The sequence below is a fragment of the Phoenix dactylifera genome, chromosome 8 (genome assembly GCF_051530095.1).
Source record: "Phoenix dactylifera cultivar Ajwa chromosome 8, Ajwa_hap1_PhDact_Kaust_v1.1, whole genome shotgun sequence".
Taxonomy (NCBI): Eukaryota; Viridiplantae; Streptophyta; class Magnoliopsida; order Arecales; family Arecaceae; genus Phoenix; species Phoenix dactylifera.
Genome location: NC_143197.1, coordinates 6,222,289 through 6,278,273, shown reverse-complemented (window position 1 = coordinate 6,278,273; position 55,985 = coordinate 6,222,289). Strand labels below are relative to the sequence as shown.

At 37.4% G+C, this 55,985-nt stretch overlaps 4 protein-coding genes and 1 long non-coding RNA gene across 11 annotated transcripts; 2 read left to right on the top strand and 3 right to left on the bottom strand.

The window, feature by feature from the left end:
- The first annotated feature begins 12,927 nt into the window (after positions 1–12,927).
- LOC108511117 (uncharacterized) lies at positions 12,928–16,477 on the top strand. Its single transcript, XR_015967851.2, has 2 exons — positions 12,928–15,452; positions 15,784–16,477. It is a non-coding gene; the product is annotated as an uncharacterized LOC108511117 (long non-coding RNA).
- A 5,582-nt stretch (positions 16,478–22,059) lies between these two features.
- Positions 22,060–28,864, top strand: LOC103702210 (transcription factor Pur-alpha 1-like). The gene is made up of 5 exons (XM_008784544.5): positions 22,060–22,667; positions 22,771–22,818; positions 27,599–27,742; positions 27,841–28,083; positions 28,182–28,864. Exons 1-5 carry the CDS (start codon positions 22,413–22,415, stop codon positions 28,332–28,334), a joined length of 843 nt encoding a protein of 280 aa, XP_008782766.3. The 5' UTR covers positions 22,060–22,412; the 3' UTR covers positions 28,335–28,864.
- Positions 28,865–32,263: 3,399 nt separating this feature from the next.
- LOC103702209 (thioredoxin-like 1-2, chloroplastic) lies at positions 32,264–34,706 on the bottom strand. The gene is made up of 4 exons (XM_008784543.5): positions 34,315–34,706; positions 33,616–33,792; positions 33,273–33,437; positions 32,264–32,828 (listed from the first exon to the last, which is right to left on the bottom strand). The coding sequence occupies exons 1-4, from the start codon at positions 34,546–34,548 to the stop codon at positions 32,565–32,567; spliced, it is 840 nt and encodes a 279-aa protein (XP_008782765.2). The 5' UTR covers positions 34,549–34,706; the 3' UTR covers positions 32,264–32,564.
- Positions 34,707–37,353: 2,647 nt separating this feature from the next.
- Positions 37,354–42,829, bottom strand: LOC103699737 (uncharacterized). Of its 4 annotated transcripts, none has more exons than XR_015967848.1 (3): positions 38,756–42,829; positions 37,796–38,009; positions 37,354–37,691 (listed from the first exon to the last, which is right to left on the bottom strand). XR_015967848.1 is itself a non-coding variant. In XM_088702569.1 (2 exons), the coding sequence occupies exon 1, from the start codon at positions 42,558–42,560 to the stop codon at positions 38,757–38,759; it is 3,804 nt and encodes a 1,267-aa protein (XP_088558695.1). In that variant the 5' UTR covers positions 42,561–42,686; the 3' UTR covers positions 37,354–38,009; position 38,756. The 4 variants fall into 4 exon arrangements, 1 of the variants encoding a protein (XP_088558695.1); XR_015967849.1 differs by having other exon boundaries at positions 37,796–37,937; positions 38,756–42,686; XR_015967850.1 differs by lacking the exon at positions 37,354–37,691 and adding an exon at positions 38,595–38,664 and having other exon boundaries at positions 37,872–38,009; positions 38,756–42,686.
- Positions 42,830–44,191: 1,362 nt separating this feature from the next.
- Positions 44,192–55,658, bottom strand: LOC103702208 (RNA-binding (RRM/RBD/RNP motifs) family protein). 4 transcript variants are annotated; one of them, XM_039124421.2, is made up of 13 exons: positions 55,259–55,658; positions 51,714–51,785; positions 51,225–51,440; positions 50,652–50,733; positions 50,323–50,502; positions 50,077–50,238; positions 49,822–49,992; positions 48,510–48,597; positions 48,292–48,350; positions 45,429–45,494; positions 44,896–45,021; positions 44,642–44,775; positions 44,192–44,541 (listed from the first exon to the last, which is right to left on the bottom strand). In XM_039124421.2, exons 1-11 carry the CDS (start codon positions 55,489–55,491, stop codon positions 44,938–44,940), a joined length of 1,413 nt encoding a protein of 470 aa, XP_038980349.2. In that variant the 5' UTR covers positions 55,492–55,658; the 3' UTR covers positions 44,192–44,541; positions 44,642–44,775; positions 44,896–44,937. The 4 variants fall into 4 exon arrangements, with proteins under 4 accessions (XP_038980349.2, XP_038980351.2, XP_038980348.2 ...); XM_039124423.2 differs by having other exon boundaries at positions 44,192–44,538; XM_039124420.2 differs by having other exon boundaries at positions 44,642–44,751.
- Positions 55,659–55,985: the final 327 nt, after the last annotated feature.

Sequence of the window (55,985 nt, the reverse complement as noted above, 5' to 3'; positions counted from 1 at the left end):
TTACGTGTTATGCTGCCTGCCCAAAAGAGGAGGATGTAGGTTATAGCAGAAGCTATGATTCTAAACTAGGAAAAACTAGGGTAGTTAACGTAGATAAATTAAAAATCAATATGAAGATAAAGCAAAACTAAACATCTGTATATAATATACTAGCTAGCAAGCAATGGAATTTAACGGTTTCTGGATCATAGACCAAGAGCAGCAGCAACCAAGTGAGTCCAATTGTGAATCAATTCTCTCAAAAGATTCGTCGCGAAAGTTAGCAGATGAGAAAGCAGCAGCAGTTATCGTTGTTGTTGTTCTTATTAAGATTGATTTGACACACTTCAACTAATCATTGAGATTCTCGGCCTAGGGTTATCTTTGATCTATAAAGATATGGCTACCATGTTGATCTCCAAATTAAATGAACTTGCATGCCAATCATCATTGTTACAGTAGATCAGTAGTTATAATTTGTTGGAGACAAAAGGAACAATGTACAAGTATTTACCAGTTCAGCAAGAGAACTGGTAAAGGATATCAAGTGAACTAGTATTTACCGGTAGATCAAATGTTCTTTCGCTAAGAGCTTATGGTTTGCCCTCAAAACTCAGCAGGTTGGCCAAAGGATATCAAGGATCTATGGGCAGCATGGAGGAAATGGCGTTTTGGAAAAGGTTGGGACCAGTTGGCAATGGCCGTTTGCTGGCACCTCTAGTTGGAAAGGAATTCAGGTGCATGTCTTTCTTCGGAAACAATGTTCCATCAATGCGACCCTGCAAAAAGCCCTGCTCTCTTTTACTCACTGGTTTTCTGATCAGAAAACCAAAGACAACTACCAATCTATGCGGGGTCTTTTTGCCTCCCTTCTGACGAGATAATTCCTAGGCAACTTATTGTTCTTGGTTGTAACCTGTTGCTTTCAAGTGTTCAGCTCTGCTGCTTGTTTTGATACTTTGTAATCTTGTTCTTCCTGCTTTGTAAATTCTGTTCCCTTTAATATAGCTGGGGGAAGCACTTTGCTTCCTCCATTTCCTTCGAAAAAAAAACGTATTTACCAGTTGAGTCTGCCTGCTTCAAAATCCTTGGAGTAGATAGGCTTCTGTAACCCTGAAAAATTCATAATCTCCCAAATGTATGAATAAGAGATCTTCTCCTCCTGTACAGAAGATCACTCAGATGCCCCATTGCTCACTATCACAGGAAAAACATTTGTAACCACGGCACCCAAATCGGTGACTAGAGCTTTGAACCGAGCTGAGTAGCTAGAGCTTTAAGCTCATCTACATTCCAAATACATAGGCTCGAAACTCGATTCGAAATCAATTCAGCCTTAGTATCCAAGCTCGAACTCGACTTGATAAAAAAAAAATGCAACCATCCTTGACCAGAAAACCGTATGCTGAACTTCTGAATGTTTCCGCAGAAATCATATCCAACTCCCAACAATATTTTGTAGTCGAAAAATAGTTATTACCTGCACATTCCCCATGAAGCATTATGCTGGAGAACATTATGCCACCAAAAAAGTAAGATGGACAAAAGGTGATCGAGCTTGCTTCCCAATGAGAAATTTAAAATAAAAGATAAAATAGAAAAATCATAACTAACATCAACAACAAAGCATGAAAGCATGCGAATAGAACATTCCCTGTACGAGACACCTATACAGAAAACTTTTCTTTCAGAAGGTTATAAAGAAAACCTTATTCTGCAAGAATCTTAGAAAAGCAATATGCGGTGGTGTTGCTTCTTAGATGCTAAGCACGTTGTAAGTACATATTTTCTTAGAAAGAATGACAATGACAATAAATGTAACTCATCTACTGTGCTGCTGAAAACTTTGAAGTAAGAAAATTGCACAAGCAGGCCTAAAAGCCTGCCCAAAAAACTTTAGGCTCCAGTAGGCCAGAAAGGCCGTCCGGCCCGTGAACAGATCTACTTAGAATCTCATCTAAGAAGGGCTCATTAGAAGGTTACCAATCTTAGTCCTTCGTCCTGCTTACGTACCCAAGCCCTCTCCATCGCAAACTTTGATGCGAGAAAACACATGCCCCCTTGCACTTTTTTCCATCTATTTGCTAGATAATTAATGAACTTACAAGAATGCTTTTGGATAGCATACTTAATCTTCGTAGGTGCAAGGAAGGAATATCTCCAATATCAAAATACATAAAAATACTATTATAGGATAATCGTATACAATCGAATATCTAGAAGAGAGGAAAAGAAGCTGTGATTCTATATTTTTTGCCATCAGAAAGTATAAGATTGAGAAACAAGTTTGGAGGTAAAGTCATGTTTGAGTGTTAAAAGGCCAAGTTAGGGAAAAACCAAACAATTAATTCATGCAGCATAACAGTCCAGACTTAATAATACTTGCAAACATGAATAAATAAATTTCTGAGCTTCCTAAAATCTACATATTTCTGATTGATTATCACAACCTGCAATGTATGGTCTGTTTGTTGAACTTTGCAATATATGCCCAATTGCAGGGGTCAAGCCATGTGCAAATATGAATGCAAGCCATTGTAGTCTACTGCCATTAGTCCATCCTCCTAATACGATAAGATAAAAGAGAGAAGTGAATTCGTCCTTCCTTAGTTAGCATATCAGAAAGACTGATAGATGGTATCATGTCACAAAAAGTTCGAGCAATTCAACTTCCTACTTTGACATCATTACTTCTTCAGAGCTTAATTTTTAGGAAATAATATTCGCCATATTAACTCATTTTTAAAGTCATTCTTCTTTATAGTCTGCATCCTGGTATACGCAAAAATTAAATTATGAACCTTCGATGGGCAGATGAAACAACTTCCTTTGTAATTATATTGCATTCAGTGGTTAGTTTTTCCCCCTCAATATGGTCCACTTTTAATTGGTCTTATAGTGGTCTACAGTGTATTATGAATTTATGATTCATGGACCTCCTAAAAGAAATATAGAGAGGAACAAACATAATAGGTCTCTTAGCATCCATAAAGATGGATTTGGAAGTAAATAAATAAATAAGAAGTAGGCACAAAACTAAGCGATTCATTTTCTATTTTGAAAATATCAATCTCCGCAGATACCCTAAATCTGGACAACGTTGGTCATTTCGTTATAATTCAATATTCTTTACACTTTCGCATTTTGATATATGGAAAATAAATTATGAATAAAGTTTCAGGCAAGATTCGCTGTCTCGGTACCAGACCCCATATCGGTGCCATACTAGTACGATGTCACTATGATACAGTATTGAGTTTTTTGGTACTCCGAATATCGATATGCCACCCAAATCAGCACAATACGGTATGCTCTATACTGTCCAGTTCGGACCTATATAGCACACCATGGTTTTAGAAAAGACAGAAAATAAATTTTCTATGATAATAGGTTTTAGATGCTACCTCCTCCCTATACATGATTGCCATATAATTGGTCATATATCCACACCTTGCCGTCTACTTTAGGCTCTACATTAGATGGTAGAAAAGAAAAATCTAGAGAAAGAAAAAACATATGAAGCTTTTCCCATTCGAATTTTTTTTTATAATTTGGATAGAAAAGCAACTTCTAGCAAGAAAAATGAAAAAACATATGTTTAAAATAGTCAGAAAATAAAAAAATTGACATCTCAATTGATTGTATTAGGACCAAGATCATTCTCAAAGTGAAAAATATCAAGAAGAAACCTTTAAAATCTTTCTAAACTTCCTAAATATAGGCCTCTTAAAGGCAGTCTTCCTCACTCATGAAGTATTTTCCATACAATCCCAACCATCAATGCTAAAATACATTGCTAATTAAGAAGAAGAGAGAGAGGGAGGGAGGGAGGGAGGGAGAGATCTCGAAAGAAAAAAATCCAACATCCCATGAAGCAGTTTGTCCGGCATGACCAAGCAAACCAAGCTGCCTGGCAGTTTTTCTTTTATAGCTTCTATAAATTCTTGGAGGGCTATTCCCCACCTTCTACTACGCTATACCCACCTCACTCATCCAAGCCAGGGTTCGAGCCCCAAAGCGGACCAACTAATTACTCACTAAACCAAAATTTAGAATAATCGGGGCGAGGCAACAGTCGATGCCCTTCAGAATCGAACCTTATCTCTTGCTTAAAGTGGTAAAGGGTTATACAATCCAAACCAAATGGTAACTACATAGCAAAATATTTCATATCTATCCTGCATAATGTAACAACCCAGGATCTCATCCAAAATGGCTAGCCGGAAGGTATTATTTGGGTTTCTTGATCCTGTATAAGTACCCAAGATCTATCCAGCGAATAATCGATGTGGAACTAAACACACACCCGCACGGGTCACACATCATAACAATTGTTATTGCAATAACACCTAAATCTTAACTTGGATGGAGTATTGCAACCATATGCAGGCAGGAAACCAAGGAAAAACTTAAAAAACATGAGCTCGTGAGGCCAGTTCTATCCCACCTTGTGTTATCTTTACTTTTCGTGCCCACCCATGGCCAGATCTTCTTTTTGCTCTAGAGTTGATAATTTAAATATGATCACTTCATATAGAAATTCATCTGAATTATTTAGGGCAGTGTTCTAGATGAATCACAATACACACTATTTGATGCAAAAACATATTATGAACTATTCACAATATTGTTTTCTATGACCATGCTTGCACTCGCAGCACGGAAATTGAGGTCATGGGGAAGAACCAAATAGCCCGTAGATAAATATGAATGGATGCGATGATCACATGGGTGAAAGAGATCTCTTCGCTTATTTATTCTAGGATTCTGAGAGCAAAATCCAAGATTAAGTAGAATTGTTGGGGATTTAGAAAATATCTAAAATATATATCACGTTTGCCCATAAATTTCGGAAGTTAAACCGATATATATCCTCTTGCCGCATGGCAAGCCGACCGTTGGTGTGCACGTAACATAATTTTTAAAATATTACGCTTTCCAAAGAGAGAATGATTCCACGGCGAAGGTGCAGCTCTTTAATATATCTTTTAATAGCAATACCTCCCTTAGTTGAATCCTGAACATCCCGGAAGGGCAAGTCATTAGTTGCACGGTATCAACCAAACGTGGGAGCTTTGGAAATTGAAGCTAAAAAAATATTATTGAGGCTAGATATTTGAGATAAAAGGCCACATATTATTCGTCCATTGCTTGTAAATTTATAATACACAAGATCTACATTAGAGGATGAAAAAATAAAGGATGATTTACAGATAAGATGTGCTTTTCTAGACTATTGCATAATGTAAAGAAATATTTTTGAATGGTTGCACAATATGCAAGAATCCCTTAGTCAACTTGATGCTCTATCATTTATGGGCTGCATGATTCTCACCGATAAGAAAAGTTTTTAAATTGTTGCACAATGTGCAAGAATCTCTTAGTTAACATGATGCTCTATGATTCTTGGGGTGCATGCTTCTGACCAACAAGGAAAGTTTTTGAATTGTTGCATAATCTTCGAGAATCTCTTATGGTCAAAATCATGCTCCATGATTCTTGGGCTGTATGATTGGTATGTTTTGGAGATAAGCATTGTAGATGGAAGCAGGGTTCTCCATTAAAGTTAAAATGATCGATTGAAGAGACTGTGCAGAAAGAAATTTGTAAAAAAAGAATGATATGCAAATCCTCAGAATCTCATCATATATTCAAAATTATCTTGTCTCATACATTCCTCCATACCTCAAGTTCCACTCGGAAAATGGTGTGATGCACAGGGCCATTGGATTTCATCCCTTGCCCTCTATCTATTATTCAAATAGATATTTCACTGGTAATGCATTTCAGTCATCATCTGCCACAAGGGAATAGGAAAGAAATAGAAGAGAATACTCTTGTGCAAGAGACCGTGTTGTTGTGTTCATGCTTTTGTTCCTTTCCCCTATCGCCCTACAATTAATACCTTTCTCAGATATTCCCTCTATCAATATATCATCATATAATTCTAGTTAGTTTTACCAAGATATTTGAAACATGAATCCTATCGTTGCATAACATGAAGGGGTATTTGAACATTCTTGTAGCTGGGATCACTATACCAATGCATATTGTCCCATATCATACTATAGTATATATCGGACTGAGATTCGACCCAAAGGGTGTATCAAGTCTCTTAGTATAACGACCAGACTTCCATATCGGACGTACCAACATGGTATGATATCAGATCCTATATTGAGATTGCAAACTTTACCTATAACACTCCAACAAGACCAATTTTGAGAAAATTATTGGAGAAATTATAGCACCATCCATTCTTAAAGTTGTGCAAGTTTTGTATATATTGTATCTCTTGTAGCTGACTAAGAAGCATTAGTTAAGGCTTCAATTTTTCGTGAGAGTTAGAGCCGACGGGATTCTCTTACTTAAACAAATAAATAAAAGAGAGCAGACTGGATATATATATGGTGAATTTGGTTTTGTCCCCATGATCTATTGCACTGCACAAATGATCACCTTTTGAATGAATAAAGTATCCTTTACATGATTGCCACCGGAGATTCTTTCCGCAGCTCAATGGAACCCCTAATGTACTATATTCCAAGTGCTTTATGTATATATGTTTGATTATATCATAGATATACATCTAAGCTCCCTTCAAGGCTAGCCAATTTATTGTCACAATACTGGACCGGGTAGGCAATCCCATCTTGTCTATGATACAATGCAGAGACCTTTTATATTAGTGCAAATCATCTATTCGGCATCACCTATCAAACAATTTTCCTTTTAATATTGCTGAACAGCAGCGAGATGATTACTCATCACTCTTCTAGGTTAAGGGTCATCTTTTTAGTTTTAATTTATTTTTACAAAATTTAGAAGAAAAAAAGAAAACAACAGGAGTCTAGCTCGTAAAATTTTGTATCAAGCAAAGGAGCTATCTAGGAGAGTTCCATGTAATGAACATGGAGTTTTAGCTCAACTGGTTGGCATTCTTCATAACTTCACTACGAAGGTGTCCACATTCAAATCCTCATGGTAACACTCCCTTTTTATATAAGGAGACAATCTATAAATTATTTTTCATTAAAGAATTCAAATGCAGTGTTTGAAATGCTGCAAACGGATTGCCCTAGCCCCACCCATGCAGGAACGCCATCCATCCATGTCTGACTTTATTTCTCTCCCAGTTATGAAACAAAGTATGGGGCTCTTGATAAGATAAGCTAGCTATATACTGTTACACTGCAAAATTATTAAAAATTTGGTTGTAGTGGCACCACTTTGCGTGTCGACCATCCCACTCTCATTACCACCTGGGAATCACAGGATAAAGCAAGCAAGCTGTTTCTTTAAGAGATATGGGTCGCACGATGCCAAGTCCTATGATTGCCGAGCAGCAGAACAAAGCAGAGGCAATCAAAACACTTCAACTCCATTGGCCACAAACTACTGCTGCTGCATCTCCACGCGAGTTCCAGCGCGGACGGTCCGTCTCTATACTCTAATGATAATGCCATCCACATGCACCAACCTTATTTTACTCTTACGTTGCCTTCCTGTTTCCTGTTTTACACTCCCCATGCTAAGATTCCGTGCCCAACCACGAGCTCTCATCATCTTGCCCCTCTCATGGAAGCCATTTTAGTTTTCAGTCATGAGTCGTGACTCTAGTCCAGGCCTATCTTTTTATATTTTTGAGGAAGAGATGAGAATCCCCAGATGCATGCCTATGGAGGATAAGGTCCTTTGGCTGTTCCCTTTGCATTACTCTTTTATTCGATTATTACCATACAACGGTTTCTAGGTGTCGCAAGCATAGCAAGTCTGTGTGCTGTTTGTCGCTTACATTCTGTGGATGATTCGATACGAGAAACAAATAAAGCTTTAGAAAAAGATGGCGGGGTTGTGTTAAAGATGTTAAAGCTAGACAAAAAGCGATTAGTAAAAAAAAAAAAGTTGGATTGAATTACAGGACATATTCATTGTACATGTTGTGCACAGTTATCATTGTTACTAAACTAGTCTAGGTATGATTAATATTTCCTTTCCAGCCGCATTGTTAGGTTATATATTATTGACGTACATATTTTTACTATATATATTTTCTTAAACAGTTTCTCAATCAATATTTTGCAATGAAAGATCCCGGTCCTTATAGTTATTTTCTCTATCTTAAGGTCTCCTTTGGTCCTAATGAATATGATTTTTCCTAGGCTAAGTATACTTCGGATTTGATTTCCAGAGCTAGTTTGGCTGATAATAAAACCGTTCCCGCTCCTTTAGAGCGTAACCCTAAACTCTCTTCTCTTGATGATGCACCACTTAGTGATGCTACTCTATATTAGTGATTGGTTAGGATTTTAATTTATATGATTGTCACCCATTCTGGCATTGCACATGCCATTAATCTTATTAATCTGTTTTTACCGGCACCGCGCACCACCCAATATGCAGTTGTACTCCACATTCTTTGTTACATTAAGGATATATTATTTCACTGTCTCCATTTTCTGTACACTCATCTCTTGACTTATGTGCACACTCGGATGCTAATTGGGTGGGTAATCCTACTGATACATACATCATTACAGGGAGATTCTCTTATCTCGTGGCGAAGCAAGAAGCAAACAGTTAAGGTCATATCCAATATTAAGGCTGAGTATCGTGCCATCGCACGCACTACTCAGGAGCTTATTTGGTTACATTGGTTATTGAAGGATGTAGGAGTTAAACATCTAGCACCACCATTCTTTACTATGACAATCAGAATACTATCCAAATTACTTGCAACGATATTTTTGATAGGCATACTATCCAAAATGATTGTCCTTCCGTGCATCAACACATTGCTCATGGTACAGTACGACTTCTTTAGTCACATCAGATGATTAGATCGTTGATATATATTTTTTCCAAAGCATATCTATCTAGATGCTTTTATGATTTGGTTTCTAAACTCAAGTTCGGCTCTACTTTTAGGCTTTAAATTTGAGGAGCAATGTTAAGCATATTTATCATTGTTACTATACTAGTCCAAGTATAATTGATATTTCTCTCAAAGCTATATTGTTTGGCTATAAATATTGATATAAATATTATTATAATTGTATCACAAGATATAAAGATTCTCTTTCTTCCGATATTTTTATAGTACATATGCACAGGATGATGGTACATGTCCTCTTCGTCCTAGAATGCGTCATGCAGCAGCTGGTTGCTTGCTTATGCAAGAACACAAATTTCTCATATTGTGACATTGCAAGGTAGTTTAGTACGTCGGATTCTCTTTGCTTGAGAGATGACGTGGCTGGTTCGATGTACACTATTTGGGACCACGCTACTTGGTGTAAAGACATGGCCAACTTGCGACATGAGTCCAAGTTTATTGATCGTAGCGTGATTTCCCCAGGATTTTGGGCGGCTGAGAGGTTAAAGTGCTGCTGGGATATGGGGTCGTGTTAGCCTTGTCAAGTTGCTTGTACTGAAAAGATAGAAGGAAGAAAGGACGTTATTAGTATTTAGTAACATTTATCTCAAAATCTATACAATCCAAGTTCATTTTTATGCTCTAATCATTGCCAAATGCGCGTTGTTACAAGAATATTCTTGTCCGAATGCGCAATTCCTTGACTATCGATCTTGGATCTTACATTTAGGCCTCATTTGATATAATAGAGTTTTCAGAAATCGAACTTTTAAAGTAGAATTTTTTGAAGTAAAGTTTTTATAAAAAAATATTTATTTTTGATAACTATATTTCTAAAATACCGTGGAATTTTAATATATATTTAGAAAATAAACTGAAAAATACTTTTGGTATGATAAAATGACCATAAAAAATATTACATAGTATTATACAATAGAGCATAATAAAATATAAGATATATTAATACATAAATATATGATATAGTATAATATTACTATAATATAATATAATATACTATTATTCTAATATAGTTAATATAATATTGCATACTATAGCATAATAATATAACATAAGTTGATATTATATAATATAACATATCAATGTATTATGATATAATGTAATATAATATAATATTTATAGTTATATTAATATAATACTTTTAGGAACTAATTTTTGAAAAAATGAAGAAATAAGCCACAAAATTCTCACCTCAAACGAAAATCAAAATGATAAATAAATAAATGAAAGAAAGAAATAATACCTTGATTACGTGACAAGGAAGAAAGTTAAGGCCGATTAGGGTTTCTTGTTTGTTGGGGCTCCTGCAGATTTCTGACGCATACTAAAAGTACTTTTTCGAAAAAGTTCTATTTTAGATCTTCTCCCAAGTAAATGTTTTCAACTTTCTGGCAAAAATTAACAGCTTTCCGTTTTTTTTAATCAAACATCCTTATTCCATCCAAAAGTACTTTTGGAGAATGAGAAGCTTTCTAGCCCACCAAAGGCTCTACCAAACGGGGCCTTAGTACAGTGTGTTGCAATCTAACAGTTAACAACCAAAAACACATACATGACCAAAATTTTAAATAAAGTATTGATAGTGACTATGAACAAGAAACTATATTTTTTGGAGAAAAAACTATTTGCTTATGTTTTAGTCATGTGCTATCTTATTGAAAATTTTAACACCTTGGATGTGTAATAGATTTTTTTTTTCTTTTCTTTGGTAAATAATATGTAGTAGATTTTTATTGGCTATGACTCGACAATGGTTTATTTAAGTGGAAACAAAATGTTAAATATATTTTCTCAGCCTACTAGAATCTTAGAACAAATTTCTGCAACTTTAGTGGTAGAGGACTCGCTGCAATAACTAAGTTACTATCAAAACTCCGATTAGTTTTAAAAATGATATTAATGTTTTTCGGAGAGAAATCACTAGATATACCTTTCTTTATTGGTGCATCAATTATATTTTTCTTTGAAAATAATCATCTCGATAGAGACACAAGGTGCATATACCACGGTGTGAGCACCTATATAGGTATGATTTAATCCTACATCGGTTATGCATTAAATAGATCTTGGATAGTCCTATCTCATACGTGTTTATTCATTCAAATCTAAATACAAAAACCATAACCAGTCAATTGTCACCCAAATGAGCCTTTGTTGCAATGCTCTCTAGTTTACATTGGTCTATATAGTAAGTCTGCTCTAATACTATTTATAGTAATTTAAAATTTTTATCAAAAAAAATAGCCGAAATATGTTATTTAATTTTTTTCGTATTTACATAGCTATCCAAATTTACTGGTGGATGGGCCCTCATACAAGTTGTCCTATGTCTAATCTTTACCACCTAACTTGGATGAAACGGTCCCTTCTCTCATGCCCAAAAGTGAAGTTTCTAGCTACCTATCTCGTGAAATAATCTAGAATCTCACAACATGTTAATATAAAAAAAAGTAGCCTCATCAGCTCGAATTCCAGAGTTGCTTTAGATGCTGTGACGCGCTTTGAAATTCTCCCATGGCTTTTTGCATGGTTATTCTATCATTTCCCCGGAGCACCCCACTTCATTTATTTTATATTAAAGTTTTGCGGGTCGGCAGTACATTCATTTGCTAAATTTGAAAGTTCCAAGAGATGCCTATGATGGACCATAAAAACTTTCCTGGTTTTCATTTCAAAATATATCTCACGCACTTCATTTGAAATCTCTAATTTCAATCAAATCTTTTACTATTTTTATATGAAAAGGGCATAAAATCCATTTCCACTGGTTTCAGAAAAAAAATAACAATGGAAAAAGATCTTTTCTTCGTCATGAGTGGCAACAAAAGAGAGAAAAAAAATCCAATAATTTGCCCTCCATGAGCACACTAGAGGGAATCATTTAGCATAACTTACACACCAACACTTTGCTTTTTTTATGTTTTCCTTCAAATTTTTTCTTTTCTTTTCTTTTCTTTGGATGCCGCTTCCCCTTCATCCTAGCCAAGAATGAAAGGTGCCTTCGTTTGGTGCGAAGTATGCGGCCCTACCCCTCATGCTCCATAGTCCCAGTTCACCTATATTCCGTTGTCTCTTCCACAGCTACTTGCACACGTCCTTTCCTATTTCCCCATCCATATTGGCCTCCCTTTCCGCTTTTCCCTCGGTACAAAATCCATAAAAGAGATTGTCTGCATGGGGATCTGCTTCTATTCCGGCCATGAGGCCATCACCTTGTGCGACCCCACTTAGCGATAAGGTGCAGATGATGCGTCCCTTTTAACTATAGACTGAAAGGTATCAGACTTGCAAGCAGGCACTGATGGAAGCTGTAACTTCTGCAGCCATTGCTATCAGGATTCAAATGTGTGATATTGGCGAGAAAATGACCCCTGTGACCATAAAAGAGATTCCATCTTTTTATCCTTTTGGCGGACCAAGAGACGAAGCAGTTCTACTCCACCCTGATGAATGAAAGAAAAAGGAATCAAACGAGCCTTGGATGTATCAAAACCAAGCCTTGATTGCCGAGTCCCTCTCTTCCCTAGATTTTTACCTCCTAGTAATCTCATTTCTACCGAGATGAGTTCCTCTTCCTCCTCCATGTGCATCTAAGAAGGACCTCTTAACCTTGAGGGTGTTTAAGAGAACAAAATTCCAATAATAGCAGAATTCATCTAATATGCCTTTTTTCTCTCTTTTTTGATGTAAATCTATATGCTATGTTGTCCTCTTCTCATTAATTATCTTATATTTTATTTTATTTGCCATCCTTCTGTGCTGGCCTTCGGTGACGTTGAAGGGACGCTGCAAAGGTGCAGAGAATTATGTCTGCTCCGTGATACCACTTGACCGTTTCTCATTACCAGTGCTAATCAAAAGTCAATATGTTATCAGAAAAAGGGATATTGACTTCTCCATTGGTGTTCAGATCCTACGATCTACGATCAGATTTCCCGTTGAATGGCTAAATATTCTTCAGATCAGTTGCTCATTGGTAAGGAATCCACCTTTTATCGTGTTCTTTGTACCGAATTCCTTGTAGTTTCTTCTGCAATCAACTTCTGTTTAAAGAGGTTTCTCCATTAATTTCTCCATCTTCTCTTTTCCTTTAACTTTAGCATAACTAAGAGGACTAGTAGGATTATCATTGCAATTAAGTTGGTTAAATGCGGATAATCTCCTCTCTAATGTGTCATATTTTCTTATCTGAAATCTTCTTGCAAGGATTAATCTTTTTGTTATGGAAAGATGGAAATACACGATATAGTTGGTGCACACACACCTACATGCACCCACACTCAGAAAGGCATGGTGAGACCTTTATTACTTGCTCTTTATTCTGTTGGGCTAAAACTACATCTTCTACGAGCTGTCCTCATCACCTCGATTGGAGATAATGCACCAAGATGCTCGGCCACTTCAATTTGAATCCCCACCACTTCACACAACTCTATATAAGAACCCTTAACCCCCCCTTCTGTCTCCATCCTTTCCCTTTATTATTCATTGGTTCCTATGACTTTCGTCATCTAGATCTTCTTCTTCTTCTTCTTCTTCTTCTTCTTCTCCTCCTCCTCCTCCTCCTCCTCCGCCTCCTCCTCCTCCTCCTGCTATTGTTATTGCTGCTGCTACCACTGCTACCAGCACCGCTACTATACTAGTTTGTCTTATATGCCTTTTTGGGAGAATCAAGCCGTTGATACTTCAGCCGTTCTCTTCTCATCCGTGGCTTCACATTAGGTTCAGGAAGCAATGGTGCAGCCAAGGATGACTTGCCGACCCTTCAATAGAATTCTCCTGTTCCTCCTTTGAAGGAAGTTTGAAGAAAGAGGCCGGCAAGTTGTCTTTGGCTACACATTTTTTCCTGCTCCTCATGCGAGTCCTGTGATGACACTGCTTGTATGGTACCCAATTCCAGGAGTTGTTCTTAAATTCTTGGCGTGCTATTGATTGAGCATAACAACAGTTTTTATCAGACAAAAAAAAAATGCTTGATATTTCTGTATCATTTTTTGTAGCTCTTACAGTAACAGGTACATTACATTTTCTTAAGATTCTCCATTTTGTTAGCAATATGCTCCATTCAGATCAATATATTCGTGCTAATTAATAGGTCTATGTGAAATACAATTCAAATTCAAGTAATACAATTCAAATTTGAGTATTGCTTCCTGTGGCTGTTAAGTGCCATCCTTTTGATTTAGATTAGAGTTTACTCCGTGCATTTTTAGATTTAATTTCCATGATTTAATTTGGTTACTTCTTTTTTTCGATGAAGAGGGAAGGAGACCTACCCTATACTTTATTAACATTAATTTGGTTACATTGAATGATAATACACATTAGAAAGAAGGAGCTTTCTACCTGCTAAAGGTTTTGATTCTTGTCATCTGTTCTGGGCGTGCTCTCCACTTATGGACTGAAGGGGCCATTTCTTATCACTCTCTCTCTCTCTCTCTCTCTCTCTCTCTCTCTCTCTCTCTCTCTCTCTCTCTCTCTCTGTGTGTGTGTATGTTGATTTGCTAACCTTTCCAGTCTACATTCATTTGACGGCTTTTTGCAGTACCCTTAACTCCAAATTAAAATCATCTCGCAAAGTAGAACATTATAGATATTGGAATTAGGCTCGATTCAAATAGCCAACATCCCTTTGCTCGCAGGTCAAGATACGACCCCTTAATTGGGAAATATCATGGCTTATATCCCATTGTACTGATTAATTATTCGGTTAAAAATAATCCTTGGTACACAAGCAGAAATGACAGTTTCACGGCACAATGATTATTGAAGCTCTTGGCAAGATCGATTTGGACTAATGATGCCTGCTGTTTTTTTTTTTTTTTTTTTTTTTTTTGATGTCTGGTACAATTGCTAGATTATGTAGCAGGAGTTAATGAGATCATTGGTTGATGTGAGTCCTATTTTTAAATATTAGCTTACCAACACTCTTTTACCAGGCAAATAACCCACACATATATATGCTAAATTTACACTGTGATCTTTTGTCATATGATTTTTTTCGTAGGATTCTTCCAGCTCTTGGGTTTTTGATCAATACTTTGTTCCCTTTTCTAACTTCTTGTATTAGTTCCATAATAAGGATTTGGAGACTGACCGATATATCCATTTGTGCATCATTTCCTTTTCTTTATCTGCTAAAAATTCAGCACAAATGTGTTACTCTCGTTAGGATGATCCCCCAATATTTTAGCATTATTTAGTGCTAGGAGGATTATTAAATGACCATGAATCATATATTTATGCAGCGATTTCACATTCTTTTGTAGTACATTGTTTTTGTCAGTTATAGGGATTCATCACATGTGCTCATGGATTCTCTAATTTCAGAGAGATTTGAGAGAGAGTGAGAGAGAGAGGTACATGATATTGTCTACCCTTATTTCTTCTAGCAGACAAGGTACGTTTTAACCTTCCCGACAACTTACCTTTTACTAGCGACATGTAAGTTTTGGTTCTAGTATTTGATATCACGTTTCACTTGTAACTCTCATAATTTTAATATTTGATGAAACATTCTGCTGCTAAGACTTCAGCTTCATCGATGGAAACAAGATCGAGAGTCCGTCCATTGAACGTGGTACTCATCCGATGCTGTTTCCCATATACAGCTTTCTGAAACCAAATAGCTCAGTCTTCGAGCACCAATAGATATTTAATCTAGCCATATTTCAGTTTTAGACATCCATGATACAAGCCACCGCATGCATGCTTGCAGCAACATCATGCAATATCAGAAAATGTTTCCGTTTTTTGGATGACAAACATTAGAAAATGTTGTAATAGAAGTTCAATTTGCAGCAAGTTTGCATGGCACAATCACATTCATTGTATGTCTTTAGCCATACTATTTCTTTCCAGAAGAACACACCTCACTGCAAAACTAATTACATTTTTTTTAAATTTCTTAGAATAATGATGAAAGTGTTGAGATTAAGACCTCTCTCCAGCACAAGCGCTGAGGCAGGTGCCAACCAGCAGACCAAAGTCTGGTTTGCCCAAAGCACATCACTTAGATTTTAACTTTTATTCAAGAGACGCTATCTGTAGAACCAGCATTCTTTATAGTTGCGATTTTTCTGAAATCTCAACATGGTAGGATATAGAGAGCAAATATTCTCTTTAGATATCCTTTTCTTCCATTTTTTTTTTAATGTTTATTGAAACCAGTCGTGTATGTTTCTCGAATGTATGATATGATATCCAAACACTGTTTTGCTTCGCAGGAATTAATGGCCGTGAGTCAATAAAGTCCTCCATTTTTTTCCCTAACTAAAAGAAGTGATTGATTACTCCAGAAAAGGGAAGAGGAGAGATCATATAAGAGCGGAGGGCAAAAGGCCATAGAGTGGATAGCATAGAGTATTCAAGTCAAGCTGTGGAACAGCAGTAAGGCATCACAGCTGAGGAATCAACGCTAGCTGAAAGCAATTGGTTGAACACTGGCCTACAGCTCAACATTCATGACAAAATTTAGCATCATCTTTTCTGAAGCATTTTGTGACTTTGTTACCGAAGTCAGATCTTTCTTTTCATATTTTCTTAATTGCTGTATGGAAAGTACTGGTGCTGCTGAAATGAAAGGACGGTTAATTTGGACACTTCCACACTGATGCTAACTCTGAAAAATTTTCAAAGAAACTTTTGATTGCTTAACTAATGGGAGGTATTAAAGGACAGCATTTGTTGGATACGGTGCGACATGTGGATCCCTCTCAAAAGCAATATGTTGTGGACTGGGATAGCAGCTTCTTGGAAAAACCAGAAGATGAAGATGCGAGGATCCATCTCTTATGCGCATTGTGCTTAAAATTTGGAAATAAGATGAAGGCTTATTTCTCTCTTTTTATTGTGAAATGGAAGACAAGATGAAGTTTTATTTCACCCGAGTAGAAAATGCAATGAGATGGAATACTCATACTGTTTTTTGTAATTTTATTTTGTAATAGAGTATTCGCATATGAATTATGTGAATAGCTTGTATGACTAGCGTAATATAAACTTCACCTACTTTCTGTCGCCTATCTTAGTTATAGGATGTGCTTGGTTGCCACTAACAAGGGAGAGCAACGCGAAGAAGAAAACAAACTAACCAAGAGTTAAAATTCTTGTTTGGTTGTGTTGAGTTGGTTTCTTCCTTTTTCTTCGTTTTTTTGGGGAGAAAAGTTAGATGGAGAAATTTTGGAGAATGATTCGAGAATTGATGAAAATTAGTTTAATTTACTGGCCTTTTTCCCATTTTCTTTCTCTCAAAATTGGCACCAAGAAAGAAAGGAAGCAATGTTGTTTTTCAGTAAAAATTGTCCCTTTTTCTACTGTCTTGTTTTTGTTTGATATCCTTCAATTGCAAAGCATCGAGTAAAAGGATTTTCTTAGGGCATATTTGGTTGGAGGGAGTTGAGCTCTGAAATAGGATGGAAAATGAGTAACTCCTTGTTTGGTTGGGGGAAGTCCTATTCCCATTCCGATTCTGGGAGGAGTAGGAATAATGCCTTAATCCTCCAAAATCTAATCCGAACTCTCACCCAGTATTAAAACCCCATTTCGATTTCGATTCCAGCCACAAACCAAATGTATCAGAGAATATGATTATTCTAATTTTCATTCCAATCCATTCGAATTTTAGTTGCTAACCAAACGCACCCTCATATTACTCATTCTCTCTCTATTTGTAGAGTGCTTCATTTCCAGTCCCATGCAAAGCAAAACCCAGCAATCACACTGGTCCAAGTCACAGACGCTCCTATGCTTCATACTCTCAAAGACCTCCAGTGCTTCTTCTGTGCTACCAGATTTCACATACATATCTACTAATGCATTAATTAATGGAACAGTCTTATATAACCCATGCTTGTATACATCACTATCTAGCCATTGCCCCCGAATCCAATGCACCAAGTGAGCCCAAGCTGAAAGCAACATCAACAAGGCAACCTTATCCGGTTCAATGCTAACTTTCTATCATAACAATAATTGCATATCTCAACCTTGACATATCCCGCAACCATTGCATTCCATGATACAACATCTCAATAACAAATTTCATTGCAAAAGCCGGGCATCATACTCGTTGTCATAAATATATATATATATATATATATATATATATATATATATATATATATATATATATATATATATATATATATATATATATATATATATATTGCATCTATGTGAACGTTAATAAAATTCTCGATATATAATAATTTTTCAGATGTGAATATTTGGAGATGTATCGCTTAATATTTTAACTTGATACCTCCTAAAGGAGAGGAGAATGCGATATATTTCACCAAAAAAAATTATGCTTGAAAAGGTATAAGAAATACTATATTCAGCATATTTATGATAAATATTAAAGAATGCCCTAAAGATATTTGATGGCAAGATTTCGCTTATTTATTCCAATAACATGCCTTTTTTTAATTGTCAATTAAATAGCTACTCTCTTCATCAATTATTGTTTTGAATTTGTTCCACCAAATATCCTAAGCCCTCCATTACAATCAACAACAAGTGTAGTGCACTCCTTTTTTTTTTTGTTTTCATGTGGATGGTTAAAAATTTATTTTAGTGAAGCATATATGATATACTTGAAGTTAATAATTTTAGGAAAGAAAATTACATATAGTTTATATTAGAAAACATGGATTATTGTAGAAATATAGATTAGTTTCCAATGAGATGTTGACATGCCATTTAAGATAATAAGCGATTGAATAAGTTGTATATAATACAACATTTTAATTGTGCTCAATTGCGATATTAAGCCATTTTGTTGGATTATTTATTAAAGATTGACTCTGGTTATCGAATGATTGAATAACGAGAGTCAACTTATTTATAATATTTAGCTCATATTCATAAAAAGTATATAATGAATTACAAGTTAAATAGATCCTATTTAGCAGAAAATGGATACAAAACTAGGTTAAACAAATTTCTTTTCTTTATATGACGGTCAACTAGGCCCACTAAAGCTAGATGATAGAGTAAGGAGGAAAGAGAACTCATACCATATATAATTAAACGAGAGTTACTTTAGGTTATCAGAAGCAACACAAATGATCAACTTTCTATAAGATAGTGTCACATAGTTAGGTTCTTTCTTCCAAGATAATTATGAACAATTTAGCAAGAGTTACTTTAGGTTACGGGAAGCAACATAATGATCAACCTTCTATAAGACAGTGTCACATAGTTAGGTTCTTTCTTGCAAGACAATTATGAACAATTTAAACTAAAAATGCTAGGCGATGGCTAAGTTTGCTTATCTTCTTAAACGTGGGAAGTGATTATCCAACTAGCCTTGTCTCAATAGTATGCAAGCCTCACTAAATCTTAACTAGATGAGAAAAGTGGTGCTGACATTAAAATGGAAGATAGTTGTAAAACTATATCGAAGCACAATGAAATGGATCCAAATTGCAATTTAGATTCCACAAAACCAATCTCATATAAGGGTACAGCTTGGTGGTTAAGTTGCCAAATTATAACTCTAGGCCCATGCCTACCCAATCCAAGCATGCAAAGTTAAATGATGCCCAACATTTTGCTTGGGCCTCGTTCATTCCGTTGTTGATCCAAAATGTGTACTTGGCATGCTATATTGATACTTATCCCAAAATTTCACATGCAGTGGTATAATAACAATCTATCAAAATATCTGCCAAATAATTCACATATATATTCTCAAACATCCTTCTAGAAAGAAAATCTAATTTATCAAACAAGGAAAACATTCAACCAAACTTTCTAGAGTAAGGCCCAATAGTGTCACTGAACTAGGCCGTAGGCCCATAAAAGCATCCCTTGTGTGCGCTAAGTAAGGCCCAATAGAGTGTCACTGAACTAGGCCATTGGCCCCATAAAAACATTCTTTGTGTGCACTTTAGCACCCAACAATTCTCAGATTTTTTTTTTACTACAATAGATGACTCATATAATTCTGGTATGAATACATCCAAAAAAGTTAAAATATAACAAGTCACGGAGCACTCTAGACAGCTTCCTTTCACCGGTCCAAAGAACTCTCTTAGAATGATTAACTACAAAAAAGCCACTCAATCCGTAGCTCCATTGGCCTCCTTATAGACGTGCTTAGCCTAGAGGCAATATCTCTGCTTACCATGCCCCAAATGTCCTAAAGCAGGAGATGGCGACCACCCATATCACCAATGTACTCCTAGATCCAGCTCATCATAGTAGCCAAGTCACCTTCGAGCAAGATTGCGTTGTCAAGCAGTACACACCGAGCATGAAATAAACCAACCCAAGCTGCCCTCAGCTCTGCCCCAAGAATAAAAGTGTCGAAAATTGGGCACCCACTGGCCGCTACCAATCTAGAGTCCGGGTCTTTAATCACAAAACTCGCTCTACCCCTCCTGCCGCCATCCAAAACACATACGTCGAAATTGATTTTGAGAAAATTTGCGAGTGGGAGCTCCCAAGTGTTGTACACCGTCTGAGGCACTACAAGAGTAAAGGTAGACTGTTAAGTGTCATGAGCTGTCAATGGCCTGTCCGATGGACTTGCATGGGTGATCTCTGCAGCTTGCACTCGAGCCCTCTCCATAACGAACCTTAGTGTAGGACTGCTTTCTCCAAACATCCAGGCATTCCTGGCAAGCCAAATATGGTACGCAATATATGTTGCCTTGATGGCCACAAATCGGGCCTACCATCTAAGTGCTTGGGTGAAGGAGTAGGACTGGCACCGAATGCATCCGTCGGGATATCAACAAGCCTCCACACCCTCATGGCTCGATCACACTAAAATCGAATGTGGTCCATAGTTTTCTACACCTCGCACTGAGGGCAGTACGGTTAGATGCTCAGTCCACGCCTACTCAAGACAGACCTCGTCAACAGCCAACCTCAAGCCACCTTCCAAAGAAACAAAGCCACCCTCGGATGAAGACCAAACCTCCAAATCGAGGCACAATCCTGCGTCAGATGCTACTCACTCTAAAGAAGGTCGTAGATGTCCCTTCCCTCACTCTAACTTTGAGGCTGTAGGACGTACACCAAACTTTCGCATCCGGACCAGGACACTCCGAAACCGCCAGTGAGTGTACTCTCTCCGCAAAGTGCTCTACAAATAGGTAGCCAATCCGGCTGGAGTTCCACCCTACCCGGTCAGGGCGGAAGAGATCGCAAACCCGCAAACCGTCCACGGCCTTAACATTGACTATGGTCGGCTAGAGCCTTATCGGAAGAGTATCCACCCAAGGGTCTTCCACAACATCCATGCTGTACCCATCTCCAATCAGCCATCTAGTATTAGCCAAAGTAGTGGGAACATACCTATTGATCTCTCTCCATATGACGGAGCATCTCTGGCTACTTTGAACTGTCTCGCCTTCCGTAATCGATCCGTAACGGGCTGTCATTACCTAACTCCAAAAGCATTAAGGCTCAAGAACCAGTCTTACCGTATGTTTAGCAATTAGTGCCTCTCTCTTCGTAAATGGAGACCGGACACCCAACCCTTCTCCCCGTATTGGCTGGCAACCGGTATCTCACGCCAGCAGGTGCACCCCATGTCCGCCGCCACACGAGCCCCACAAGAAGCTCCGAAGCAGTCGCCCAATCCTCAACAGCACCGTCTTCGGGACAATCGTGTTGGATATGAGATAAACTGGCATGGAATTGAGGACCGATCTCACTAGAGTCAATCTTCTCATCATGGATAACGAGACAACTCTCCAACCCTCAAACCACTTCTGGATGCATAAGGCACTCCGTCGTCTGCAATCTCCTCTTGGTGATAGGGACGCCTAGGTAACTCCACGGCCCTTGCTCCCTCATATTAAGAATTTTTTTGATGGCTTACTTCATCCGTAACTTAGTTTTCGAACTGAAGCAGATGGTTGACTTGAAGAGATTTGCCTTCTGACCTGATACCTTTTAGTAGTCCTCCAAAATATTTCTAAGGGTTAGTGTGTCCCGAATGTAAGAAATCGGTCGGGCACCAGAGGCTGGCATGCAAGCATCCAATGTCCGCTCCCGATACGCTGCCAGCAAAACTCGAGACAATACATCAGCACATAAGGGACAACTTTAGTGTAGCCCAATAGGCAGCGATATTCTGTGGTTCAAAATAGAAGAGGATGACTTCTATACACAGCATGGAACCTAACTGATTTAAGTTTGGTGAAAGCTCTTAAACACGAATATGAAAAAGTCCCAGCGAACTGCTCTCAGATTTTACCGGTGCAATGTTTCAACGGTAAACTTACGGACCCAAGGGGCGTGAACAACCCGCGGCGGCTCGATTAAAAAGGGACGCTCTCCAAACCATGGCCTCCGGTCAAACCCCTAAACCCAGCCCCACACCAAACCCTAATCCCATCTCCTTTTCTGCTACCGCGCCGGCGATTCCAATTTCTCCCCAATCGATTCGTCCACGGGAGCGGAAGGATTGCCTCCCGCCAGGGTTAGGGTTTTCGCTGGAGCAAGTGCAGGAACTAGGGTTTTTGGTTTCCCTTGCTAACATCTAGATTTGGGGACACAGAGACGTTCTTAAGTTGGGGCGATGGAAGGGGGTTCGGGTGGGAACGACGTGGAGCTGGTGTGCAAGACGCTGCAGTTCGAGCACAAGCTGTTCTACTTCGATCTGAAGGAAAACCCCCGTGGGAGGTACCTCAAGATCTCGGAGAAGACGTCGGCGACGAGGTCCACCATCATCGTCCCTGTCAACGGCATCGCCTGGTTCATCGACCTCTTCAATTACTACGTCAACACCGACGAGCAGGATGCCTTCAGCAAGGAGCTCAAGCTCGACCCTAAGGTCAGAAAAATCCAATCTTGGCTTAGGTTTGTTGGGTTTTTCTAGTTTAGATACCTTGGGTCTGGGACTTTGTGCTGATTGATGCTGTCTTTGTTGCTATTAGGTGTTTTACTTCGACATTGGGGAGAATAAGAGGGGCCGCTTCTTGAAGGTAGAGCCTTGCTACGGCCTTTCTTTATTTCACTTTACCTTTTTTGATTAGGTATGATTGCTGGGATACACTCTTTTACTTTTTTTGGGGCATGTTATAGTTTTCGTTCAGTTTCATGACATTGCGACCAGAATCGGATATAGCTAAGAACCTTTGGTAAATGATCTTCTGGGAATTCGATGGACTGTAGTCTCATGTTCAATTGTCTGATAATGATGTTATCTTGAATTTACCAAAAGCGGAGAAGGTTTCTTTTCAGGAAAAAGAAAAAAGAAAGTTAAGTGGGCCTGCTCAGATGTAGGACAGGCTCATAACTGAACGTGGGAGTCAGCTTGATATTTTTGGGAGTTTCTTTGCTGTGTCATGGAATCGGAGGAGGGTTATGCTTTTATATTTTAAACTGTAAATATGTGTTCATGACCTCTTTGCTGGCCGAGCACATGGTTATGTAATGGAGGCCATCTGAAAGCATTGTGATGGCATGCGCGAAGATATATTGGCCATATTTTTAAATCATGTTCTACATGTTGAATTCTGAGAAGAAATGCATGTCAGTGTTGATTTCAGATATTCCTTCCTGTGTAATAGTAGAGAAATTGCCAATATCTTGCTTACGTTCAGTTGGAAATATCTATTTGCATTATAGCTTTTTTCTATTGTATAACTTTTTTTCTTTTCATTATCATGGATTCATTCTACCCCAAGAGTTGGCCACATGGCTACATATGTTGTTTTCAAAATTTGCAATCTGATGGGTGCAGAGCATTGTATTGTCTATATTGGGTGCTCCATAACAATTGTAACAAAAAATGTGTATAATCACCAAAACAATGAGAAAATAAAATTGCAAGTTTATATATTTCATAAACTGCTTAAAAGAATAATAAATGTTCAGTGTCAATAGAAAAACAATATATTGTATGAAGAAATAGAGCAGTGAAAATATTCAATAAATAAATTATCTGCTAAAAGATGATGAATTCTACTCAGAATGTCTTCCATATGTTCAGTAAAAGGGTAATTTATTACTGACCTTGAAGTTCAATCTTGTATACAATTAGACCAATATAAAGAAGTAGAGAAGCATTGAAAATATTCAAGAATGCTAAAAGATGATGAATTCTTCTCATTATGTCCCTCCTCATGTTCAATAAAAAATAATTTATTACTGACCTTGAAGGTCAGTCTTGTGTACAATTAATATAAAATGATTCACTAAAATGATTTGAGTAAGAGGTTTGTCTTCTAACTTCTAAATCACCCTAGCTAGATAGTTTGATTTTGAAAGGAATATATAGACTTATTGTATAATTTATAATTGTCTATATAAATTTCTGGCTGATGATGTAAAATCTTTTGATATATGTGTTTGTAACTTGTTTTTTTGCCACTTAAATGAGCTTGAATCATCTTGGAAAGTTGCTACATGTTGATGTTTTACATGGACCAAGTACCAATGTTTTATGTATGATTTTTTTCTGCCTCTAGATGGAATAAAAACTAGCTAGTTAAGGTTTAGATTCCCATCCTAAAATTGTTTTCAGTCCTGCATTCATGCACAAACAGTAAAAAAAAAAATTTTGACAGGTTTAACTTGAACTTGTTTGGTTTGAATACATAAATGTGTATGTATTGTCTACCTTGGACAATTTTTTGACAGGATGGTGAAAATCCGTTACTAATATCAACATGTGTTCATGCTTGTTTCTTCATTCATTTTCTCTTTATTCAAATGGGAATGTCTATGAAGAATCATACTTCTACATCTTAGCTTAGCATATGCTTGTTGTGCTGGTAGGGGGGATGAAGGCTCACCAACATGCTTAATTTAAGTATTATGATTTTGATAAATTATGTATTTTTTTTTGGACAAGGATTAATGTTTACAATATTTGTCTATCAATGTAAAATTTGGTTATGGATGCTTGTATGCTTTGTATCGAGTAATATTTTGATATGGGTTGGGAGGTAAGGTTCTGTGATTTCTTTGGTTGAGTCATGTTGGGTTGCATGAGATCTTACTGGTCAGGGTGTTGATCTTTCCTGAAGGCTAAGCCAAATTGGGTGATTCAAATTCCTAGAACCAACTAGCTGCTTTAGCTGTGCTTGTTTTTCATTGATTTGAAAAAATCCTGAGTTTAGACCTTGTTAAATGTGATACCATGTCATTTTACAAAGTTAGTCAAAGCTATATCCTTAAATGAATGTGGCATAATGTATCTGCATCTTTTGTCTTTGGTTGTATTAATAGATTATTGGTTTTTAGCTCATGATGAATTTATGTGACAAGTTATGCAAATGCATTTCTTTATATAGTAATTTTTGGAATAAACAATAAACAACGAGGTAGAATTTTAGGTTATCTTTGATTTAGGTTGCATTTATTTATGCATGAAATACCAATCCTGGGAATTAGTTAACTCTGAAATTTTCAATATTTTGCTAAATCCTCCTAAGTCCGAAATGCACATACTTTTATAAAAATGAAAAGCCTGTAGAGAAAACTTCTTGACTCTTATCTAGCAATATTTGCATACTCTCTTCCACTCTTAGGCATTGTTGAGTCTCCCCCATCTCTTTAAACAATATTAAAGCACTCAACTTCATCCTTCCTGGGATTGCTTAGGAAGACAAAGTGGATACATACTGCTTCTCACTCTGTCTTGATATTCACCCAGTCTTTCTCTCTTTGCACTCGCCCCAACCATTTGCTTTCATATAAGATAAAAGTAAAATGATAACATTGTATCTGTCAAATCTCACCAAAATTTCACTAAAGAGAAAAGCAAAAGGGAGGGTCAAAATATATGCTTTTCAAAATCGCCTCGATGTAAGGAAGCTAACTTTCATTTTGGTTAGCTAAATATTGCCCTATAGTCTACCAAGGTTTAATAGTTCTTCAGATATCTCACCTATGACTTTGAACTACATATTTAGGTTTTTCGGGAATTCTCCAAGCCCCTTTATATTCTGATTGAAGCTCATGCAATGCCCAAAGTTCAGCAGTCTTACTTGATTAATTCATCTCTCTCAAATTATGAACCAATTAAATCACTCAAGATCAATTAGCATTTAAAGTTTGAATTTTTGATTGCTACAAATATTGAATCTACAATGTATGATCCCAATATGGTTATATTTCTCATTTAAGAGTCTCTCTGTCTCTATGTTACTCTCTCTCTCTCTCTTATAATGATCCGTTTAATATAATGTCATTTCTTAGTATCATTTTTTCAAAATTTATATGCTATAATTTTAAATATTATATCAGTTTTTCTCAAACATCCATTGCATGTGCTTGATTGCTAATGAATACAAAAGAGCTAAAAGGTTAAAAAAAAAAAAGAAAACCAGCACTACGTTGCCATTGCTAGGCTTTTTCTTTCTCTTGTTTCTAACCAATTTTTGTCAAAAGATCCAAACATTTCAAATCATTATGTTTGTGGCAAGTTTTTGAAGTTCCGTCTACAGTTGATCTGTTTTGACCGAGACTGGTCCAAAACTGATTGAATTTCTGGTTTTGGCCGGTTATGGAAGTGTTTTAGCAATTTTTGCGGAAACTAACCTAAATTGACATTTTTTTGTTTAACAGGTGTATATGCTCAATATTCTCTAATATCTTGTAAAATTTTCCAATATTGTTCAATATCACGTTTATCCAAAGTTCTAGTGGTCTAAATTATATTGTTTTTGGCTAAGCTTTGTTGTTATAACGGGCAGATGCAATCTTGATATATATCTTTATTAATTAGAAAGAGTGCATGTTCCTATGGTTCTTTACTTAATTGAGTTTTCTTTTCTCTTTCTTTAGAATAAAATGTATGTTAAAATGAGCTAGTGTAATAAAACGGGATTTTCTTTGGATGGATCTTTTCTTGCTTAAACAGATAATAAAATATGCTTAAATGATTTTCTCTTGCTTCGATTAGTTATTAAAATAAAATAAAATATGCTTAGAGAGAAGTTTAGTTGAATACAAAAATTAGAGCAAACATTTGAAATCATAAATAAAATAGGAAAATAAGAAATTATAAAAATTTGATAAGGTATAGAATTGATTGTAAAAATTAGCCAAAAGTAAATATTTTTAACTCATTAAACTTTAGAACAGTTCGACTTGAAATATCTAAACTATGATCCTAAATGACTCAAAATACATTGAAATGAAGTGTAACAACTTGATTTTTTTTCTTATTATTCTATTTTTGATTTTTTTTCTTAATTTTTGGTGAAAACTCTGAAACTAGGAGAGGAGCTCTGCCGAAACCAAAACTCTACATAGAGGACTGAAATTGAAACTGTGCTTAAGACCTTGCTACACGCGTAATGTACCGTGGTTTCATGCATCTTCTGCTACCAAGATAATTTTAGGGGGGACGCTTAAAAATTATGTTATTGCATTTTCTGGGACAGTATGAAGTTACCTTACTGTATCCAGCAATAAACTTAGATGTGCTCATGGAGTTTTGCCCTCTCTACAGAGAAACAGTGTTAATAAAAAAACCCTGATTGTAGGATTTTTATGACTTTTTTCAAGTCCCTGGACCCTAGGGAAATGAGAAACCTCATCCAATATAAATATGTCCTAGATGTGAGATGGAAATGCTGTTTATGATTTCAAGGTCAAAGGGTTGTAGTTAGCATCATCTTTCATTTTTATGGACATGCTGTAGGATTCTTCTGTGCCTGGGTATGCCAGCCGAAGTAACATCACAGACTCTTGATTTTACAGAGCTTCCACAACCTATCAAATAAAACTAATATTTTACTTCTTGTCTAGATTTCAGAAGCATCGGTCAACAGAAATCGTAGTACAATCATTGTTCCGGCAGGAAGCTCTGGCGAAGAAGGATGGGCAGCATTTAGGAACATTTTGCTAGAGGTTAATGAAGAAGCTTCCCGACTTTTCATTGTACCGAATCAGGTACGTGGCTGTATTACTGGTTTTCGACCAAGGTTCACTGCATGATGTTTTTCTGAGCTTGCAACGTTTGCCAATGCTTTCTTATAATACCAAAACAGCAACATATGGAACCTTCAGAGCGACTTACAGGACTTTCGGATGATGTTGGGGCTGGATTTATATCAGGCCATAGTGCCCAATCAGCATCTGCATCAGATTTGCATGTTGACCGATTGGCTGACTTGCCTCCTCAGGATGGCATCGGAGGCATGGGGATGTCTAAAGTAATTAGGGCAGATCAAAAGAGGTTCTTCTTTGATTTAGGGAGCAATAACAGGGGTCATTTCTTGAGGATATCTGAGGTACAATGGAGTATGGAGTGCTTGCCGAACAACTATTACCAATTTCATTGTTTTTACCAGTGACAACATCATGGCTGACTTACTGTATCGACGTGCAGGTTGCCGGTGCAGATCGCTCATCGATCATCCTTCCCTTATCTGGTCTGAAGCAGTTCCATGAAATAATCGGTCATTTTGTGGAGATAACCAAGGACAGAATTGAAGGAATGACTGGTCCCAATGTGCGGATGGTGGAGCCGGCACAGAGATGATCCTTTTGGAGGAGTATTCTCAATCCCCTTCAGTTCTACAATTAAGCTGTTTGATCTTGATAAAGGCTTCGTGTAGATCATGCTCTATATTGTTATTCATGTCTGGTGGACAATAATCGTTTACTTATTCCAAGGTGGAGATGGAGTTATTTGCCAAGCTTTCTTTTCACAACGAATAATGGAGAAGGAAACTAGTATCCTGTAGCTTGTGCGCCTGGTGGCATAAAAAAGGCTGTGCCTGCATTGCTGATGACTGAGAATAATTAAGTTTTTGTTGCTATTGTGTTAAACGCGCCATCTTGCTTTTTTCGAATGCTGGCAATGCGATGTGATGTGCAAGTGATTCCGTTATGCAAGTACTGCAGGTACGCAATCATCAGCCACCTTAATGATGGACGTGGCTACGATCATCTTGGGCGAGTGTTAAGAAATTTTTTATTTTTCTTTTGCAAATATATATTTTAGTAATCGGATGATATGCTTTTCTAAAGAGTTAATCATATTACCTAGATGATATGGTTTTAGTACCAGATTCTGGCAGGTATGAGAACCATCTATTTATTTCTGTTGTGCGTGCATGTGTGCTCGTGGGCCGTGAATGATAGCCTTGTTATTATGAGGGGCAGATTGCGTTTGGAAACAAATATGCTTCAATTGGTATTACTCGCCTTGATTGTTAACACTGGAGACGCAGGAGATGTGTTAATTCATATCTAGATATGTGACTGCATGCTGCTGATATCTAAGTTTATCTAGGTATGTGAGGGCCTGTTTTTGATGTCTAAAGTTCGTTCAGGTCTGTTGTGCCTTACCGTCAGGTTCTACTTCATCCACTGGATTCGGATCCCTGGATATAGATCTGGATCAGGATCCTGCTCAATAAGATATGGATCTTTATAGAGGGAGATACCCACTAAGTCTGGTGCAGGTACAAGAAGGCCCGGCTCTTTCTGGATCAGATTGAAGTCTCGGATCCATTAATACGAGCAGTGCGAGTAGTAGTGCAATGAATAGTAGTTGGAAGCAGGCAGCTTAATAAGGGAATTTTTTCGGGATATATCTATACATATAGCACTGAAATGCAGGTTGCTGATCTATTGGTTCCATTTTTTTTCTGCTTAAATGTCGGGCCACTGGAAGGATTTCAACGTCCATATTTGTGCCATCATCCTAGATCAAATCATCAGTTTCATTTCCACGTCGAATAGGTTGCATGCAGGTGCCATTCTGTTGGATCCATTTGCGTACCTGTGCACTGGGTTGCAAATTAATGTCTTTGACAAAATAGTGCCACCCGTGCGAGTTCCTAGTCAAGCAAATCCAAATGCTCCTCGTGTGCGAGTTCCAAATCAAACCCTGCGAGCCGACATATGCTATTATTTTCTCTGAGGATACAAATCTAGATGGTTGATAGATGCGGATGCAAACAAACGCCCGACATGGACGATTCCGACCTTCGCTTGCTACGTGGATGGAGGATATAACATGCTTCCAATCATCAGTACGACGATAGGATGGACTCTAACGCTGAGCGACAAAATACCGAAGACAGGTGCGCGAGACGACGGTATGAGGTGGATTGGCGTCCAAGATCCAATGCTATCCGAATCCTATGCGAGAACGCGTGGTCCCTTGGGCAACGCAAGCCCACACGTCTCGCCTCGCCGCCAACAAGGTTCTTTTCCCGGACATTCATCAGGATATTATTCATCCTTGGGGGTCATATCAAAGATAGAGGAGCCCGATTCTTGAATCCATCATGAGCACAAGAAATTAATTTGCTTGCTTTACAGATCAATTTTTTTCTGAACTACAGCAATGAGGATTGGATTTGTCTATGAAAGCGTTGCAGCCTCACCAGATTTCCAATGGTACAACCAGAGGTAAAAAAGATAGGTTGTTTTCAAAATAAATTTAAGGTACTGGTTTGAGAAAAGGAAGCAAAAGGAGAAAAAAAGAAAAACACGACTAAAGGGAAGAAACACGAGGCCACCAGAGAACTCATGGCACATGTAGAAGATTGGAGAGGTAGAGAATATGAGCTATTTGGAGATGTAATATCTTGTTGAAAATTAGCATAACAAGATTTAGACTAAGATCCTGTTTGGTAAAGTTACTGGCAGTAGAGTTTTCCAAAGTAGAGCTTTTTGAAGCCAAACTGAAAAAGTATTATGGAATTTTAGTATGTATTTGATAAACAAACTGAAAAAAGTACTTTTGGTATGACAAAAATAGTCATAAATGACATTGTATAGTATTATACAACAGAGCATAATAAAATATAATATATAAATATATAATATAGTATAATATTATTGTAATATAATATAATATTATTATTATAATATATTAATATAATATTGTACACTATAGCATAAAATATAATATAATTTAATATTATATAACATAATGTATCAATATATTATGATATAATAAAATATTATATTATATTTATATTATAATACAATAATAAAGATATAAAATATTATAATTATTATTATTATTATATATTAATATTTTATTAATATGATTTTTTAGAAACTAATTTTTAAGTTTTTTGTTTTTTTGGGCTCCTACAAATTTCTGTAATATAAAAGGACATTTTCTATAATTAAAATATTTTATCATAGGTATTTAGTATAAAAAAAAATTATAAATCAAAACAGCTTTCCAACGCATGCCAAAATTGCTTTTTCAAAAAGCTCCATTTTGGAATTTCTTCCAAGAAGTTGTTTTAGCTTTCTGATAAAGCTAAAATAGCTTTCTGATTTTTCACCAAATACTTCTATTTCATTGGAAAATACTTTTAGAGGATCAGAAAGTACTTTCTCATCCACCAAAAACTGAGCCTAAATACATTATGGTTTTCATATTCGGGTAGGTACAGGAGGAAGTCGTCCCCTCGGTCTTCTCTTATTCTAAAGAGGCCAACCGTTGCCCGTCAAATAAGCAACTCCCCATGCTTGAGTCATTCCACGCGAATTCTGGCTGCTGACTTCGTTCCACCCAGCATCCTTTCTAAGCTTTCAAATGTTTCATGTTTACATACTCGAAGGAAAGCGTAATCATCTATTAAATACCTCCCAACACAAGCACAGCTGTCCATCTTGCATCAATCATTGGCTTCAGACGTGCTAAATGCTAATGCCTGATCAAAAGACTTCATGCCGACAAACAGATTTATAGTATCATGAAATTTTGATATTTGGAAAGAGGATAGAATCTCTCAGCACCCCAGGGGTTTCATTTTTATATTATGATATTATACCAGTTGTTAAAGACCATTTGGAATTCCCCCACCATGCGCTTGTGTGTTTTTGATTATTTTTTGGACAGCATATATGGGTAGGTATCCAAAACACCCCTTTCATGCTTTCCCAACAGTTAGTTCTACTAAACTCACTGCCTCACATTCCATGAAACTAATTTAGTTCTACTAAACTCACTGCCTCACATTCCATGAAACTAATACTCTTGCTAAGCAGGAACCAGCCAATACAGATCCCTTGTGAGTTGTGATTGGTGGCAACTCTGTTAAATTCCTGCCTACTTGACCAAGCATTCCTTTCCCACATCTACTGCCTGAGATTCAGCCTGAAGCAGCAGGACCACCCATTTGAGATTCATTCAAAACTCCTACTTACCACCTCAAGCTTTCTTTGTTTTATCTGAGATGTTGCATCCGATATACAGCATCGCAGCCCATAAAGCCATTATCACTACATAAGGAGAAAAGTGAGATGTTAAAAGATAATTCCTCAGTTCTCCCATAAGATACCTTTTCTTTGGCTGAGCTTTTCCTTTACATCACATGAGAGGTTCGTGAAGAAGACATACAAGAGAGAGAAAAGGAACAGATATGATGAAAAAGACACCATTATCACCCACGTAGCTACAACCATATTCACAGAAAATGAATATGAGAGTTCTGAATAAAGGAGAGACATTTTAATATCAAAGAAACACATAGGCAAAGAGTATTCGATTCCTCTAGAAAGGAAACGGACTTTCCCTCTTCATCTCCAATTACAGAACGACTCAGCAGGCTTTGAAACAAGCAAACAAAAAAAAACATGCTTGAACTACTGCATCTATAGAACATATCCTCAGAAGAGGGTCCTCCCATGAGGTCCCTCGCTGACATCTGGGGTGTACAAAAATAGCCAGCAAACATGAAGGGAGCTGTACAACAGAAAGGAGAAGGGGAGAAAGATTTCATAAACTATTATCTCATCTCCCAGCTGCGACGAGGGCCTTGTCCTCAGAATCTTGGGTGACTCTTGAGGCTGAAGACACTGAAAGTTTTGGGCTAACAGGAACTTTCTCTGCAGCCTCATCTGGTGTGAGAGCAGGAACTGGTTTTCTTGTGTAATTGAAGGAGAGATCCTTGTTTGCAGCCAGAGCCACAAGCTCCGATTCCTCCAGCCCCTTTGTTGGCCCAAGGCTGCATCTTTCTGTGGTGTGTTTGGCCAATGCATCTTTAAATTTCTTAATCTGCATTACAGGGAGAAGAGAATATTTCAAAACCAATTACCAAAACACATGCAAACAACTAGAGAGAGAGAGAGAGAGAGTTAACAAACAGCACATGATTTATTCAGAAACATTTTAAGATAACAAAACAAAAACATATGAGACATCAAACCCTCTTCCTATATTCATAAACGCTTTTCCACTAAAACAAACAAAAAATGACATGAAAAATTAAATATTCAGAAGCTCTACTGATAATTCAAACAAAGTGGCACTATGTAAAACCAATAGAGTCCTGACATAAAATCCTGACATAAAATCAATGACTAGTTATTAAAGCTCTAGTTCAATGTTTAGAGAAACACGCAAGATATCCACAGAACAGGCTTGGCTCTCCTGCAAATCATCACAAGGAACGAGAGGAACAAAAATTTAGAAAGAGATGAAGAAAGGGTAGGAACATACAGTTGCATTGGTGCAGCTGAAGCTACAAAGGCGACCGTGTGCTCCCCGGTAAAACCTAAAAAAGGGGAGAACGTGGACATGCAAGCTATAACACATGGACTTGTGCTTCTCATAGTTTACTTGGAGGAAGATAACATCTGGGTTCATCTCCGCAAACTGGCAAATCTGCAGATAAATAAAACGACAGAAGATTCTAAGATACCTCAACCTTCAAGATTGATAAACCATGATTTTTTTTGGAAAATATAAAAAACTTGAAATTTGAAATTAAAAATGAAGAAGAATGAGGATATTCGTATCCATTTGATTCAAAAGGAACATTTTTTCTCTTTAAAAAACATACCTTTGGATGGAGGGCTTTGCAACCTCCACAGCCAGGGGAGAAGAAATCTACGATAACAAGCTTGTCTCCTCCGTCCAATAAGGAGTCAACAAGATCCTGGGCCGATTCAATTTCCTTCATGTTGGGCTGTAGACCCTTCTCCCACCATTTCAAAGATTTGCCAAGGCAGAGGCTCATCTGCAGTTCGAAAAAGAAAGAAAGAAAAAAATTAAAGAAAATCACCAGCAAACCTCTGAAAAAAAAAATAGAAATCACAAATTTTCTGGCTGGTCAAGGTCATGAATAAATAAGGGGCAACCCAAGAAAATTCATGTCAACGACCTAACAAATAGAAAAACCCAGGCCTTGAAAGTTTTTTTTTCCCAAAAAAATTCCTTCTCTAATCAATCACCTAAAAATCATATGCGTACAATTCTTTTGAAATAAATTGGGACTACCCATCAAAAACCACATATGAATCTAAAAATAAAAAATTGAATGAACAAAAGACGTTCAAAATGTCTTCTTTCTCTATAAATCACCAAGAAAATCCCGTAAAGATACAACTTTTTTAGAAAGAAATTGAACGGCAAAGGTGGGAAAACAACGCAATCTTGTCTTACTTTTAAATATAAAAAAAATCAATATGCGTAACGGATCGAAAAGATAATAGACAGGAAAACAACACAATAAAGATCGGATTTTGAAGTCGCTACATACCTGTACACGGGAAGAGCTAGCATTTCCCTTGACGGGCTTCCCTCTCCGAGTCCCAATAACAAATCTCCCCCCGTAAAAACCGTTATTCTGAGAAGAATACCTCAGAGGCCCGATCGGCCGAAAGGATGAGAGAGGAAACCCAGCAAAAGAAGGGCTCCTCTTCTGGCAAGAAAGGGCCACGGAACGCTGCCCGCACGGCGAGAACACAGCACTCATGCCCAAAACCTCCGCCATGGATTCCAAAGATCGAAGCTTTCTTCCAATTAGATCAAATAAATCGAGAACCAGAGAGAGATTGATGGAAAAAAAAATGGTTGATGATAGCGTTTTCGAGAAGAAAACCGAGAGGGCGGAAAGGGGCAAGGGAATAAAGGCGAAGGGAAGAACACCTGTTCCAACAAGAGGATAAGACCGTTTTATCCTTTCCGTTCCGTTTGCCTCTGTCTTATATTGAATCATGGCCGTCGACGGGACGCGGTTTCTTATTGAACGGTGGATAGAAATGAAGCTTGGATAATTGGATTCGATGACACGTTTGGGTCCGCGCCTTCGCGCGTTTGCCCGCCGCTGAAAAGTGGATAAATGCTGTGGATAAAAGCAACTGAACTGCCACGTAAGCAATTAGAGACTACGAAATCACACCCAGATTGACACCCACGCTATGAAGGACAGATGAATAAAAATATAATTAGTATAATTAATTTCTATGTTTTGGTTAGCTCTACTTCTTTTGGGTAATTAGTATAAATTAGGATCAATGGCGGAAGAAAGGGCCTCTTATGAATCTGGCCTTTTTTTTTTTCTCTCCTCCCATACATAAATCTTATTCAAAATTTCATTTCAAAATAAACACTTGCCTTGGGCTATTGTAGGTTTAGCAAGATATTAAACCTATCAAAATAGGAAAGCTTTTAAGATTTTCGTAGATTAATTGAAAAAATTAGCCCTTTCATAGCAATAACTTCAGCGATTATTTCTTATAGATGGAAGTATGCATGGAAAAGAAAAAAAAACAAAAAAAGAATTTCTACTTAGCGCCAAAGAGGTTGGAGGAGTTGATGTTTTATTTTCTTTATTTGTTTAATTATAGATATCGCTATGATATTAGTAGAGTTTTATCTCAAAGCATACAAAGACCTTCCTACATAAGTTGCATGAGCATGCCAGTTTCTCTAAATCACTTTGGTTATGTGCTATATTTTTTCACTCTTTCCTTCTTTGTTTGTGCAGAGGCTAACTTTTTTTTTTTTTATGTTTAGGGGAAAAATATAGCACTTCTATTGGAGGAGAATCTTCTTGTTAGTTAACCTTTTGCTTCTTTTTTTCATTTTTTTTTTTTTTTATGTGTACACCTATTTCTTAGATAAATAAATAAATTTTTGAGGATTTTCTTGGGAAAAATCATGTGTATAGTTTATTTGAGATCTTTTATAGAATGCTTGGTTTCTTTTTCTACGTGCCTTATCAGTGAGTTTGGTAATTCATACATGGACAGAAAATAAAAATATATAAAATAAATCTAAAATGGTTTTTAAATCATACATGTGTACACAAAAATAAACCCTTAGAAAAGTTTTAGTTGTTAATGATTAGAATTGATTAATAAGACACATATCGTAATTATTTTTTGATTTGTTAATATTATGTTGGCCCTTCTGAGAAAGATTTCTGGTTTGGTTCCCGGTTGGTTACAGTAAGTGGATGATTGTGATCATCTCTTTGCTCCTTTTTGTTTATGTTGATGGAGTTAAAATCTTGTTGATTTATTTAAGGATATGGAGATTGTGATTTTACATGAGTCTTGTCAAGATTATTGTAGCCGTCCCGGGACTCCTGCAAATCCACAGACGGCAAAAATATTGGAGTTGAACTTTAAAAACGAGAGAAGAGAGAGAGAAATTTTAGACCTTATTTTTTCATTAAAAAATTCAAAAAAATATTTATTTATCTATTTGAAAATAAAATGAATTGTTTTTATTTTTATTTGGTAGGATAGGTGCAAAAAAAAGTTTCCAATTACCCATTCCATCTAAAGTTGCAATTAGCAACAGACCAAGATACAAGCAATACAAGAATTTGTTTATCATCCCACCATGTAGCAAATCAGTCAACCAAAACTTAGTCTCCGCAAAGCTGAAACGAGGGCTATCATGAAAATTAGTAAGAATTTTATTTCAGTTATGTTGATATTGTTCTTGGATAGTAACTAGCCTTCCAGAGTTGGATTCATGTCATATATCATACTATTCAAAAGGTCCAGATCTAGGAACAACATAAGGATTCAGTCCTTCTAGAATTCTAGTTGCTCAGGCATCTGTCAAACTCTTTTTTTTTTTTTCAGAGCAAGAAATATTTTTTTTTTCTTTTTGAGAAAAATTGTATTGAAATATTGAAAGAAAAAGGGAGTTCATGACTATTTTTTTGCAAGGGAATTAGTTCATTAGGTAATACAGCCCTAGCTGGGTATTAGCAGTACAATGATTCCACTTCTCCTTTCTCCATTCAACAATGTCACTTTTTTTTATACATCTAAAACTGCATACCAAATAAGCCTTGGTGCAAGAATCTCCATGAGGCACCAGTTTCTGATGGCATGACCTTTGCTGCTATAGACAAGGCAAGGGCAGGAACTTGATTCTGCACAGCATCGGCCCTTGCTTTTAACCCCTGATTATGCTGAGACCTAGTCCCACCCATCCCGAAAAGAAGAATACTAAATCTACATGAAGCCTTTTGAATATGGCATGGTGTCTTCAAAGACCCATTGATCTTATTTCTTGATGATAAAAGATTTGCACTCACCAACAAGATCTGATAGTCTTGTAGTCTTCAGCCAATTCAGCAGCTAGATTCATTCATAGATTCTCAATATTCCTCATTTGGAAGAACAAAGCTATTAAATGAGACACACCACAGTTTCCAACCTAATTTCTCAATATTGCTAATATGAAAACATCACTTCACATTTTTGGGCGCCCCTGTGACTGTCCATCCATTGGTGAAAGACACCAATTAAGAGAAGCAAGGAGAAACCACTTGTCATGAAATGTGGAAATATTTATATAAATTTTTAGCTACCCAGAGAACAATTGAAGATCCATCTTTCATCATGTGAAAGTTACACTTTAAACATCAGGTATGGACAAGCAATCAATAGACAAAAGATGAACTTCTAATACTGAGAAAGAAATTGCAACAATCTTTTTTCTTTACAGCAACTGCCAATTATGCCACTAGATGCAACTGATTGCTCAGAAGCCATTTTCTCTGAGAAAGCAACCGTGTAAGGTATCAAAGACATGACATGATCTACTATGTGATTAATTGTGAATCCATAAATCCACAGACATCAAATAACCTTCCTCCATATCTAATATCTACATCAGAGAAAGACAACAAATACTTGAGTCCAGTGAAACCATTTCATTTGTATAAGTATACACACATAAATGCACACAGAGGTTCCATTTAAGTTGTATACCTGCAAGGGATGTTGCATCAATTTGCTGAGAATTCCATCCACCTCGCTCCCCATACTTTTGGTAGATAATGTATCGGTGTTGCCAATCACTCACTGGTGGCATGAAGTATGTCTCCACATGGGCCCGACTCTTCTTCCATTGCTTTAAAAATAAAAAAGAAGTCATCACACGTTCTCTACTTTTCTTTATGGTTGAAGGTTTCTGACAAGCCCCCTGTTACAATCAAGATTATAACTCTTGCTGTCTTTACTACAAAACTAGGCCTAGTTCATCACCACAGATGTCATTGCCAGCCAATTATGAAGACTCAAGTTTAACAATTAGAAAGCTAGCTTAGTCTCTAACACAATGATACTAAGTAGATTAAGAATTCTTAGTGCATGTATTTTGCAACATGGACTGTCTAATAACATCAAAGCTAAAAAAAATATACCAGTTTAAGAAAGTTCAAATAATCACTCCAAAAGTCAAGCGAATAAAAACAGAATAATTGCACTAGTTAATCTTACTTGAATAAGCAACTTAGCATGCCAATTCGGGGATTTTGTAGCAAAAAGTTTTCATCATGTTCTAGATATATCTATGAGAACATCATCTTACAAATTGTGCCATATATCAAGTTTTTTCAAAGAGGAATATATGTAGACATTATCGCTTTGTTTAACAGAGATTGAAAATGGATTTATGAACTAGAAAGAACCAACAACACAAATCTTGCTATATACCAATTTTGGTATCAAAATTTGTTATGCCATTGCTATTCATTTGTAGCAACTCTTTTCAATGTTCCCCACTCACTTGGCATTCTTGAAGTTCTGCAGTATATTATCATATACAGCAGAGAAGATCAGGCCGCAAGTGGATAGATCTGGAACATTAATATGAAATGTCAATATCCTTACGATGGATGGAAGAAGAAAAAGTAGATGGCTAAAAGAGAGGTTAAAACTTTAGATTACCTTAATCAATAAAGATATTTGGGACATGGGAGATGTTTAGCCCATCCCTCCTCAACAAGGAGCTGCAGCAGCTAACGATTATCTCTTTAAGTGTGGTGAGCTGTTCCAGCCCCTGAGGCAATGTTGTCAGGTTGGGGCAGCGTGAGATCTCTAATGTTTCCAATGATGTAAGGTCTCCCAGCCATTCTGGCAGTTTGGCCAGATTGGTACAGGCCAGTATCTTCAGTGATCGAAGTGAAGTAAGGTGTTCCATACTCTCTGGCAAACTAATCAGCTCAACACATGATTCAATTGTCAAGTCCTCAAGTCTGGTATGGTATTGCAGCCCCTTCCACTCATCAGATGATATGCCACAGTTGTTAATCCACAGTCTCCTAAGAAGTGAAGATGATGATGCTGAGGATGATGGCCCCGTTTGCCATCTCAATGACAACATCTCGCTGTTATTGCACACCCACAGGTCCACAATGGATGCCGGGAGACATGGCTTTGGTTTCAGATTTGGACATCCAGATGCTGTCACAGTTTTAAGAGAAGTGAACATGAATACTTCACGTCTTCCCCCATCATTATCCACCATCACTGCAGTTGGCCACTCCTCTAGGTCAGGAATATTCTCAAAATGGAGTTCCTTCAGTGAAGGGTATGGAGTCAATCTGAGGCCACTAACATAAGATTCAGTGTCCATGTACCTGAGTCTGCTCATGCACCTTAGCTCAAGAGACTGAAGAGCTGGTAGCCGCCCAAGTGGTGGAAGACAGTCACATATATGAATATTGCATAGTGTTAAGTGGACCAGATTTGGGAGCCATGATTCTATCTTGTTCATCATCCAGCTAGAAAACCTTGTGCCCATGTAACCATCTATGTTCAAGACCTCCAAATTCTGAGGGGGTAGAAGACTCTCCAGTAACGCCTCCACCTCCTCTGAATGATAACCCTTCCATGACAAGGTTAGAGACCGCAGGTTCTTCTTCTCCCTTAACTTTGCTTTCTGGGCATCTGCTACTGGATTCTTTGCCTTTATGGGACACTGGATTCGTAGGTCTCCACTGAGAAGGTTTAGGTGTTCTAGCTCTGCAATTCTGCTATATCTGCCACTGCCTTCCTCATTCATGATGAATAAGGGCAATGTCTGGAGGTTAGTCAAGCACCCTATCCCTCGCGGCATGCCTCTCAATGACCAACATTTGTCATTCCTCAAGTGTCTAAGATTAGTCAAGTTTAACAAGCCATCAGGTAGCTCTCTTAGATTTTCACACCCAACTAGGTTGAGTGTCTCTAACTTTGTGAAGTTGGTTAGAGATTTTGGTAATTGCTGAAGTCCCCAACACTGAAATAGGTTCAAAGTCCGCAAGTTTTGGAGGCAGCTAACAGATTCAGGTATTGTCTCAAGTATAATATTCCATGATAGGTTCAAGGCCTGCAAGTTCACCAGGTTGGACATAGATTCTGGCAATATCCTAATATCAATATATTGTGATAGGTCCAGAACCTGCAAGTTTTGTAGCATGCCTACAGATTCAGGTAATCTCTCTATATCACTACAATGCGATAGGTTCAAAGTCTGCAATCTTCCAATGTTGCCTATAGATTCTGGTAGGGCCTGAAGATGACTACATCCAGACAGATTTAACTCCAGTAAGTTTGAAAGCCTGCCCAAAGATTCAGGTAGTCTCTCAAGAAAACTACATTGAGACAAGTTCAAGGATTGCAAATTTTTGAGGCTGCAAATAGAATCAGGTAGCATGGAAAGGTTATAGCATCCTTCTAGGTTCAATGTTTGCAAGCTTTCTAGGTTACCAAGAGATTCAGGTAAAGACTTGAGATAAGGACATAGTGATAGGTTCAAAGTCTGCAAGTTCTGAAGCCATCCAATAGAATTGGGCAATGTCTGAAATTTACAAGCTGTTAGGTCCAGAACCTGCAAGTTATCAAGCCTGCCTATGAATTCAGGAAGCATCTGAAGATAAGAACACTCAGATAGGTATAGACACTGCAAGTTATGAAGGATGCTCATAGACTCAGGCAGGGTTTCAATACAGGTTGCTGACATGTCCAGATACCTTAGAAGTTTCATTTTCTTAATCGAATCAGATGGCTCTTTCATCTCGTTGCCATGTAAATCTAGAGCACGTAGATACTTAGTTGAGGACAAGGGCTTTGCATACAGAGGAGAATGCCTTAGATGGAGTGCACGTACTTTATTTAATATCCGATTTGGAATTTCGGGCCTCCCCTTGTATCCTGTCAGTGATGCATAGCGGCAAGCTTCAGATATACCAGTTGTCCGTTCCTCGAGCACTACAACTTCATCTCCTGCAACTGACTGTGCAAGGTCATGTACTAAGTGATGCATCCTGTACTTTGTCCTTCCAAGATTCTCATCTCCCTCCACTTCTTGAAGAAAAGACATCCACAATAAATGGTTGAAATACTCATTTCCTTTATCCCCCAGGGGCCAGCTTTGTCCATCTCTTGACTGGATGAAGCCAAGAGCAATCCATTGCTGGATCAGTTTTTCCTTGTCAATCTCATAGTGTTTTGGGAATATGGAGCAATAAGCAAAGCACTGCTTCAGAGGAGATGGCATCTGAGTATAACTCAATCTTAGAGATGGCAATATTGTATCTTCTTGCTCCAATTTCCAAATTTCACTATTTTTCACAGCTAACCATGCATCTTCTGTTCGTTTGAACCGCATCAAGCTCCCCAGAGCGTTCGCTGCTAACGGCACACCTCCACATTTCTTGACAATCTCCATTCCAATTTTCACGAAGCTTGGATACTTCTCCTCTTCCCCCTTCTCGAATGCCTTCCGCTTGAACAGCTCCCAACAGTCATCATTCGATAAACCCTTCAAATAGAAAGGTTCGACAGTCTTCATTATCATGGCAACTTTTTTGCTGCGTGTGGTCACTATGATTTTACTTCCCCTCTTGCCATCTTTTAGCAGAAGTTTCAATTTCTCCCATTCATCTTGATTCTCGTTCCAACAATCATCTAGAACCAATAAATACCGCCTCTCGGTGAACACTCTTGCAAGGCAACTGGCTATGGATTCCAAGTTGTTTGTATCACACTTCTCCTTAGTGGCATCCAGTATAGGTTGTACAATTGTTTTCAAATTGAAATCAGTGGATACACAGATCCAAATCCGGGGCTCAAAAATCTCACTACCAGCCCTCCAATCATTGAACACCAATTGAGCAAGAGTCGTCTTCCCCAAACCCCCCATGCCGACTATGGGGATGACCGACACATCCTCCTCAGTTGTCGTGTCCAACAACAATTTCATGATCTTCTCTTTATCACGATCTCTTCCGACGGTTTTAGACTCATCAACCATGGAAAATGTATCACGCTTCTCAATCTCCGGCCATCGCTCTGGAGCAGTCAGATGGAATTTATTCCTCTCCTCCACAACCTTATCTAACCTTTCTCTAAGAGATTTCGTCTTATGAACCATCATGCAGCCAAATGTAAGTGGATTGGCGTGGGAGAAGAAGCGGCATACCATTTTGACCTTCTTTCGCTGCGCGGAATCCGTGTCGAATTCATCCAGTAAATCGTCGACATCATAAGCAGCATCCTTGAGCTTCTTGAGCCAACCACGCAGAGCTTCATCCTTGTCACAACGCTCCTCGGCATCTTGAAGCACGGCTTGAATCGCCGTCAGGGTGCTCCTCAGATCCTCCAAGTCGTCTTTCAAGCGCCGCAACAGTCCAAACTCTTCCGAGATCCGGGAGCCCAACTTCCCGATAACTGCTGTCACGATGTCGGAAGCTATCGTTGCCCCCGCCATGACCACCAGCTCCCCTCGTCAACGCCAAGGTGCTCTGCCGGCAATTCTTGCTCTGAAGCTGGGGTTTCCACTTGCGCTTTGGGATTAACAGTCAGCGTCCACATTTTGTCGTGAAAACAATATAGCGGCTACGGGAGGGCGGAGAACATCAGGTTGACCGCAGTGGGTGCGGAGCTACGGTCTACGGACAGCCTGTAACTATGTTTTGTATGGGATAGGTGCTGGGACCAACAGTTTTTTTTCTGGAGAATAACTCCCCAATAGCGATTAGCTGGATCCAAAGAATAGACAGATACAAAAATAGCTACCCATTAAAATATCTGACATTCGTAGATTGATGCAAAAGTTGACCTTCTACCAAATAGCATATATATATATATATATATATATCAAAAGATGAATAGTGCAGCAAACTGGATCGCCCGGTATTCTAAAAAGATCATTTGGATAAGCTTATCTTGCATTCCACACTCATTATATTGTTTACTTTCATTTGATCAGGCAGATTGTACTCACGACATGCAATGTCGATTTGATCAAATATATATACACCGGCCACATTATTTGAATAGTAAATTTGCACTCTCTTTTTTTTATTATTATTATTATTTATGAGTTTGTTGAATAATTAGACTGAAAATTCTATGATATACTTTAGAGGACCGATCCGAATATGATAAGAACCTTAGAAGACTCGCGCCACCCCTAGATATTTGTAGATATTTTTTTATCAACGTTTACATGAGCCAACAAAAAATCTTGCACATACAGAACCATAAAACAAAATAAACTGAATTACCTGCAATGAAAGCAGACATGGGAACTTCAAGCAACGGCATATATATATATATATATATATATATATATATATGAATCTAATAAAAAAGGCAGGAACTTTGTTGGATATTTCATAAAAGAGAAGAAAAAAAAAGATTGAAATATGCCCAACAATTTCTAAACAGCGGTGGTAAAGATTGAACCAGAAAAACTGGAATTTAGTAAAATACCTGGAGCAATGTATAACTGCAAAAATCTTGATGGATTTCCCAGAGCCCATTTGGGATTCAAAATAAGCTTGTTAAATTTGCCAAAAATCTATATAAAAAGAAAATAAAATATTCCAAAATTAAAAGAAGATAGATGCATCAGGGAATAATAGATGCACTTGTTAAAGAAGAGAGGAAAGACAACAAGATTGATACAGTTTACAGCTGAGATGGAAAACAAAACTTGCAAATCCAACATGAAGAAGGAAGAAAAATAAACCAGAAAAGAACGAGTAAATTTAGAGAATAGAAGTGCAAGGAACAAAGAGGATGAAATGGAGGGGGGAACGAAAGAAGATAGGCAGGAAAAAATGAAGACAGGATTTGCATATGTATGCTTGGCAGCACCTCAAGCAGTTCAAACTACCCAGATTCCTGCCCAAGTCTAGAATATTGAAGTTAGGGGATAGCAAGAGGATAAGGAGCTTTAGCTAGTTGCATCGAATTGGCCACATAACGACATGACCATAATCCTATTGAGAACCAAGCGCAGGTCTAGCAACTCATATCTTCACTGGCCCATCCACCAGCAATACATTCCTCTCCAAATGCATTTCAGGCATAAATTCAGCGTACAACATTACATTTTATGAGAATATGGAACACAATGAGAGCCCATCTCATCTTTATTAGCAGACCAATTTGTAACATATCCCTCTCACAAAGGATAACACATATTGTGTATTATATTCACATACAACGAGGCATGCAAGAAGTGGAATAGATAGGTCCTAGTAGAAGCATAGGCTGTAAAATCGAAACTAGTCAGGCATTTGGTGGGTCAAATGCATGGTTCTCAGAGGTAGTACAGGCAGATGCCACAAGGCACTGTTGTAAACAAGGTCTTCTGGTAAGCCTGGTGGCAAATGGCTTCGATGCAAGTTGCTTCATACATGAATCAGCATCAGACTTTGTCCACTCGTAATCTCATTCTACTGGCATTAAAAACAAGCATAAAAAATTGATGATGATGGTGAAGATGGTGAAAATTATTTTAATGAAAAAATTTAAGAAGAAAGAATGCAGCCTTCTAACCTTCAGCAGCTATATGATCACTGAATTTATGAAATGAGTTTCATGTGTAAAAGTAGGTCCACCAGATTCCCAGTGTTTTCAAAGTGTTCTTACACAGCTGATTGCTTGTCCTGCCATGCATGTCATAAGAAAAACTAGTACAAGAAAGGGATTAAGATCATCCCACGGGCTCAAACTGATCAAGGTCTTAAAAACTGAGTTGGCAATAAGCTCGAATAATTGAAATTCAAAACCTATAAAAGCAGACAACTAACCAGGCTCACAACATGGCTGCTTTGGTTTACAGTGAATTCACTTTAGTTGGCTTTGCTAGCAGAAGGATTGCGGCCAAACTGGATAATCATTGGTTTACCTTTGAACACATATCCATTAACTAAATTCTGCAAAAAGTGTATAATCTGGAATTGAGTAGAAAGCCTACATATTCAATGTGGAAATGTAATAAGGGCTAGAAACAAATTCTAACAGTGCATCTGTGATCTCTACAATCTCTGAAGAAACACCAATCCCAGTGAGTCCATAAGAACTAAAAAGTTCCTTGAGCTTCCTCGAAGTATAATTCATAGTTTATTCTAGACAAAATTACACTGCAGTCTGGCACTGAAACCACCAGAAAGTAGACACCAATAGTGACAACAAAGGTACATTTCAAGTTACTTTGCGATTTGAGTAGTACTTGCAGGTGTGACATCATAATGTAAATGATGTATTATGCATATACATAAGCAATATGAAATTTGTCAAAAATATTATGAACCGGCATTCACATTGTAGTTAACATACGCACCAGTGCATGCTGAGCAAGATCTATTGAAGGAAATGTCACAAAAGCTTGACCCCTCATGCGTCCCTCCTGTTATACAAAGATTAAATTGAATAATACGAATAAGATAATTGATTGCTAACTAGTTAAGGTTGCTGCATTCTAATAATATTCCCGGATTGCTCCAGCATAATCTTCTACTACTGTTATGAATATTTTGTAATCTCATTATAGGACGAGGTCAATAATAAGGAACAAATGGTGAGAACTCCTTTTGAGCAGACTTGTGCCAGCTCATCCAAATAAAATTACGCATTGTAATCGAATGCTAAATAGGTAAGGTATTCCCAACAAGTAACAGATTCTTCTAGATGATACTTAAGTAAACTTGTCAGTTATGTAAGCTGCTGATCAATATCTTCAAGGATGAACAATTCGCATGCCACTAAACCTAATCATGTAGCTACTCAAACTGTTCGAATCATTTTGGTTCAATGTGTAGGTTAAGTCTGATTGGCCATTGGTATTATTAAAAACCCTGACAGACCTCTCATCTTTCTCCTCCCATGGTTCCACCTCTTCAGCCTCCTCCAACCACTGTAAGATTATGACCATCTAGTCTTGCCTCCTCGGCTTCTTCACCCTCTCCCCTCTCCCTCGCCCTCTAGGGGCATCATGTCTCTCCACTAGACTGTGGCCCCAACATTATCTCCACTATCACAAACCCTAGATCCAAATCCTCTGCTATGGCTGCCATCATGGCCATTGACAAATTCATTTCCAGCATGAAGGTCATCTATCCAGTCCTTAGCCAAACTGTGATATTCACCACTTGTCCTTTATCTCTTCAACCATCACTGAGGATGAAGGGTTGAGAGAGCCGAGGCACTGGAGTGTATAAGGGATTCTCCTACAGTCAAATCTAGGGTCAAACCACCCTTATAGATCTGTTATCAGTAAGGAATGGTGAGAGGAAAAACAATGATTTGCAAATATGTTAAAAGGCATGGGCAAACGAAAGGTGGTCATGATGAGGAAAATGGAAATAAAGAACCACAGCAGGGGAAATGGAAGATTTGATTGATTGCAATAACTACCAGTCGAATCGATGACCTATGACCTGCCACCAAAATGGGCTAGTTTCCGAGCCAAGTTTTGAAACACTGATGGCCCTTTTTTATTATTTTATCCAGGTATCCATTAGATCATCTGGGCAGTCTTTCATCCGGGTACTTCAAATATTATAAGATAATCAAGTCGACATCAGGACCTATTCATATATGGGCCCATATTAATGTTATTGCACTACATGAGGCCCAGGAATGTCCTGATGGTTGATTGCAAAGCTTGTCAAAATATTCTAATTATTTCAGCAAACAAGAGTTCACTGGGCTCATAAGACTGGGGGAAAAGCCAATTGAAATATCCAACCGCCACCAAAAAGATGAGCTGATATAAATTTATTATTGGAACAAATATTGGGTGTGCTATGGTTTTAACCTCGGAAATTGATCTGGTCTGGACTTCAAAACCTAGGTGCATAGTTAAGTTTGTGAATTGGTACGGCACAATCTAACCTACATACAACTTGTTACCATGTCCGTTATTTGCATCTTAGGATTTCCCGACTCATTTGAGACACAAAGCATTAGGCAATTTGTTCCTATAACTCTTCACACATTTCCTTAAACTTTATACCATCTAGAATACTGATCAACCATAAGGCTGCATGATCTTACCACAGTGTTCACTTGTTAAAGGAGAAAGTTATATTGTTGATTCTCATCCATGCCCTTCTGAAGAGTCATCACATGTGGGGCCATCCCAACTAGTTCAGATCAAGGTCAACCGAACCCAATGCGAGCTTTATGGTAATCGCTTCCTCTCTCTCATTCTCATTTGGACTGGAGTGTCTGACAACAAATTGGCAAGAGGATCTTCCCCTAGGCCAAAGCCTACATTTTTCATACCTAGGTAACAGCAATTGAGGATGAACAATGCATTGATGAGCACCTAACACAAAAGAAATCAAAACTTTAACCACCTTGGAGCCAGCTTCTGCATTTTGATATATTGGTTATCTGCAGAACTGCTATAATTGAGTTATTGTTAAGGATCTTAATTTTCAAACTCTAGTTTTACATCAATTTCCAACTCATGTTTTCTAAATCACCAAATTATCTTTAAGAAATGTGGAATATTCAACAGTGGAGCCTCTATTATATGCAAACATGCAACATCAATATCATTAAGGCTGCCAATGACTTCAAATAAATATTTTGGATACATAAAAAATATAACTAAAACATTTCCACTTGACTCCATGCATGGCTTCTAGGTCAGTGTGCATGCTACGTCACCATGTTAACAATACAAGGTCTCCTAGCAAGAAAAAACAATAAGGTCATGTATAGTAATATTAATGCCCTGAAGGCATGAAACAGGTCACTTAAAGTTTAAATATCCAAAGCCTCTTCTTCAAGGGGATCATGTTTCAAGATTTTCAGCACACAGTTTGAGAACAACTATCAGAGAAGTCAGTCCTAAACTCGCCATCTTCAACAACAAAAGAAATATAAGTGAACAACAGAAAATATTGACATGTAGTTCAAGGAAGTTTGGCTGAACAAGAAGAAGAAGATATAAAATATTAGAGTTTGTCTCACAAACTGAACTATTTCACATCCATAAGTCGATCGAATTCTAGAGGAGCTGGAAAACTGAAAAAGAAAAAAAAAATGGAAAGAAAGAAGGAAGAGACTAAATGACACAACTAATAGAGACAAGATTTTGTAAATATTAAGAAGAATAAATGTAACTAAGAAAGAAAAAATAAATAAGATATCATATATCCACGAATAACAAGACATCAGTGAAAATACGTAACCTGCATTAACTTGATATTCAGACCAACTCTAGCACTCTCCACACTTCCAAAAAGTGACCCTGCAACAGCAAGATATTATTAGAAAAATAGCTCGAAACATAATCAACCAAGATTTATATATAGATAATACAAGAGAATAGAAGAAATGTGAAGAAGCTTAAATACTCAAAATATCACTCTTAATGATTTCACTTGCTTCAACATGTTTGGCATCTTACCAAATATGAAGTAAAAGTCGTCAACCACAACATCTTTTGCCAAGTTCTTGATGTACAAGACAATAGCAGGGTTTCCTGGAGCATAGTTCTGCAAAATAGAAGCATTTTATTGGTTACATCCAAAGAGAGATGCTATTAAATTACAATTTGAATCCATCCACTAGATTTTTCCTTTTAACAGTAAATCAATCAGATCATCCAAGCAACAAGTTTCCAGATATTAACTCATATGCTCAACTTAGTTATTTGAAATCGATAAAAATGATAAGTTTCCAGAACAACAAAGAGCATGAACTTTCTGCAGAAACATTGTGGCAACAAAGAATCAGAAGATATTGACTTAATGAAATCACAACAATGAAATAATTTATCAATGATAAATATCAAAAGTCCACTAAATTCTATCTTTCTAAAGATTTTGCTTATGTTTTATGTTAATTATTCATGCATGGATGCTTCTCTACCAGGTAAAAGTCAAAAGTTTAGACTAAATTCAAGGTCATCCACATATCGATGTTTCTACTTTTATGCCCTGCCAATACTGTTGCAAATAAAGAACCATGTCTAACACGTATGTAAGGATCCTAACAATGTAGAAGCAATCATTAGAAAACAAATGTATCTGCAGAAAAAGCCATCCGATATTTATAATGTATTAGCTGTCTAAAATTTTCTTATGATTGCACTGAGTCAGGTAGTAACAAAGGCATTGTCTACATATCTTCCAATTTTCAAATGGATCAAATAACAGTAAGTTTATAAAAGAATAACAGCGTACAGACCTTCACATAGACATTGTGAAACAAAGAATCAGGTGATATTGATATCATGAAAGCACAAGCAACGCTATGAATAACTTAACAAGGATAAAGATAGAAATGCACAATAATAGTACATGAATCCATAATGATTTAAAGACCCTTATAATGATAAGTGTAAGATGAGAAATCATCCGCTGATTCTGACCAATGGTTAAGAGTAAGGTACCAAGGTCAATTCGATTATGTTTTGTGCAGACCTCAATGATCAGTGACAAGTGATAAGGAAGGAGGGATGATCAAAATCCCCTTTCGGTGGAAAGCATCAAGCACAATGATCAGACTTCGTGAACATAATCACAAACAAATGTAGGCAGACAACAAGAACGACTACAGACAGAGATATACATACATTATGCATATCTTTGTTTTTATGATATGTATTCAGCATTAGAGGCACAAAGGGATATATACATTATGCGTATACACATTGTGATGTGTATTTGTATCATAATGATACAGCACATATACCGAAATAATGGAGGTCCTAATACCTTAAACATAGGAAGAGATAATATTTCCTCAGGAGGCAATTTCCCACTCTCTATTTCTTGTGGTGTTGCATATGCTTTTTGTTCCCTATTCTCTTTAACTGGATCTGGTTCTTTCATGTCGCCATCATCATCTGTAGTTCCTTTTTGCATTGACTTGGGGACAATTTTTATCTGAAGACAGATTGAAACACTGTATCATGTACAGCAAAGTTCTAACTATTTTAAGCAGATGTAGGATGACAATGAATGAAAAACCTGTAGCACTGTGTTTTTCTTTTTTATCACTGGAACCTCCTTTGGAACCAAGGTTGCAGGTTTCAACCCAACAGCTTCATGTGCCACACCTTTATCAACGGCAGGGCCTACAATGGCTTCTCTTTTAGCACGCTTTCGACTCCAAGCATCGTCAGCATCTTCCTGACAATATCAAAGTGCAATTACAGTATGATGGAAGAACCATAAAATAAAGGTCAACCAAGGCATTAAAGAGTAAGGCAGTACTTCTGAGGACTCCAACTCAGACTCATCACTGGATAGACCAGCCAAATGAGGCTCTGTTGTAGCAGGAGGTGGTGGAGGAGGAGGAAGAGGGGGAGCAGGCACCGGAGGCGGGAGGGGTGGTGTTGGCAATGCCATTCGAAATGGAGCTGGAATGTTCATTTTGTTCATCAAATGTAAAACCTGCCAAGGTAATGAACAACTTAAATCCAAATGAATAAATTAAGCATGTACTATAGTAGTCTATAAAATTATATCATTGTTTATTAAAGTTTGATAAAAACAGGGGAATCAGCAATCAGATACTCTCATACAGAGAAATAGAATATGACCTGTGTATAGAATCGAGGGACAGCAATAAGGGCATTGACAATATTGGTCAGTATATTTCCGTCAGGCGGTGGATACTCATACCTGCACATCATGCATGCCACCAGCTGCATATAGTTAACACCATAATAGAACATATACAGGATACAGCTTTCAAATTAAATGCAGATTCAGGGAGGGCAAAAAAAAAAAAAAAGACTGGTAACTTTTGATTGTTGTTTATGACATCACAAACTTAATCCAGGCTTGTAAGGAAAGAGGGCACTGGAAGCCAATACTAAACAATAGGCCTGGAAGATTTTAAATCAAATTCATGTTCAGAAATATAATGGCAGGTGCACTAGTTAAAAATGGAGCTTAAAAGCATCATTTTGTCAGGCTATGCTTTCTCAGATGTAGGTTATTTTTCCTCTTTTTGACATAATCACATACTGGAATGAGCATATATCCAATCCTTACAGATTAAACCTACTGTTAACCATCATCAGACTAAAATAAATAAAGTGAGCTTTTTTCAGCAAAATAATAGCAATATAAAATAAATAACCAAAACTTTTTACAATATTATAACATACTCAAGATGTGGAGGAAATGGATAGTCAACACCAAGCCTGGCAGCAATTGGTTCACCACCAGGTACTGTTTTCTTCAGGTTTGTTGAAGAGTCCAACAGAGGCACAGGTGCACCAGATGAACCCTTCACTGGTTGTTCTTCACTCTGTTGATTTGTGTTCTTCAAATTCAACTTTCCAGCTCTCTCTACTGTTAAAACTTTTCCAAGAAATCTCAACCTGAAGATGACCATCAAATTAGAATACAAGAGCAAGGAGCAATCCAAAATAAACAGTTGCAAACACATAAGAAATAAATAAAAAAATAAGCATCTAGTGCATTGAAAAGCTTGATAGGCTATAGTTGATTAACATATTCAAATAAGTACTTCATCCAGTCATCAACCATGAATCATAAGAGAAAAATCACAAGCCAGCTAAGGCCCTCAGTTTTGTAAACCTATTAATCAAAAAAAGCGAATGAGTTAAATGGAGTCCAGGCTAGACAAATACCTGTTCAATTGTGATTGTGCTTGAGCAGCCAATATTTCATCCTTGAAATCCACGAAGGCACAATTCCTCATCCTGAAAACAGTGAAGAAGGATAGTAAAGTCCAGAGCAAGAAGAAGGATGGATGTATGACCACAAAAAATTGCAAACACAAGAATACATTAAGATTACTTCGTAGCTTCACAGCATGGTACTAGATCTAACAATGGCTTTCTTAAGAAGTTAGTTAGCCAAATCAGGTCCCAGTTCAAGAGAGTAAATTGAGTATTGCGAAAAATATAAAAGTGGGACAACCTAGAAAACATATAAGTACAAAAAGGTATAATACATTATAATGCAATAATGCTTAGAGAAGACATAATAGAATAAATATTTGTTTTTTTTTTTAGTTGAGTCTTTTAGGAACATATGACATGCATACTTGGCTTCTAATAAAATGGTAGGAGTCGTGTTGGCATCATGTCATATACTTTAATCAATTAAGAAATATTTAACAGATTGAGCTAGGGTTGATTGAAACAAGATATGTTAACAATAAATTATGCTTAAGCATAAAAGAAGACAGGAAAATCAAGAAGCGGAGGTGATCAGGTAGTAAGATTCTGAAGTCATTGATATACATTGTGCAAAAGTTACTGCCAACAGAATAGGTTTCTTATCTACCTATTTCCATGACACATAAAGTAACAAAGTGATAAGCTTATCAATTTGCTCATCATAACTAAAGATCATGCATAAAAGAAAATATACTTCAAGTCGGTGCGTACTTAACAGCTATTTTTAATTGAGATTCCAGTTTGAGTAGCTGAAATAAAACATAGATGCACATTCAGAAGAAAGGAGAAAAAATAAAACAAGCCATTGGCAGGTAACTGAAGTAAGAACATCAAAATACGTGCAATAACAAAAAAATATTTGAAATAACGAGGAACAAGGCAAAATGATGTATTATCAAATTATTTGATGCAAACAAAATGATGCATCTCTATGTTGTTGTTCTTATTTTTGTTATCCTATGTAACAACTAATAAGGCATCTCAATAAGAGCAAGCAACATCACAGATAATCGATATATGGTTTAACATTTTACCCTAAAGATACATTTCCATAGCTTATCATTAACTAAATTATGAAGGTTATAAAATAAAAAGGCACAAAAAACACTGGGCTAACAGAAACTAATGATAACAGGTGCTCATTTTCCGTTCTATGCACAAGTGGGCTGCATCTATTCTTTTTTCATTTTTATTTTAGAAATATCGTTTTAGATCCTGAAGTTCACCAAACTGGATGGAATATTATTTGGATTATATATTGGTAAGTCGACCACCTCAAGTTTTTCATTAGAACATAAAACATAGTGCATCCAGCAGTTTGGTGGAAATGGTAGCGTAGTCAAGACTCAAAGTGTTGCTGCATATTGTATGAGGTAGCATCACTAGAATCATCTAGTGGCATCACCACATAATACAAACTCATTTATCTTCAAGGTCGTGTATCAATATGTATTGACCTACTATGTACCACTACTGCTCCATATTCTAGTGTACTGATTCATACCTTGAACAATACATATTAACACATGTTGTACAACAACTGATCTTCACTAAAATGCATTAAATTACTAGATTTAATCTATTACCATTAAAAAAAGGAATATATAATACAAAGAAATTGATCAAAAAAGGGTTGACGAAGTGATACAAAAAGAACTCTTTTCTTTGTTAGTCCTCTCTATAAGAGGAGAGCATATGAAAAATGTAAGTGCAAAATCAGTTTTCCTTGTTATCAAGATTTCTGAGTAGATTCTTGGTTTTAGTTTTTATCTATCTAGTATTATGTATTTTATTTGATCTTCTAAGATCAAACACACTAATACAAGCAGACTTATCGTACGGTGTATTCATACAAATCAAATCAATATGCTTATTATTGGAATATTCAAGCATAAAATTGAGATCAAATTTCGGCCAAGTGTTCATACAAACACATACCAAATAAACATATAATGAAGTTGACCAATTATTTCGGCCACTCTAGGTTAGAGTTCCATTCTATTACTGACGAATATAAATCCTTTGCCACTTTGCTTCACTTTTTATGTCAACTAAACAATGTTCCAGATCATCTCAAACTGCAATCAGCTCTTCTACCATACTCATGCTCTTTTCCTGAACCCCTCAACCACTCACCTTCATCTCCCTCCCATTGATCCGAAGACTATTCATTTCCAAAAATCAATGAGAAAAGCATTTTCTTTGTCTTCCAAAGTGTCATCATTCTAATATTTACAGTTAATTAAAGCAATATGGTTCAAATGATGAAAAATCTAAACCCACATAAGCTAATCAACATGCTCCGCTAGCATATAAGTGTCAAAATTCAATCTTTTCATTTTTCTTAAAAGCTTTAGATTCTTTTTTAAATATATATTTTTCATAAAAATAGCAAAGCTCGAAATTCGTTTTGAGATATATAATTTTCGTATAAAACACTTTCACTGGTATTATAGCTTTTCAAGAATATTTTAATTTCGTCAACAATCTTTTGTTTTCATCAGAATTAAGACTAATTCCATATATTTTATTAGCCAGAACATGCATTGGGACGAGCAATTACCCCTTCTCAGTCAACACCAATATCATCTGCAAATAATGCAGACCGAAGGTCTCCAAATGAATATCAGCAAGTTATGCATCTTTCAGCTCCCTTATATTAAGCTTTAGCATAAGCCTATGGCCATCAAGAACTCCCTACTCTCTTCATATCCAATCCTTACATTTGTTTCTATTGTCTCATAGATGTCATTCTTTTGTGCAAAACTTCCATGCTCAATTTTGGTTTCATCATTCCTCTAGACTTCTACAGCAACTTCTTTAGTAAGAAAAGCGATGATTGGCCACATAAACCCAGATTAGCTTTCAGACTCTTATTAGTGATTCTAATATGTGCGCCTCTCTGCTTCACTGTCTTCAGAGATGGACCGAAAGTGTGTTTGGTGTGATTATATAGAACTCATAAAAAACCACCGAGCCCGCAGAATGATATTAGAGACGCAAGGATGAGAAATTTTCATGCGTCGCTGGGTGCCCAACACTACACTTTCCAACGAGACTTCAACAAAAAATAACACTTTCCAACAACAGAAACCAAAGGCCATCCCCTTTCAATGATTTGTGGCCACAGAACTGAATCTTTTCAGCAGTTTAAATCCCAAAAGAAAAGGGGAAGGATTTATCCTTTTTTCAAAAGGTTGGGTTCCTCAAATGTCGAGCAACAGCTCGTTCTTTTCTGACGAAGGTGACGCTACCAAACAAATCCGCAATCAAATCATCCACTCTGAACCACAGGCTTCTAAAATCTTCCGCAGTTAGACGTTTTTATGATCAAAATGCATTACCAAGCATCGCAAGAGATAACAACTGTCCGCAAAGCAGGCATGAAATCAAGGGTTTTAGGCATCTTTTTCGAGACAGGCCAAGAATTCCAAAGAGACAATCACGTGCATATAAATGAAAAAAAGGAGAAAGGGGACGGCGTGGGTTACTTTCCACCGGCGCAGGGGCGGACGGAGGAAGCGCCATAGTGGGAGAAGAGGCGAGAGAGCATCTCCTGAGGTATCGCTTCCGGAAGATGCCGAACAAGAAGGGTCGCCGCAGCCGCCGCCCCGGCGCCCGCCGGTGCCTCCTCCGCATTGAACATTGAGTGCTGCTGCGGTGCAGTCGCCGGCGGCCGAAAGAGGGCATCTTGCGGCGGAAAAGAGGGAGGGACGCTCGCCATCGGAACCTCTCTTCTTCTCCTTCTACCACCAGTAGCAGAGCCCTAACGCCGGTTCCTGATTTTTTTTTATTATTACTATTTGGTTATACATCGCCAACAAAAAGAGCGGAGATTTGTGCCGCGTGGGAATACCGCTGGTGATATTATAAAGCCCGCGCCTCCAGCGGCTGACGGAACCATCGGGTTAGCGGATCATGTCGCGAAGGCCTGATGCAGCGCTGGCCTTTCGATCCTCATCAAGATCCGTGCAAAACAAGCTTTCTTAAAAAAAGGACTAATAATTGTATATTTTTACGTGTATCTTGGTGTAGATCCAAGCGTCCGTATCGGGGCACTGGGGTTTCTCGAGTTCGCACGGGCCCAACCTACTTCTATTGTTGGTTCGACGCCTCCTCCCTCTAATCTCTTAAGACCAATTTTGATGATGCAATTTCCACTAGAATTGGCTTCATGATGCCGGATGCTTTTGCTAGGCCGAAATTTTTGCCTCCGTG

Coding starts and splice junctions, on each gene's coding strand:
- LOC103702208 (XM_039124421.2), bottom strand. CDS start 55,491: ATGGCGAGCGTCCCTCCCTCTTTTCCGCCGCAAGATGCCCTCTTTCGG. Junction 51,786..55,258: donor CGCCCCTGCGCCGGTGGAAA/GTAACCCACGCC, acceptor CACTGTTTTCAG/GATGAGGAATTGTGCCTTCG. Junction 50,734..51,224: donor CCATTTCCTCCACATCTTGA/GTATGTTATAAT, acceptor CATGATGTGCAG/GTATGAGTATCCACCGCCTG.
- LOC103702210 (XM_008784544.5), top strand. CDS start 22,413: ATGGAAGGGGGTTCGGGTGGGAACGACGTGGAGCTGGTGTGCAAGACG. Junction 22,668..22,770: donor AGCTCAAGCTCGACCCTAAG/GTCAGAAAAATC, acceptor TGTTGCTATTAG/GTGTTTTACTTCGACATTGG. Junction 28,084..28,181: donor ATTTCTTGAGGATATCTGAG/GTACAATGGAGT, acceptor ATCGACGTGCAG/GTTGCCGGTGCAGATCGCTC.
- LOC103702209 (XM_008784543.5), bottom strand. CDS start 34,548: ATGGCGGAGGTTTTGGGCATGAGTGCTGTGTTCTCGCCGTGCGGGCAG. Junction 33,793..34,314: donor CTAGCTCTTCCCGTGTACAG/GTATGTAGCGAC, acceptor TTCGAACTGCAG/ATGAGCCTCTGCCTTGGCAA. Junction 33,438..33,615: donor GCAAAGCCCTCCATCCAAAG/GTATGTTTTTTA, acceptor ATTTATCTGCAG/ATTTGCCAGTTTGCGGAGAT.
- LOC103699737 (XM_088702569.1), bottom strand. CDS start 42,560: ATGGCGGGGGCAACGATAGCTTCCGACATCGTGACAGCAGTTATCGGG.